The sequence below is a fragment of the Heptranchias perlo genome, chromosome 30, assembly GCF_035084215.1.
Source record: "Heptranchias perlo isolate sHepPer1 chromosome 30, sHepPer1.hap1, whole genome shotgun sequence".
Taxonomy (NCBI): Eukaryota; Metazoa; Chordata; class Chondrichthyes; order Hexanchiformes; family Hexanchidae; genus Heptranchias; species Heptranchias perlo.
In genome coordinates, this window is record NC_090354.1 from 29,697,308 (window position 1) to 29,769,396 (window position 72,089).

The following is a 72,089-nucleotide window of genomic DNA, read 5'->3' on the forward strand; positions in this document are numbered from 1 at the left end:
CTGAAATGTGGATGATGATTGGGACTTGGGCCACTTGCCCCATTTTGTTCCCCCCCCCAATGCCTCTTGTAGACAGCAATGACTCCTGACCTTTAGCAGTCACTGGTTTGTCAGCTTGAGGTGAAAGTGATTGACCTCTGACCTGCATGGCTGGCTGTGGCTGAGCGTTGTAACCGAAGCTCGTGAGTGCTGCCATGGTGATGTTGTTCATGATCACTTGGTGCATCTGTGCGTTCTGTATCATCATCAGCTCCACCAGGTCTGGGGGGAGAAACAGAGCAATGATCAGAACCAGGGGTACCGGCGCCCGCTACCCAGTTAACAGGCAGGGCACCAATGCCCGCACCCGGGAATACAATGGGAAACATCCTGAGCAGGTCTGTCCGCTCCTGAAGAGAAAGGACAGGATAAAACCTGGGGTGAAGACACTTCGTCACAACAATAATTTGCTGCGTGTTTCCAGGATTTTGTTTCATTTGTCTTGTATTCACTTTACTAAATCCCCTTCCCACATTCACATCACTTCATCCAATAACCACATGTGCTCCATTTCACTTCTTGCCCAGTTTACTCCACCTGATAATTCCTGCATATTATTAAAAACTTTTTTTCACTGCTCATCAAGGTCGTTGACCTCGGTCGGCGACAGCATGGGTTAGATACAGAGTAAAGCTCCCTCTACACTGTCCCATCAAACACTCCCGGGGCAGGTACAGCACGGGTTAGATACAGAGTAAAGCTCCCTCTACACTGTCCCATCAAACACTCCCAGGGCAGGTACAGCACGGGTTAGATACAGAGTAAAGCTCCCTCTACACTGTCCCATCAAACACTCCCAGGGCAGGTACAGCACGGGTTAGATACAGAGTAAAGCTCCCTTTACACTGTCCCATCAAACACTTCCGGGGCAGGTACAGCATGGGTTAGATACACAGTAAAGCTCCCTCTCAAACATTCTCAGGGTAGGTACAGTAATGTTCCCTAATCCCAATCTCTAAGTGTCCCCCTCTCTGCATCTGTGTGATAGTTCAGTTCTGTGCCTTTTTGGAATGGGAGTCAATTTAATGCCATTTCATGCTCAGTGATGTGTAGTTTTGTGTTGTACATTGATACCCAACAGGGATGGTTGCAGTTTCCCTGATTGTATTTCACACTATTACAGTTGACGGCAGACTTTCAGTCTGGCCTGGATCGAAAACAGGGTCTTATCTGTGAAAGGACAGGGTGTTAAACCATTGCACCACCTGCAGGTAAAATCTGGAATGATTTTGGACTTTTCAAGAGGGACTTTTAATATCTGTTTTTAAGGAAGACTAAAGGGATGGATTACTTGGTAACAGAACACAATTTGGTTCAACTCGGCTAAAATCAGAGTCCATGATGGTTTTTGCTTACTGTCCATGATGTTTGTTTAAAAGTATGTGTCTAAAGCCATAGTATATCTACAAGGCCAGGACAGTGTTCAAGATATGCTGTACTTTCGAAGGACATTGGCTTCTACATCAGCAGGATGTTCGGCAGCAGCAAAAGTGTATCAAACAACTATTTTACAGTGATTTCTAGGAGACAGAAGATGTTAAAGAAGGAGTAACTCCTTAGTGTCCCAGAAGGAGGATTGATAAACCCTGCATCTAAGTTGTACTCCCGGATAAGGCTGTGAGCACCTTTATCTCTGAAACTGTCGTGTCCTAATGTCAATAAAACCAATTGTTTAGTAAAGTATTTGAGTCTCTGTTGAGTCTTACCTCTCGTAGAGTGGGAAAAAAACCTACACATTTTAAATTCATCCCCCCACCACCAATGACTCCCCATGTAATGCAGTATTGAACCATACGGACCAGCAGGGCCCAGGTTCAACCCACAGTCTGAGCTGATTTAGCTGATCTCAGTCAGGGTAGCAGACGGGACTAATACTGGCATCAGTGCCCTCGAGTTAAGGAGGGGGAAGAAATCACTGTTCCCACTCACAATTGCCATCCAGTAAACCACCTACTGGCAGGTCCATGCGATGGACAGCAGGTGAGGACAGAATCAAGCTTGGTGATGATGGCCTCTTTAGCCGAATAGCCTTCCAACACCCACTGTCTACACTAGCTCATAAAGAATGGCCACTTGGGTGCAGTACCAGAACTTTGCCAGTGCCCCGGGAGCTGTACCCCAGTGTGGCTGGTGCCTATTTGACAACAGACACTGCATTTTATTGGGATAATCTGAGAGAGTGCTCCCAACAGAGAGCCTCACCCACTGGGAGTGCAAATTCACAGTGAGCCCCATTGTGAGGCATTTTGACACTCATCAGGTGAGAGGTGTTACCTTGGTTATTTACCGATCGGGTGAGAGGTGTTAATTTGGTTATTTATTATATTAATCCCTATAGGGGCCCTTACCTTCCTTCACGTGCCCATTCCGGATTGTTGGAATTTGAGGATGCTGCAGCCCGGGGAGTTGCTGGATTATAGTGGTGGGCTGTTGGGGAACCTACGGGAAAGGAGACAGATTACAATCACATTGAGGGTGATGTGAATGAAGCCACGGATTGCGTGAAAGGTACCTTCAGAATCGAGGCCTGTTATGGAGATCCAGCATGGATCTTGGGATTGAGATGAAACTATGTCACACGTCCATCAGAAGTTTCAGGCGGAGCTGGTACAAGAAATGTTTACAAATGGGAAAAGATCATTTAGCCCAAGGCACCTTCTGACCTTCCCTTTTCTCAATCCTTTCTCTCTCATACATACCTAACTCCTGAACCCCATTTTGCTGTCCGCCACAATGACCCATTGCTGGAACCATTTACTCTTTCGGATTGTTGGCTAATTTAATGAATCCTCCAATTCTGGCCTCTTGTGCATCTCCGATTTTCATTGCTCCACCATTGGCGGCCGTGCCTTCAGCTGCCTAGGCCCTAAGCTCTGGAATTTGTTCTTTGAACCTCTCTCCCTCGCTCTGCTTCTTTAAGATGCTCCTTAAAACTTGTGGTCACCTGTCCTAATATCTCCTTATGTGGCTGTGTCAAATTTTGTTTGATAACGCCCCTGTGCCTATGTCAAAGGCACTATATAAATGCAAGTTGTCGTCTCTAAGTTTCATTTGCAGTTGAAGTTGATTGCAGATTTTGTAAAAAAAAAATAACACCCATGTTCGATTGCTGATTTAAAAAAAAATCCAGGTTTTCTTTTGGGTGTTTTTTGTGTCAGAAATCATGAGAGTTTTTAATCTGGAAAATTACTAAAATTCAAGAAATAAGGCAAATACCTAAAAGAGGCACTGGTAAACTCCATGATGGACAATTACTCACAGTTCATGGACGAACTGCTGATATAGTCACACCTTTGATTTCTCGCTGTGGCTCAGTGGGTAGCACTCTTACCTCTGAGTCAGAAGGTCATGGTTTCAAGTCCCACTCTAGAGATTTGACCACATAATCCAGGCTGATAATTTAGTGCAGTACTAGGAGAGTGCTGCACTGTCAGAGGTGCTGTTTTTCAGATAAGATATTAAACTGAGGTCCCATCTGCCCTCTCAAGTGGATGTAAAAGATCCCATGATGCTATTTGAAGAGCAGGGGAGTTCTCCCCAGTGTCCTGGCCAATATCTATTCCCTCAATCATTATCACTAGAATATTTTAATTGATCATTTATCTTATTTGTAGGACCTTGCCGTGGGCAAATTGGCTGCCGTCTTTTCTTACATTCTAACAGTGACCACACTTCAAAAGTACTTAATTGGCTGTGAAGAGCTTTGGGATGTCAGATAGTCACTAACAAATCCAATTAAAGAATTTAGGACAAACTTCTTTACCCAGAGAGTGGTGAGAATGTGGAACTCGTTGCTACATGGAGTAGTTGAGGTGGACAAAATTGATGCATTTAAGGGGAAGCTCGATAAACACACGAAGGAAAAAGGAATAGAAGGGTGTGCTGATAGGGTTAGATGAAGAGGGGTGGGAAGAGGCTCATGTGGAGCATGGACAGTTGGGCCGAATGGCCTGTGTCTGTGCTGTACATTCCATGTAATTACGAACACAATTGCAAAAACCACCTGGTGCTGAAAATCATTCCCTTTGTACAAAAAGTTGGACCCAGACCATGGCATCTGTGACATCACATGTCACCTTCACACAGTGCGCTGCTGACATCAGATTGAGTCTCGTACCTCACTGCATATGATTTTTGGATGGAAAATAACAAGGAATTTGGGTTTTATTGGACGTAATTTTTCTTACCGTTTTCAACGCTTGGCGTTGGGTAGTACAGAACCTTGGCTACCAATTGGCCTTGGGCGATAAACACAAAACAGGTGATAGCCAATCGACAGCTTGTTTTACTCTTCGCCCAATGGGCGATAGCGAATCAGCAGCCTGTTTTACTCTCTGCCCAATGGGTGATAGCGAATCAGCAGCCTGTTTTACTCTCTGCCCAATGGGTGATAGCGAATCAGCAGCCTGTTTTACTCTCCGCCCAATGGGCGATAGCGAATCAGCAGCCTGTTTTACTCTCTGCCCAATGAGCGATAGCGAATCAGCAGCCTGTTTTACTCTCCGCCCAATGGGCGATAGCGAATCAGCAGCCTGTTTTACTCTCTGCCCAATGGGTGATAGCGAATCAGCAGCCTGTTTTACTCTCCGCCCAATGGGCGATAGCGAATCAGCAGCCTGTTTTATTCTTCGCCCAATTGTCGATAGCCAATCGACAGCCTGTTTTACACACCACCTGCTTTTCTTTTCTATTAACTTTAATGAAATGTAAATCGAGCTGTCGATTCACGATTGCTGCTTTGCCTCACACCACCTGAAAGGAATTCCTCCTCCTTTGTGTGAACTGTTTGATGATTCTGCAGCACAGCAACACGCAATCCATCCATTTGATGGAGGTGATGAGTCAGCACAGGGCCATTGATTTGATTGATTTATAATCCCCATTTTTGAAAAGGAAGGAACATTTTTTTTACTCTAAGATTAAGCAATAAAGAGCTCCACTTACAGTAATTATTAAATGTGAGGGAGAGAAAAACTATTTAAATTTCTAAAGTGGGAGAGAGCTGTGGATCAGTGTTCCATTCCGTCATGTTTCAGCAATGACCCAAAAAAACACATGGGGGGTGATTTTAGGGGGCAATCGCGGGTACGTTGGGGGCAGGGGGGGCTCCGAAAATCGCGGAAATCCCATTTGGGTTCGGAAGACGGCTCCAACCCGCCGACTTCCGAGTTTCCCGGAGACCCACCTGTGTGCGCGCACGGGCGATCTGAAAACAGAAGTCCCGCCGGCAATTAAAGTGGCAGGAGTGACAGTTAAAGAGTCAAATGGACCTCATTGAGGTACTGAAGGCACTTTACCTGGGACAGATGAAGTAATTGTAACAATTTTTAACTTACCTGGGCGGCTTGCCCACAGCTTCTGATTCACGCCTGGGCCGGATCAGGGAACAAGAAACTAAATAAATTAAATAAAAAACCATAGACTGAAGTGAAAACACAAAATGAACCTACCTTTTGCACCCTGCTCTGATGTCTGATGTCTCCCTCTCCGATGTCCCCCTCTTCACCCCCCCCCGAGGTCCTCCCAATCTTCCCCTCTCCCCCCCCAACCCCGGTCTTCCAGTCCAGTGCCGATTGACGTCTCGCTCTCTCTCTTCCCACCACCCTCGTGTTGCAGATCCTGATGACAGTCAATCTGTCAATCAGGCTGGCTGGCGGGCGCGAAACCCAGAGAGGACGTTAATCATCAGCAATCACCATGTGATCGCGTCGGAAACGGTAAGTTTTGTTAATGTGGGTTTGCCACGCCCACCCTCACCTCCCATCCCCCACCCCGCTGCCAACCCGCCTCCATTGCAAAATTGAGCCCATATTGTGGAAAATGTTTTTTTTTAACAATGTTATTTTTTTCTTCAATTTGCTAACCGTGTCCACAGTCACTATTTTAGTGTCTTCTGCAAAGTTAAAGTTTACAATTGGCTTCCACGCAGGGCAGAAAAAGGGACGAGAAAAAGAGAGAGGGGTTAGAGAGTAGGGTAGGAAAATAACAACAACAACTGGCATTTATATAGCACCTTTAACATAGTAAAAAGTCCCAAGGCGCTTCACAGGAGTGATTATCAAACAAAATTTGACACCGAGCCACATGAGGTATTAGGACAGGTGAACAAAAGCTTGGTCAAAGAGGTAGGTGTTAAGGAGCGTCTTAAAGGAGAAGAGAGAGGTGAAGAGGCGGAGAGGTTTAGGGAGGGAATTCCAGAGCTTTGGGCCTAGGCAGCGGAAGGTACGACCGCCAATGGTGGGGTGAAGCAATTCGAGGCTGCGCAAGAGGCCATAATTAGAGGAGCGCAGAGATCTCGGAGGGTTGTAGGGCTGGAGGAGGTTTCAGAGATAGGGAGGGGGCGAGGCCATGGAGGGATTTGAAAACAAGGATGAGGATTTTAAAATCGAGGCGTGGCCAGACCGGGAACCAATGTAGGTCAGTATGGACGGAGAGCGGCTGGAGGAGAGGGTCGAAGTAGGGTGGGACAGTAATGGAGAGGAAATTAATAGAATTGCAGAAGTTAAATGGAGAACAGCAATTGCTAAAGAGAGGTTTTAAGATGAAGTTTTAGAACAATCGTAACATTGAAGTGGCTCTGAGCAGAATGGCTCAGCCCTCCATGTGAGGGTAATTGGATCGTGTTTGGACGGGAAATGGGTCCTTGGGTGAAGAAGTAAGAAAGCTGGATGTAGCTATGTTATGGACCCACAGAAAAATTAAATTATTTGTGAATCACAAGAAAGGTTGTTGAGGACCTTACTCTCTGGGAACTGGCCGGAGGAGGTGATGGCAGGGACAACACCAAGGGCAAAGGGCAACATGAGGGGCAAGGGCGGAAACGTGTGGGTAATATCAGGGGGAATATCAGGAGCAGGCACACTCTAACTGCACAGAGGCCAGAACGTGTGGATAACCTTCATCAGTTACTTCCAGAGAAGAGAAGCCACATATAGAGGGAAGGGGCAAAAAGAGAGAGAGGAAAAAAAGGTGTAAGGTGTAACCTACAACCGATAAAAGAAGCAGAGTCCTTACTAAAGATGTGATGTGTGAACTTTTATTCTGTTATAGACAAAGTGAGGTATAAAGAGTAAAGCAGGGAGAGAGGGACATTTGAGGAGAAAATAATTGGACAAAAAGAAAGCGGGAGATAATTCTGTTTCGACGCTCGATCCATGTCTTGTTTTGAACTGGACTAAAGGTGTCAGCACCTCACGATCCCATCTTCAGTTTCACTTTAGCCATTCATAGGTCGGCTCACTGTCACAGAATGGTGGGCTGAGGCCCACTGTTACAGTCCCCAGGCACCGGGCCCACTGTTACAGTCCCCAGGCACCGGGCCCTCTGTTACAGTCCCCAGGCACCGGGCCCACTGTTACACAGTCCCCAGGCACCGGGCCCACTGTTACACAGTCCCCAGGCACCGGGCCCACTGTTACAGTCCCCAGGCACCGGGCCCACTGTTACACAGTCCCCAGGCACCGGGCCCACTGTTACACAGTCCCCAGGCACCGGGCCCACTGTTACACAGTCCCCAGGCACCGGGCCCACTGTTACACAGTCCCCAGGCACCGGGCCCACTGTTACACAGTCCCCAGGCACCGGGCCCACTGTTACACAGTCCCCAGGCACCGGGCCCACTGTTACACAGTCCCCAGGCACCGGGCCCACTGTTACACAGTCCCCAGGCACCGGGCCCACTGTTACACAGTCCCCAGGCACCGGGCCCACTGTTACACAGTCCCCAGGCACCGGGCCCACTGTTACACAGTCCCCAGGCACCGGGCCCACTGTTACACAGTCCCCAGGCACCGGGCCCACTGTTACACAGTCCCCAGGCACCGGGCCCACTGTTACACAGTCCCCAGGCACCGGGCCCACTGTTACACAGTCTCCAGGCCCAATGTTTCCCAGTGACCAGGCCCCAGGCCCACTGTTAGATAGCCCCACTGACTGGCTCCAGGTAATATTAATGGGAGGCCATAACTGGTTTGTGGCCTGTGGAGGACCAGGAATAAAAACAGTGACTCGACTATGGTGGTTCAATGAGCGAATGCATTGCTCAGTGTGGAATCAACCAGAAGGTCCCAGGTTTAATCCCAGCCCCACTCTGAGTTAGCTGATTTCACCCAGAGTGATGGTCAGAGTGCTGTAACATTCCTTGGTGGCCCTTGATTTGGGAAGGGGTGGAAATTGGCCAGGGTTCCGGCTCCAGCACTTTCCCCCAGGAGTCACTGGAAACGGCACTGGGTGGGGATTGGGTGGTGACAGGATTGTGATCGGCTCCTGCCCCCTCCCCCCATGGTTGAATAGGCCGATGACTGGCCTTACGCATGAGGAATAGCCACTTGGGCGAGGTCTGCTGACACCTGTGGGATTGTCCCCCAGTGGGAGTCGGCATTATCAGGAGAGAAGGGGTTGGGAAATTAAAAGGGAAAAGCATTTTAGAATTGTTGAGAACTCTAAAGAATGTGATTTAATCAAAAGAAAGGAAGAACTTACATTTCTATAGCGCCTTTCATGACCTCACAACCTCCCAAAGCACTTTACAGCCAATGAAGTGCAGTCACTGTTGTGATGTAGGAAATGCAGCAGTCAATTTGCGCACAGCAAGATCCCACAAACAGCAATGTGATAATGACCGGAATATCTGTTTTAGTGATGTTGGTTGGGGGATAAATAGATAGTTCCATGGGATCTTTTACGTCCACCTGAGGGGGCAGACAGGGCCTCGGTCCAAAAGACGTCACCTCCAACAGTGCAGCACTACCCTCCGTAGTGCACTGGAGTGTCAGCCTAGATTTGGTGCTCAAGTCTCCGGGCTTGAACCCACAAACTTGTGGCTCAGAGGTCAGTGTGCTACCCACTGAGCCACAGCTGACACCATGTTTATTATTGTAAGGAGTTATTAACTAGCATTAACCAAGCTTAGAGAGCCGTTTTCGAGTGCCCTGAAAGTGTAACCAGCATCTTATGCATGATGTCTTTATCCCTTGCGCTTTGCCTCGCAACAGAAAAACGTTGCATGTTCTCCTCCCACGACAGCCTGGGCCTGTAGGCCTCACTTACCTGCTGTTGAATTATCTGCACTCTCTGAGGGTCCTGCTTCCACACTTCAGGAGAAAAGACATCGTTCTCAGCTGCCCTGCCAAAATACATGTTTCTCACACACAGACTCGACACTCTGAGCTGGGGAACGCTGCTGTAATTAGTCAGCGAGTAAACAGCATGAGAAGCCATACAATCGGTCGCCATGGGAACCAGCCATAAACACTGGTGTGCTTGACGAACATGGCACTCACTGTAAGTAACCATTAACCTGCTTTGTTTGACTGTATTAAGAGGCACATAATGCTTTGCATTGTGAATGCTACTGCAAAAATATAAGTGTCAAGATCAAAGCAACAAATACACCAGAAAACGTAATGAAGCTACAGAGATGATTTGTTAATATCCAGGGTTTCTTCCCAACATTGTGGGTTCAAGTCCCACTCCAGAGACTTGAGCACATAATCCAGGCTGAAACTCCAGTGCAGCACTGAGGAAAAGTTAAACCGAGGCGGACATAAAAGATCCCACGGCACTATTTTGAAGAAGAGTAGGGGAGTTCGCAACAAACATCACTTTAAAAAAAAACAGATTATCTGGTCATTATTGCATTGCTGTTTGTGGGATCTTGCTGTGCACAATTTGGCTGCTGTGTTTCCTACATTACAAGTGACTACACTTCAAAACTACTTTATTGGCTGTAAAGCACTTTCATGACCTCAGGACGTCTCAAAGACGCTATATAAATGCAAGACTTTCATTGAGGTTTCCTTCTTCAGGTGAAGGGGTAGAATTTCTGTGGGGGTTTCCGCCAAAGTTTCAGCAGGGGATCGGAAACCCCCCCCTCCCTGTGAACATTTCAGGCGCACGTCTGTTCACTCTTCACATCTGGTGTACCCAGATTTAACAAATAACCTCTAATCACAGGAAACTGCACAGAGGAGGGGCCCCTGGGAGACTGAGAGCTGCTGACACTGTACAGAGGAGGGGTCCCTGGGAGACTGAGAGCTGCTGTCACTGTACAGAGGAGGGGTCCCTGGGAGACTGAGAGCTGCTGACACTGTACAGAGGAGGGGTCCCTGGGAGACTGAGAGCTGCTGTCACTGTACAGAGGAGGGGTCCCTGGGAGACTGAGAGCTGCTGTCACTGTACAGAGGAGGGGTCCCTGGGAGACTGAGAGCTGCTGACACTGTACAGAGGAGGGGTCCCAGGGAGACTGAGAGCTGCTGACACTGTACAGAGGAGGGGTCCCTGGGAGACTGAGAGCTGCTGACACTATACAGAGGAGGGGTCCCTGGGAGACTGAGAGCTGCTGACACTGTACAGAGGAGGGGTCCCTGGGAGACTGAGAGCTGCTGACACTGTACAGAGGAGGGGTCCCTGGGAGACAGAGCTGCTGACACTGTACAGAGGAGGGGTCCCTGGGAGACTGAGAGCTGCTGACACTGTACAGAGGAGGGGTCCCTGGGAGACAGAGCTGCTGACACTGTACAGAGGAGGGGTCCCTGGGAGACTGACAGCTGCTGACACTATACAGAGGAGGGGTCCCAGGGAGACTGAGAGCTGCTGACACTGTACAGAGGAGGGGTCTCCTGGGGGCAAAGCCCCTGCTTAGCTACGCAACGAGCAAAGCGGCCTCCAAATTTCTACCAGAACATTGCACCTCACCTGCTCCTCGCTCCATCATTTCTTCTGCTGCTAACAAAAGTGAATTAACCCCTTTAAATAGTAGCTGCAGACTTGAATGCCTGTAGCTGCAAGCTATTCACTCAGTTGTTTTTTTACATAGAATGACATAGAATTTACAGCACAGAAACTGGCCATTCAGCCCAACTGGTCTATGCTGGTGTTTATGCTCCACATGAGCCTGCTCCCTCCCTACTTCATCTCACCCTATCAGGATATCCTTCTATTCTTTTCTCCCTTATGTACTTATCGAGCTTCCCCTTAAATGCATTTGTTATTTGCCTCAATTATTCCTTGTGTTAGTAAGTTCCACATTCTCACCACTCTCTGGGTAAAGAAGTTTCTCCTGAATTCCCTATTGGATTTATTAGTGACTCTCTTATATTAATAGCCTCCTAGGTTTGGATTCCCCCACAAATGGAAACATTTTCTCTCTGTCTACCCTATCAAGCCCTTTCATTATATTAAAGACCACTATCAGGTCACCCCTCAGTCTTCTCTTTTCTAGAGAAAAGAGCCCCAGCCTGTTCAGCCTTTCCTGATAAGTATATCATCTCAATTCTGGTATCGTCCTTGTGAATCTTTTTTGCACCTTCTCCAATGCCTCTACATCCTTTCTATAGTATGGAGACATGTTATATGTGCACAATACTCTTGAGTTTTAAACCTCACTAATTATCGAAATTACAGCTCAGAGGGAGGGAGGTCTTTGAGTCTGTGTTGGAACAGCTGAACAAATGGGTCCCCCGAACCTGCAGGTTGGGAGCACAGGGACACAGGTTTGATTTTTGCTGCAACATTTATTCAATAATCTAACAATATTACACAGAACAAAGTGCACAAATAAGTATTTAACCAACATACACACATTCCCAGCTGAAACCATTCACAAAAAAAATAAACAAACAGATGTTGGGAGTCCGATTTCCCTCTTCATCTTCTGCTTTCATAGAATCTGTTAACTCGTGGTCAGGGTACTTCATATTTAATAAATTAATCGACAAACATCATGTAAGATCCTTCAGCCTACAATACTAGAGCTGGGCTCATCTTGTGAGGTTCAGTGTGCAGTCTCACTACCAGCAGCGAGCATGGTCGCAATGACAGGGCACCAATGGTTTAGCCTTGTCATTCCAATCCATGTTTGCCACTAAAGACCCTGCTCCCGGATTCCCGCAAAACTATCCCAGGGTTTTCTTAACTTGCACAAACAGGACAGTCGGAAGGATTTATATAAATTAATAAAAAAAAACAGAAAATGCTGGAAATACTCAACAGGTCAGGCAGCATCTGTGAAGAGAATGAAGGAGTTAACATTCCAGGTCCAGACCCTTTCACACACTGATGATGGGCCTACACCTTAAATGTTAACTTGTTTGCTCCCTCCACAGGTGCTAGCTGACCTGCTGAGGGTTTCCAGCATTTTCTGTTTCTGTTTCTGTTTCAGATTTCCAGCATCTGCAGTATTTTACTTCTTCCATTTCTATAAATGTAAATACTTCATTTAGTCATTGCTGTACTTTCCCTTGCTGTGTGAGACACAGAATAAAGCTCCATCTGCCCTGTCCCAAGTACAAGAAGTGTTAGATACAGAGTAAAGTTCCCTCTACACTGTCCCATCAAACACTCCCGGGGCAGGTACAGCACGGGTTAGATACAGAGTAAAGCTCCCTCTACACTGTCCCATCAAACACTCCCGGGGCAGGTACAGCACGGGTTAGATACAGAGTAAAGCTCCCTCTACACTGTCCCATCAAACACTCCCGGGGCAGGTACAGCACGGGTTAGATACAGAGTAAAGCTCCCTCTACACTGTCCCATCAAACACTCCCGGGGCAGGTACAGCACGGGTTAGATACAGAGTAAAGCTCCATGTACACTGTCCCATCAAACACTCCCAGGGCAGGTACAGCATGGGTTAGATACAGAGTGAAGCTCCCTCTACACTGTCCCATCAAACACTCGCGGGGCAGGTACAGCACGGGTTAGATACAGAGTAAAGCTCCATGTACACTGTCCCATCAAACACTCCCGGGGCAGGTACAGTACAGGTTAGATATAGAGTAAAGCTCCCTCTACACTGTCCCATCAAACACTCCCAGGGCAGGTACAGCATGGGTTAGATACAGAGTGAAGCTCCCTCTACACTGTCCCATCAAACACTCCCAGTGACAGGTACAGCACAGGTTAGATACAGAGTAAAGCTCCCTCTACACTGTCCCATCAAACACTCCCAGTGACAGGTACAGCACGGGTTAGATACAGAGTAAAGCTCCCTCTACACTGTCCCATCAAACACTCCCAGGGGCAGGTACAGCACGGGTTAGATAGAGAGTAAAGCTCCCTCTACACTGGCTGCCAGAGCCCGAATGATGGAACAGTGCCCTCCACTGCACTAATGTGATATTTCCATTTCCTGTAGCTTATTCTGGAGAGACATTGCCAAATTAGTACCCAACCATGTTCGGAATTGGATTAAGGCTCGCCAACCTCACTTCACAAAGGAAACAGTAACAGTATTACAGCAGATTTAGACTCTAATGGCATGTGACGTCTCTGGCTCCCCCCCCGCCCCCACCGGACCCCTGCGCCCGGAGTTAATATCTCCTTGTTGAGTTGATGTGGGACAGTTGAAGAGGTAGTTCAGGGACTGTTGATGTGACACCAGTATGAGTGACCTTTGCTGATTGGTGCAGCAGAAATGGCCAGACCCACACTTGTCCTGGCCTCAAACTGGGATTGTCCCCGACTGTGCCCGTCTGCCATCGTTTCCCCATTTCCCGTGTTGTGGTTCCGGAGTGAGCTTGTGGATTGGGACAATGTGAGGCCTACACCCAGGCTGATCCACTCTCCCTGGGAGTTAGAAGCAGAGTCTGGGTGACCTCTCCCTGACCCCGGAGGAAGCGTAGTGAAGCGTGGAAACTGGAAATTATGGAAAACAAAAAGTTTTCAAGAGGAGATGGTTTCTCTATATGTTGGGTATAGGGTTGCCAACCCTCCAGGATTGCCCTGGAGTCTCCAGGAAATTTAATGGTTAATCTCCAGGACACTGATGCAAACCGGGGAAAAAATCGTAGAGGCATTAAAAAAACTTTTTAAAAAAATTTTCTTTGACACTCTTATATTGGAGATGGGAAAAAATGGCTGTTTTGTGATGGCCAAGGTTCATCCAGTCAGGCGATGGAGAGTCTGTTCGCTTTCCAATTGGTCGTGGGAAGGCGGACACCGCGAGGATGGGTGTGTCGGGCGACCAATGGCTGGAGCGTGGGGGCGGGGTGGTTGGAGACGGGAGGTCATGTGACGAAATCTCCAGGAATACATCCAACCAGGGTTGGCAACCCTCGGGCGATGGGAAAGTCTTAAGTATTTACAAAGCTGGAAACCCAAGGAAAAATTCACTGAACAATATCCTTTGGCAAAGGCGGTGTAAGCAAAAAGTATTTGAGACTCACAGTTCACCGCGGCACTTTGAATCACACTGGGGTCATTTTAACCCAACTCCCCCGGTGGGAACTGGGCAAGTTCCAATCAGATGCCCATTTTACACCCGATTTTGTGCCCCTTTTCCCATGGGGTGAGATTGGGCTAAATTTAGCCCACACAGAGTAAAATCGTCAAGTGAATACAAATAAATTTCTTGCGTTTAATACAGAAATGAGAATAAATAAGGCAGGTTAAAGGTTGTGCCCACAGGAGAGGCTTGGCATTGGGCCGAGGGTACGGTTTGTTACCCTCTCACTAATCAGTTGCTAGGACCACAAAAACAGACCTTCTTATTGATGATGCCAATGTTCCCACCCCCTGACGACAGGCCTATCTGGAGCCCAGCTGGTACAGTTCAGGGCTATTTCATCGAAAGGGGCTAAATGCCCACAGGGCAGGCATCACCCAGCACGAGAGAGGAAGCCAATGGGGCAGCAGTGGTTTGTGACACTGAGACTGGACTTTGAAAGCCTAGGGATTGTTGGAGGGAGGGAGAGAGGGAAGACTGAGGCCGAAGAGGAGTTCCACCGTCCTAAGGTCCTGGGATAGAAAGAGGAAGAGAAAGGAAACCTCACCTTAAGACGTTGTGTTAGAATTCCCTGGGGCTATTGGAACACTTGGGCCCAACGAATACGGGGAGATCGGGCGGGGAGAGGCACATGAAAGTTTTAGGGAATGAAGCTGGGCAGGTGGAACGAGGATCAGTGGGGGAGCATTTTGGTGGTAGTGATCATAATTCAGTTAAATTTAGCATAGTTATGGAAAAGGACAGAGATAGAACAGGAGTAAAAGTTCTCAATTGGGGAAAAGCCAATTTTATGAAGCCGAGATGTGATTTAGCAAAAGTGGACTGGAAACAGCTACTTGAAGGTAAATCAGTGTCAGAGCAGTGGGAGGCATTCAAGGGGGAGATTCAAGGGGTTCAGAGTAAACATGTTCCCACAAAGAAAAAGGGTGGGACTGTCAAATCTAGAGCCCCCTGGATGTCACGGAGCATACAGAGTAAGATAAGGCAAAGAAGGGATGCTTCTGTCAGACACTAAGAGCTCAATACTGCAGAAAGCCTAGAGGAGTATAGAAAGTGCAGGGGTGAAATTAAAAAGGAAATTAGGAAAGCAAAGAGAGGGCATGAAAAAATACTGGCAAGTAAAATTAAGGCAAACCCAAAAATGTTTTATAAATACATAAAGAGCAAGAGGATAACTAAGGAAAGAGTAGGGCCTATTAGAGACCAAAAAGGTAATCTGTGTGTGGAGGTGGAAGATGTGGGTATGGTTCTTAATGAATACTTTGCATCTGTCTTCACAAAAGAGGGGGGCGATGCAGAGATTGTAGTTAAGGAGGAGGAGTGTGAAATATTGGATGGGATAAACATAGTGAGAGAGGAAATATTAAGGGGTTTAGCATCTTTGAAAGTAGATAAATCACCAGGCCTGGATGAAATGTATCCAAAAGAAGCCAGGACGGAAATAGCGGAGGCTCAGATCCTCCCTGGCTACTGGGAACTGGAGAATTGGAGGACTGCGAACGTTGTACCGTTGTTTAAAAAGGGAGAAAACGATAAACCGAGTAATTATAGGCCGTTCAGTCTAACCTCGGTGGTGGGCAAATTATTGGGATCAATTCTGAGGGTCAGCATAAATCGTCATTTAGAAAGGCACAGATTAATAAAGGACAGTCAGCATGGATTTGTTAAGGGAAGGTCGTGTCTGACTAACTTGGATGAATTTTTTGAGGAGGTAATAAGGAGGGTCAATGAGGGTAGTGCGTTTGATGTAGTGTATGTGGATTTTAGCAAGGCTTTTGATAAGGTCCCACATGGCAGACTGGTCAAAAAAGTAAAAGATCCAAGGGAAAGTGGCAAGTTGGATCGAAAATTGGCTCAGTGGCAGGAAGCAAAGGGTAATTGTTGATGGGTGTTTTTGCGATTGAAAGGCTGTTTCCAGTGAAGTTCCGCAAGGCTCAGTACTAGGTCTCTTGCTTTTTGTGGTATATAATTAATGATGTGGACTTGAATGTGGGGGGCTTGATCAAAAAGTTTGCAGATGATATAAAAATTGGTCACGTGGTTGATAGTGAGGAGGAAAGCTGTAGACTGCAGGAAGATATCAATGGACTGGTCAGGTGGGAAGAAAAGAGGCAAATGGAATTCAATCCAGAGAAGAGTGAGGTAATGCATTTGGGAGGGCAAACAAGGCAAGGGAATACACAATAAATGGGAGGATACTGAGAGGTGTAGAGGAACAAAGGGACCTTGGAGTGCATGTCCACAGATCCCTGAAGGTAGCAGGACAGATAGATCAGGTGGTTAAATAGGCATACGGGATACTTTCCCTTATTAGCCGAGACATAGAATATAAGAGCAGGGAGGTTATGCGAGAACTGCATAAAACATTGGTTAGACCACAGCTTGAGCACTGTGTACAGTTCTGGTCACCACATTATAGGAAAGATGTGATCACGCTGGAGAGGGTGCAGAGGAGATCCCACAAACGGCAGTGAGTTGAATGACCAGTTAGTCTGTTTTTGGTGCTGTTGGCTGAGGGAGGAATGCTGGCCAAGGACACCAGGAGAACACAGAGAGTCCTCAAATGATGCCGTGGGGTCTTCAGTAGCCACCTGATCAAGTGGATGGGATCTTGTTTAACGTCTTATCCTAAGGACTGCTCTGAAATTGTGGCGCTCTCTCACCATCGGCCTAGATTATACACTCGGGCCCACAACCCTGGCCCAGAGATGGGCCAAAGTAGCACGGGTAGGAGACAGGGCAATCAGTCTTGATTTCAACACTGTGAGGTAGGTTTTCATCAGGACCCATTTTCAGGCCTCGGCTCGTGCTGCAGAGGCCTGAGGATCGCAAGAGATTGGGCCTTGGGGCCTCACCTACCTAATTGGGACAAGCTGCCAGTGCCTGCCGCGCCTCCACTGGCAGCTCGCTCCCCCGGGTAGGCTCTGGGGATCGCGGCCCACAGGAGTGTTGTGGAGCTGAGAGCCGTGCTCCTGCTCCTCCTCCTCCCGGCTCCATATTTTACCTACCTCTCGGTGGCGGCCTCTTGCTAGGCTATATGGTCGCCTGGAAAACCTGAGCGGAGCAGGCCGGTGCTGGCACTGTTGAGGGCAGCCCAATTTGGCACAGGAGTCCTTCAATGGGCGTTAGGCCCTGAATTGACATAGCCAAGGGTCTTAACGCCTGTTTTAGGCGCCCGCCCGGAAAGCCTACAAATTGGGCCCAACAAGTTTAGCAGTGGGCCGAGAGCCTACGTAGATTGGATGCAGGCTGTCCCACTGATAAATTGGTCGGTGTTGTGCCTATTTTACGCCCGAAAAATGGGCGCAATGCACTCCGATTTCCAACCCTGTGAGTGTGGAGGGAGGGGGGAAGAGATGGTAGGTTAGGAGTGGCATTGGTTCGACAGTTAGTGACCTCTCCTTGGGAGGGCAGGGATCATCAGGCACTGCAGTGATGGCCTCTCCTTTAAAAGCCCTACAGGGGAAGCAGTGAGCCACCTCAAACAGCCCACTGATTGAGAGAGTAGTCAGTCCCTGTTTGACTGATCACTGTCTGGGACCAGGTGACTGGGTGTATCCCACAGACTGTGTTATTTCCACTACAGTCGAGAGCTCACCCAATGGTTCACGTAGGTCAGACAGTTAAAACTGAACCATACAGACCAGGAGGGTTCAACTCCTGATCCGTGGCTTAGTCCACTGCATGGGGCCGTATGACTGGTCTCAACGTCCCCCGGGTTAGTGAGGGGAAAAATCGGCCAGGATTCCTGCTCCTCATCGCCATCCAGTCACCCCTGTTGGAAAGTGTTTAGACATCGAATGAGGACAGCACCTGGGCCTGCGATGAGGTCTCTTCAAAGAAAGAGTTGTGTTTATTTAGCACCTTTCACGACCACAGGATGTCCCAATAAAGTACATCTGGGGGTGCAGACAGAGTGTGGTCAATTCGAGGAAATTAATCAATCTTACCAATTTATTTGGACCGTTCTCAAAGTTCAGTCTACACCTCGGGTGTAAGGTTTAATTTGTTTTTTGTGCTTGTGAAGGTGAGGGATGTTGGTGCTGGGAATAGAGGGCTTCCCATTTCAGGCACCAAGTGCCACCACATCCTCGTAGGACAGGTACAGCACGGCCCCTTGCAAAGTCAAGCTCCCTCTACTTTGGCCTAACGCCATGCGCCAGCCCTGACCTCGAGAGTGCCCCTCACCGCACCAGTGAGCCATTGTTCCCGTTTCCCACACCTGCCTTCCTGGGATTGCCAAACTAGAGGTCCCGTGGGCCGAGATTGCCCAAACCCATTCCACATGGGGCCTTTACGGCCAGCGGACAGAGGAGACCTTCAGCCTGGACTGGATTAGGTCCCAGAGGAGACAGGCCCCAGTGAACTGACCCGCAGCATCATCCAGCTCCCCGGTGTAAAATGTTAATTGTTACCCCTTAATTCATCAAGCTTTTTTTTCTTCCACGTTACTGGGATACGATGGCCATTAAAGCACCCCAGACAGAATCTAATGGGGGGGGGGGGTGGGTGAGACAACTTAGCATTAAAGAAGAAAGTCAGAACAGGTCTTACTAACCAAAAAAAGAGACCGAGCAAGACATCAATGGACCCCTTGCTTTTCACAGTCCGTCACTCACATGGCATCACCATGGTTGTTATTTGTGTTCACTTGACGCGATTGACTTGAACTTTGACCTTTATTGTCCCTGTGGTGAATCAGGGCTGTCCCCCTCGGTCAGGGTTTTGAAATGCATGGAGAGAGCCTCCTCCTCGGGGTTTGTCACCCGCCGCCATTCGCTGCGCGTCACGATGTAACCGACTGTTATTCCAAAGCTGACCAGCACCAGGCCCAGCGCATTGGCCAGAATTCCCTGGGGCACGAACTTCGAGTAGGTGTCTCTGCAAGGGAAAGGGTTAAACCAATCACAAGCTGAGCCTTAGCGTCCGGTAGGGTCACCAACTCTGGTTGGACGTATTCCTGGAGGTCTCATCACATGACCTCCTGCCTCCCACCGCCCCACCCCCAGGCTCCCGCCATTGGTCGCCTGACACATCCATCATTGCAGCTGTCGGATTGTCGTAAAAAACCCAAATGATTCACTAATGTCCTTTATGGAAGGAAACCTGCCGTCCTGACCCGGTCTGGCCTATACGTGACTCCAGTCCCACATCAACGTGGTTAACTCTTAGCTGCCCTCTGTGGATATAAAAGACCCCACGATCTCAGGACATCCCAAGGCGCTTTACAGCCAATAACATACTTTTGAACTGCAGTCACTGTTGTAAAGTAGGAAATGCGGCAGCCAATTTGCACTCAGCAAGGTCCCACAAACACCAAAGAGAGAAATGACCAGATAATCTATTTTTTAGTGATGTTGGTTGAGAGACAAATATTGATCAGGACATCAGGGAGAACGCCTCTGCTGCTCTTCCAAATGGTGCCATGGGATCTTTTATATCCACCTGAAAGGGCAGATGGGGCTTCGGTTTAACATCTCATCCGAAAGACGGCACCTCTGACAGTGCAGCACTCCCTCAGTACTACACTGAAGTGTCACCCTTGATTTTGTGCTCAAGCTTTAGGAGTGGGACTTGAATCCATGACTTTCTGACTCAGAGGCGCGAGTGCTACCAACTGAGGTGCAGCTGACTCCCAGGCCTGATTGCACCCTGATCAGGACCTTGTGCTGGAAAATGTGGGTTGAAACACAAATTTAGGCTTCGGGCCTTCCTGCTGTTGGGATAATGCAGCCAGATGGCCTTAAGGCCTGAAGAACTTTGTTTGGGAGGAGCCACTTAACTTTGTGGCCTCCCATCCCTGGCTGCCAGGCCTCTTCACACCCTCGGATCCCTGGAATGAGGCCTACCAGCTTCTTCAGGCACCCCAGAAACAAACACTCGGGATGAAACCGCAGGAAAATGAGGTGGGGATGCCAGGAACTCCCCTCCCCCAACTGTGGAAATGGATGGCCTGTGCCGATATCAAGTACGGACCCAGCCCAGACCAGCCCCAAGGCGGGGAAGCCCTGGACATCCCATAGCTGTTCCCTGGGTAATACGACAAAAATCATCCCCCTTTAAAACAGAAGGAGATTGCTTGGACCAACATCAGCCACTATCAAGGGCTGCTGATGCCCTGAAGCCATGGCTCAGTTGGTAGCCACTCAGTCTCTGATCCAGAAGGTTGAGGGTTCAAGGCCTGCTCTGGAGACTTGACCACAAAATCTAGGGCTGACACTCCCAGTGCAGTACTTGAGAGAGCGCTGCACTGTCGGACGTCGTGAAAGACACTATAGAAATGCAAATTATTTTTCTGAGTCCCAAAATAGAAGCCTGAAAAAGATAAAATACCTGAACCGTACCAGTAAGATTAAATAACGAAACTTGCAAACTGATCTAATCTGACGTACAAACTGTAAAAAAAAAACAAAAGAACTGATCCAACTCAGTCCCAGAAAATAGACACCAGGAACAGACAATCCCAAAAATAAACAAAGGTTTATTCGTGAAGTGATGCTGGCTCATCACAGGGAGGGGGAGTGGGAGACATGGCCACCTCTGGCTGACCCGTTTATGCATGATAAGGTCACATAGGCTCTCCAGAACCAATCAGACTGGACTCAGTTCCTATTTTGCGCTAAATCAAGAATTTTATTTAAAGGGCCTGGTTCCTCCTGGAGAGCGGGCCTACAGGCAACAGGGACCCTCCGCTACCTCGCGAAAGTGGCTGTCCTTCACATGGGACCCTGGGCGGTGTTGGTTGGAGATGCTACTCTGTGGTGGTATCATGGCCGACTCCGATCCTGTCCTCACCCGCCACCCACCTGCAAACCCTCTCTAGCAGGGGTCACTAGACAGCCAGCAGGCAATTCTGAGCAGTGTGTTTCCCCCTTGCCTAAGCCCCAAGGCAATGAGGCCAACTTGTAGGCCTGTTACCCAGGCTGAGATCAGCCAACGTGGCACAGACTTGGAATTGAACCTACCACCTTCCGTTCCTTGTGCCTCATTTGGACACTGTGCCCTTAACGTGAGCACCTAGCATTGCTGGGACACCTGAGGAATACCCCATAATCCGCACTGGTCCTTACCTGATGGAGAAGAGCAGTTTCTCCGTGATCCCCATCAAGGCGGTCCCGATAGCCAGAATAAATAGTCCTAGCCCGAAGTACTCGTGGAGCGGTCGGTAGCAGGCTCGGAGAGCATAGGTCGACCCAGGAAACAGGAAGAACATCAGTCCCATAACCCACTGCAAAAGGAGGGCCAATAAAAGATGCTTTAACCTTTGACCCAATACTAACACAGCACATGACAAGCAAGGTACAAATAACACCTCAAAGGTGTCACCGCCAGTCAATGAGGAAGTAATGAGGTTATGGGGCACATATGGGATCACAACCCTCTTTGTACCTCAGTCCCCTCATCTCATCCTCCAATCCCTCCGTACTTCAGCCCCCTCCCTTTAGGTGCCATTTTGAAGTCCCCCAACAGATTCTCTATCCCTCCAACTATCCGCTTGTTCCCCTTTAAGTGCATGTATTATATTTACATGAATAGCCATATTCTCTTGCCTTATTTGTATTCCCCCATTTTCTGAAACACCCTCCCTAAACTCCCCTCTTTGTCTTTAAAAGCCTTCTCAAAACCTGTCTCTTAAACCGAGCCTTTGGTCCCCTCTCCTGACTCTCCCACAATGACCCATCTGTTCCTTTCTCCCTCACCACATAAATTCAAATTATCTGATTGGCCTTACTACTGTGGATGAGCAAACAGCAACCAGTGTGGTTGCTATGGTGAAATGAGAATGAACTGGCTTTTCTCAGTTACTAATATTACTTTGTTTATTCTGAGTACGACTGTTTTGTAAGTTCTATTCTCTGTTTGCTCAACAGCATGTGTGACCCGCCCTGAAACCAGACATTAGGCCCTGAGGACGGGTCTTTAGACCTGAAATATCGACTGACTGAGTTCAGTGTCTCCACAGAGGCTGCCGGGCCTGCTGAGCATTTGTGTTTTTGTTTGCAGATTTCCAGGGTCGGAGGTATTTTGCTTGTTGTTCATTAGGAGGTTCCAGTCAGCAGCCAAGGAACATAGGAACAGGAGAAGGCCATGCAGCCCCTCAAGCCTGTTTTGCCGTTCAATCAGATCGTGGCTAATCTATATCTTAACTCCATTTATCTGCCTCGGTTCCGTTTCCCTTAACACCCTCGCCCATCAAAAATCTATCGATCTCAGCTTTGATATTTTCAATTGATCCCCAGCCTCAACAGCCTTTTGGGGGAAAGAGATCCAGATTTCAAGGTGAGTCTACCCCACTGAGCAGCCTGTGAGGGGGAGAGGATGAGGGAGTGAAGGGCAGGGTGTGAGGGGGAGGTTGGGAATGAGGGGGAGGGGGTGAGGGAGTGACACAGTGAAGGGTAGGGAGTGAGGGGGAGGGGGTGAGGGAGTGACACAATGAAAGGCAGGGCGTGAGGGTGAGGGGGAGGGAGTGACACAGTGAAGGGCAGGGTGTGAGGGGAAGGAGATTTGGACAATGAGGGGGCGAGCGGGAGGCGGCAGGAGTGAGGGGGAGGGAGTGTGGGGGAGGCGGAGGGGGAGGGGTGACACAGTGAAGGTCAGGGAATGAGGGGGAGGGGTTGTGGACAATGAGGGAGTGAGGGGCAGGGGGAGGGAGTGAGGGGGAGGGAGTGACACAGTGAAGGGCAGGGAATGAGGGGGAGGGGTTGTGGACAATGAGGGAGTGAGGGGGAGGGGTGACACAGCGAAGAGCACTAACCTGTGTACAGAAGAGAATGACTGTAATGAGGCCACACCAGCTGTGCAGACTGTACATATTGGGGATATTTTGCGCTGCGTGATAACCAAACACAGCGAGCAAACCTAGGAGTGGAAAAAATACTCAATTAGGGTCCATACACTCCAACCAAGCCCACCAATCAGAGCCACCGACCCGTGTCACCAATCAGAGCCACCGACCCCTGTCACCAATCAGAGCCACCGACCCCTGTCGCCAATCAGAGCCACCGACCCCTGTCGCCAATCAGAGCCACCGACCCGTGTCACCAATCAGAGCCACCGACCCGTGTCACCAATCAAGCACTGAGCCCCATCTCCCACTGCCTACTTTTACCATCATAGACCGACTGATCGTCACATTCCAGCCGATTCCAGTCAAAATAAATTTTTGACTCTGACCCTGATCATCGCAACATAAAGAATTTTGATTCAGGCCCATCCACCATTCAGGTGGGAGGGGCCTCAGTCCAAATCGGAAGCAAAACAGCTTCATTTACCACCCAGCGACAGGGACACTCATTCACACGCAAATTCTCTCTCGCTGTCTCTCTCTCCCTCGTGCTCTCTCTCACCCATGCTCTCTTTCTGTCCCTCGTGCTCGCTCCCTCACGCTCGCTCCCTCACGCTCTTTCTCTCTCCCTTGTGCACTCTCCCTCGCGCGCTCTCTCCCTCGCGCGCTCTCTCTCCCTCCCTCGCGCGCTCTCTCTCTCTCCCTCATGCTCATTTTTCCTTTGTGCGCTCTCTCGCTCCCTCATGCTCACTCTCTCTCTCTCTCTCTCTCTCGTACTCTCTCCCTCCCTCGTGCTTTCTCCCTCGTGCTCTCTCTCTCCCTCGTGCTCTCTCTCTCCCTCGTGCTCTCTCTCTCCCTCGTGCTCTCTCTCTCCCTCATGCTTTCTCTCCCTTGCATTGTCTCTTACACACACATGTGCACTCACACATATGCACTCACACACGCACATGAGCACTTACACATACACATGTACTCACGCGCACACGTGCACTCACACACACGTGTGCGGTCACTCTCTCGCTCACACACACGTGCACTCGCACTCACCCACTCACACGCAGGTTAACACGCCCATTCTCACTTTGCACAGACTACTGCTGTCCTTTGCCACACTGGACTTACCAACAATGGCTGCCACCAGTGCGGTCAGGTGTATGGCTGCGTGCAGTATCTTCACTGTGGTTTTACTCTCGTTTTTGAACACTCTGTACACTAGGATTGCTGCAAGAGAGAGACATTAGATTATCAGAGACCCTCAGGAGAGGGCAAGATTGGGTGGGCAGCGATTGTTCCACATCTCTGATGATATTTTCATTGTTTTACTTGAGGTGGATCTGGGTGAAACATGGAATTTGGTGAATAACCATGATGTTAGCAAAGGAAACTGGGCCTGACTTCAGTCTCCCTGAGTGCTTATTTTGTACTTTTCTTGTTACTTAGATGGGTTTGAGAATATACTGTAACACACAGGCCGACCTAGAAAATCAGCAAGAGCTGAACGCCAGCCCTGACTATAGCCTCTGACGTATCAGCCCAAAGAGCAGGGTGGAGCACGGCCGTGGTCATAACAGGAGCTGCAGCGAACTCCAATGGGTCTCCTTTTTGTAATGAAGGGTTGGAGGGATTTACCCTCATTTCTTGTGTGGAAACTGCTGGCTCTGTAGCTATAGATTGTGACTAAATCTAATTTGTTCAATTGTTTTAAAATTGCTTCCATAGTTGTCACAGAGACTCCACTACCCCTCCCCTCCCCTCCCCTCCCCTCCCCATCCCACCCCTCCCCATCCCACCCCTCCCCTCCCCATCCCACCCCTTCCCATCCCATCCCACCCCTCCCAATCCCACCCCAACCCACCCCTCCCAATCCCACCCCAACCCATTCCTCCCAATCCCAATCCTACCCCACCCCTCCCAATCCCAATCCCAATCCCACCCCATTCCATCTCTCCCAATCTCACCCCACCCCTCCCCTCCCAATCCCACCCCACCTCTCCCAATCCCACCCCACCCCTCCCCTCCCAATCCCACCCCACCCCACCTCTCTCAATCCCACCCCACCCCTCCCCTCCCAATTCAAACTAATTCCACCCCACCTCTCCCAATCCCAATCTCAATCTGACCCCTTCCAATCCCAATCCCACCCCACACCTCCCCTTCCAATCCCACCCCACCCCACCTCTCCCAATCCCACCCCACCCCTCCCCTCCCAATCCCACCCCATTCCACCTCTCTCAATCCCACCCCACCCCTCCCCTCCCAATTCAAACTAATTCCACCCCACCTCTCCCAATCCCAATCTGACCCCTTCCAATCCCACCCCACCACACCCTGCCCAATCCCACCTCACCGCTCCCCTTTTCATGCGGCCATCCTTCGGGGAACAGGTGGCAACCGCTGATCTTCTAAAACTATCCCGAGAATGTACGCCCGCAGCAGAGCTCGATCCGCTGGATCAGCAGAGCCGGGAGTAACACTCGGGCAGAGCGGGGGAGCAATGCCAAGGGGCACTAGTCAGCACCTTCGGCAGAGGAGGGGAGAGAAAGGTCACAAGAAAATACAGATCTCTTAATCGAAGAGTTTGGGTCATTGCTGCAGTTGGACAGGGGGTGTGTGTGTGTGTGAAAGTTAGGTGGTACTGGGAGCAGAAGATGTCATTCTGGTCTCTGCAGTACCCTGAAGAGATGGAGCAGCTCTGAAAATCTATGAGCCTTCTGGCACATCCCCATTGTAAGTCGGGCAGGAGTGTGTTGGAAGGCCTATGAATTGGGCTGGGACCCGTCGCAAAGGTTCTGGTGGAGGGGAGGAGGGGCAGAACCTCAGCCCACCCAAGCGTAGACCCCCACATCTGAGGGGACACAGCTGGGGAAGTGGGGGGGGGGGAAGGGACTTGGCCCTGTCCTGAAACCAGCCAGGTGGCCAGTACGCCAGGTGAAAGGGGGCATATGGGCTGGTGGAAATGATGCCCACCTGGAGGTCCTGGCCTGGACACCTGAAGAACGTGCCAAGCTGCATAACGGGGACCAGCTTCCTCGTGAAGGGCACCAATCGGGCTGGCAATGTGTCAGTGCTTCCTAGGGACCATCTAGCAGCTGGGCTCAACACAAGACCATGTTTCTCTTTCCATCCCCCACTGCAGGATGTGCCTGTAGTTTATGGGCATAAGAACAGGAGTTGGCCATTCAGCCCCGGAGGCTGTCCTGCCATTCTATTAGATCATGACCGATCTGTATCTCAACTCCATTCACCCGCCTCTGCTCCATATCCCTCCGTACCCTTACCCAACAAAAACCTATCGCTCTCAGTCTCGAAAATTTAAATTGACCCCCTGCCTCTGCTCCATATCCCTCCATACCCTTACCCAACAAAAACCTATCGCTCTCAGTCTCGAAAATTTAAATTGACCCCCAGTACCCACAACCTTTTGGAGGAGAGAGTTCCAGATTCCCACTTCTCTTTGTGTGAAGAAGTGCTTCCTGATTTCACTCCTTAATGGCCTAGCTCCAATTTTAAGATTGTGCCCCCTTGTTCTGGATTCTCTCACCAGAGGAAATTGTTTCTCCATATCTACCCTATTGAATCCTTTTATCATTTTAAATACCTCGATTAGATCACCCCTCAGTCTTCTAAACTCAAGGGAATACAAGCCAAGTTTATGCAACCTGTCCTCATAATTTAATCCTTTAAACTCTGTACATTGTGGCAAAGCTGCGCTGCACCCCCTCTGTGGCCAATATGTCCTCCCTGAGATGCAGTGCCCAAAACTGAACATGGTACCCTAAATGGAGTTTGACCAAGGCTCTGTGCCACTGAAGCATAACTTCCTGAATTTCATATTCCAACCACTTTGAGATAAAAGCTCTTTGGACCTGTCCACTAGCTTTTAGTGATGGCATCCACCACCAACGTAGAAGAGGGAACTCCCTCCAAGTCCCGGCTCCTCCGGCAGGGGGCAGGAGGCAGTGTCAGAGGCTCCTGGTGGACAGATTGCTGCACTTTCACCAGGATCAAGGGCCTGTGGTGAACTCGTTGATCACACTGTGTTAGTTTGTGTTTTTGGAGCAGTGTTGTGAGGCAGGCAGGTGTGTGTTGATGAAAGGGAGGGGAGCTTGGATTTGCTGAGTGTCGCGTTTCGAGAGTTGCAGTTTCAGAGTAAGGCACCATCTTCCTCGCCATCGATTTGGATGTTACGGGGGAGAGACTGCAGTCAGCTCACAAAGGGTCAACAGGAAATTCTACTGGGCTCCAAAGAATGGATTAACAACTCAAACAGAGTCCCTCCTGATTAATAACCATCAAGTGAGTGGAATGGTCAGGGGTGATTTGATTTGAATTTGTCCTAAGGGTGTAACTGAGAAAGCACAATTATACTCATTGTACATCGATATATCTTCCTCTTTCCGTAGTCCAAGGGTTTAAAATTGAATTCATCAAGCCCAAGGCCACAAGCTGATGTGATTTCCCATTCCTAACGTCTGTGTCTGATTCACAGTCCGCACATTGATCCACCTAAGAGCACATTTGCCATTCATATTTCTTCTGTAAATCTCATTTAAAGCAACAGCCTCGAGAGGCAGTGTCAGCTCTGGGCTGGATTAATGAATCCTTCACATAAACAAACAGGCCCTGGTTGGGCCTATTCCTGAGGCCTCAGGGTGGGGATAAGTTGTGTGTCTCTTCCAATTGCAGTAATGTCAGTGAACATGGCTGTTATCTCACCAGATGGTTGGTCAGCGAGTGAGCAGTCCCTCGTCGTAACACGTACTGACCAAGGTTACTTAAGGACGTTCTTTTCCCAGTTTCATTGACCGTGTGTAACAGATGCTGCGCTTCTTCATGCAACTCTCAACTCTCCTGTTTTACAACAACAACTTGCATTTATATAGCGCCTTTAACGTAGTAAAATGTCCCAAGGCACTTCACAGGAGTGATTATCAGACACAATTTGACACCGAGCCACATGAGGAGATATTAGGACAGGTGACCAAAAGCTTGGTCAAAGAGGTAGGTTTTAAGGAGCATCTTAAAGGAGGAATGAGAGGTAGAGAGGTTTAGGGAGGGAATTCCAGAGCTTAGGGCCATGGTGGGATCAGGATCAGGATCAGGATGTCCCAACATTGGAGAGCTGGAAAAACCAGGTGTGGTGTGCAAGACCCAAGTCAGCAAATCAGCTAATTTGGGGATTGTACAGAAACATAATATTCAGTGGGATTGTGGGTTTAGAACATAAGAAATAGGAGCAGGAGTAGGCCATACGCCCCCTCGATCTTACTGAATGGCGGAGCAGGCTCGAGGGGCCGTATGGCCTACTCCTGCTCCTATTTCTTATGTTCTAAACCCACAATCCTACTGAATGCCGACCCAGTTCTACCCTTTCAGCACATTGCACGTCAAGGGGTTTGCTTTGCGTTCTACCTTAAGATCCTCTCCCCATCCCATTTTTGATTTGTACAGTACTGGGAGGGTGAAGTCAGGGTGAGAGTTGTCTCCACTCCACTGCGACAGTATCGCACGACACACAGCCCCGTTGGTTTACAGTATGGGTGGTATCCTGCAAATACTGCCAAACCTGTGGGGATTCCTGCAAATACTGCCACACTCCTGGGGCCTCTCCTGAAAATAATGCCAGCCCCTGCCTCTGCAAGTACTATCACACCCTCATGGACTTCTCAATCGCTGGAGCTGCATCGAAGAGCCATTCTTACTCCATTGTTACTCCATTCTTAATCCAAAGGAAAATCTGCCTGTTTAAATCTAAATTCTCTTTGCATCTTCCATCTCCTAAGCTTGAGCCCGTGTGCTCTGGTTCTAAAGTTTTGAACCTGGTATCCAGATTGAATTGACGTACTCCCCTCACAATGTTTGAGACCCAAATAATGAGGCAGATTTTCCTCTTTTTTGCTTGGATGTTAAATACAGAAGAACCCAGCTGTGGATGGACAGAAGTCTGAGGACCTTACAGACCACCTGGGATCTCCCACCCCACCACAGAACGTGGACCCCAGTTTGAAAAGTTATGTGTTAGGGAAATTGCATTAATGTCGACCATAATCAGTGGAATTGGGAACAGCAGTAAAAGGGTTTAAAAAAACAGAGCGAGATAACTTTTAATAAAACTCCATTTCCAAAAAAGTCCATTTATTTTCTCGTGTTCAGGTCCTGGTAAATGGTGGAACCGACAGATGTTTCACTGGGATGTTCGACAGTAACAGGTGAGGGTCCCAGACACAACCTGCTCCATTCACAATGATAAAAGAGGCATAACGCAGCTCCATTATTGATCATGTCCTCGTTCTTAATGAAACACCAGTGGTTTGATACGTCCGTGACAAACACCAATCATTGAACCCACTGCCAACCCACCCGTCTTCTGCACTCCTAACCCATGCAAATCTTGCACACCCCAATCCCACAATCCTAACACACCTTTATCCCATGCTCAGAACCTATTTGCTTCCCATATTCCCAACGCACTGCGGTTAGCGGTCCCAGCCTGCCCACATTCTGCATTCTCAATTTACCGACACACTGTGCTCCCATCTGGCTCCCAGCCTACCCGTATCCCCCACACACTCACTGGACCAAAAACAAAGATCTTCATGCTCCCAAACTGGCTGGATTCTAGAAGCCATGATGTTGTTGGTCTCTGCTAGAGAGCCCTTAAAATAGATTGATTTGATGAGCTGTTTTAATTACAAAGCCACTTAGAACAGCTCTCAAGGGAGCAACCTGACTGAGATCCAGAGGGGAGTACTTGACTGAGATCCAGAGGGGAGTACTTGACTGAGATCCAGAGGGGAGTACTTGACTGAGATCCAGAGGGGAGTACTTGACTGAGATCCAGAGGGGAGTACTTGACTGAGATCCAGAGGGGAGTACTTGACTGAGATCCAGAGGGGAGTACTTGACTGAGATCCCAAAGGGATTACCTGGCTGAGATCTGAAGGGAGGAACCTGACTGAATGCATTTATCCTTGAACTTTTTTTAAATAGATATTTGGAGAGGGGAAATGCCAGGATTTGTAAATGCATTTCTCGCTGTTTCATTCATTGATAGATTAACTATCTTGAACTTGTGGTGCAGGCAGACATAAATCACTGTGTTGTATATATGCAGGTGTCGTCCGTGTGGGAGATGAGGGGTAGTTTTCAACAGGCGCACAGACCCCCTTTTAACAAAGTCTAATTCTTCAAAACTGAAGCAAAGCATGGAGAATGTGACTGCTACTCACCATCTCCATAGAGGAAAATCATTCCAATCACCATACAGAGAGGATGGACGTTAAGCTCCAGGGAACTTCCATCCCACGCAAAGCCCCCTTCATAGTGACCCAACCACACACCAGTCATGATCACAGCAGTCAGGCCAAGGATCTGGGTTGCAGCCATAAACCAGGGCAGTAGGCCCAGGCTGTGTCCTTCCAAGGGAGTTCCTTCCATTGCAGAGTGCAGGGGAGTGCTTCTCGGGTCCACGGGCCTGCAGAAGAAATAGTTACAGGTCAAAAAATCAATTCATTGTCAAATGACTCCATGTTAGCAATAAGATTTCAGTGACGTGCACTAGTACCACAGGCCTGAGTCTTCAGGGGTAATTACCCCCGGGGCAGCACATGACCCCACAAGAGTAAATGTTTGCCTACACTAAGTGGTGAGCATACTATATCTGTAGCAACGTGTCAGCCGTGGCTCTGAGTCAGAAGGTTGTGGGTTCAAGTCCCTCTCCAGAGCCTTGAGCACAAAATCTTGACTGATACTCCAGTGCAGTACTGAGGGAGTGCTGCACTGTTGGAGGTGCCATCTTCTGGATGAGACATTAAACCCTATCTGCCCTCTCAGGTGGATGTTAAAGATCCAATGGCACTATTTCAAAGAAGAGCAGGGGAGTTCTCCCTGGTGTCCGGGCCAATATTTATCATTCAACATAACTAAAACAGGTCATTATCTCATTGCTGTTTGTGGGATCTTGCTGTGTGCAAATTGGCTGCCTCATTTCCTACATTACAGCAGTGACTACACTTAAAAGTACTTCATTGGCTGTAAAGCGCTTTGGGACGTCCTGAAGTTGTGAAAGGCGCTATATAAATGCAAAGCTTTCTTTCACAACGTCTGGGTGGTAAAGACAGACATTTACCCAGCATGCACTGCCCTGCCCACCCAGTAATGGCCGAATCTCCATTGCCCGTACGGTCAGTCCACTGATGACGGATCCAGGTTTATGGTGACTGGCACCTCCCAGGTGTAAGAGGAACTGCAGCAGGTGCAGTGATTCCCTGTCACTCGGTTTTAATGACTTGGAGCCACCGCACTCCACAGGATAGGAACAAGAGACTCCACTTGGTGAAGGTATTGGTGCCACCGGTGAAGGTATTGGTGCCACCGGTGAGGGGCTATCACCAGGAGAGCCGTCAAAGAAAGAGGCGTGGAGAAGCTGACTGGAGGCTTGGCCACACTCGATTCCTTTCAGACAGAAATCAAAAGAGAAATGGATCCCATCGAGTGAAATTCCTGGAGTTAGAAGATGGTGTAAATTGGGCGATAGCAAATCAGCCGCCCATTTTAAACCCCTTCTTCATGAAAGGGAAGATTGGGCGGAGTGTAAAACAGGCTGCTGATTCGCTATCGCCCATTGGGCGGAGTGTAAAACAGGCTGCTGATTCGCTATCGCCCATTGGGCGGGGTGTAAAACAGGCTGCTGATTCGCTATCGCCCATTGGGTGGAGTGTAAAACAGGCTGCTGATTCGCTATCGCCCATTGGGCGGAGTGTAAAACAGGCTGCTGATTCGCTATCGCCCTTTGGGCAGGGAGTAAAACAGGCTGCTGATTCGCTATCGCCCATTGGGCGGAGTGTAAAACAGGCTGCTGATTCGATATCGCCCATTGGGCAAGGTGTAAAACAGGCTGCTGATTCGCTATCGCCCGTTGGGCGGGGAGTAAAACAGGCTGCTGATTCGCTATCGCCCATTGGGCAAGGTGTAAAACAGGCTGCTGATTCGCTATCGCCCGTTGGGCGGGGAGTAAAACAGGCTGCTGATTCGCTATCGCCCATTGGGCGGAGTGTAAAACAGGCTGCTGATTCGCTATCGCCCGTTGGGCGGTGTGTAAAACAGGCTGCTGATTCGCTATCGCCCTTTGGGCGGAGTGTAAAACAGGCTGCTGATTCGCTATCGCCCGTTGGGCGGAGTGTAAAACAGGCTGCTGATTCGCTATCGCCCGTTGGGCGGAGTGTAGAACAGGCTGCTGATTCGCTATCGCCCATTGGGCGGGGAGTAAAACAGGCTGCTGATTCGCTATCGCCCATTGGGCGGAGTGTAAAACAGGCTGCTGATTCGCTATCGCCCTTTGGGCGGGGAGTAAAACAGGCTGCTGATTCGCTATCGCCCATTGGGCGGAGTGTAAAACAGGCTGCTGATTCGCTATCGCCCATTGGGCGGAGTGTAAAACAGGCTGCTGATTCGCTATCGCCCATTGGGCGGAGTGTAAAACAGGCTGCTGATTCGCTATCGCCCTTTGGGCGGGGAGTAAAACAGGCTGCTGATTCGCTATCGCCCATTGGGCGGAGTGTAAAACAGGCTGCTGATTCGCTATCGCCCATTGGGCGGAGTGTAAAACAGGCTGCTGATTCACTATCGCCCATTGGGCAGGGAGTAAAACAGGCTGCTGATTCGCTATCGCCCATTGGGCGGAGTGTAAAACAGGCTGCTGATTCGCTATCGCCCTTTGGGCGGGGAGTAAAACAGGCTGCTGATTCGCTATCGCCCATTGGGCGGTGTGTAAAACAGGCTGCTGATTCGCTATCGCCCATTGGGCGGTGTGTAAAACAGGCTGCTGATTCGCTATCGCCCGTTGGGCAAGGTGTAAAACAGGCTGCTGATTCGCTATCACCCATTGGGCGGAGTGTAAAACAGGCTGCTGATTCGCTATCGCCCATTGGGCGGTGTGTAAAACAGGCTGCTGATTCGCTATCGCCCGTTGGTCGGTGTGTAAAACAGGCTGCTGATTCGCTATCGCCCATTGGGCGGGGTGTTAACAGTCTGCCAGTGGAAACAGTTTCTCCTTATTTACTCGATCAAAATGCTGCATCGTTGAACCTCCTCGTCACACTCTCTGCTCTATGGAGAGCGACTCCAGCTTCTCCAGTCTCTCCACACAACTGAAGTCCCTCATCCCTGATACCAGTCTAGAAAATCTCCCCTGCACTCACTAAAATGTAGTGCCCAGAATTGAACACAAAACTCCAGCTGAGGCTGAACCAGTGTTTTATGAAGATTTATGCAGGTTTAGCGTACCTTCCTTGCTTTTGTTCACTATGGGCTAGAAATTGAGCCGTCCAGGGGCTTCGCGGTCTCTCAAAGTGCCAAGATGGCGTCTTGACAGCGCACGCACGTTTCTAGCATGACGTGCGCGGACGCCATCTTGCTATAGGAGTTAGCGCATGTGCAAATACCGAACACCGGAAGCATGTAAAGGAGAAAATGGATATAATCGGTTTGCAACGCTGATTTGAAGTGAGAGACACCATTTTGGGACTTAATGTTCCTCTTAACACACAGTCTTAACCCCGACCATCTGAACGTGTCTTAGAGTGCCTGGAGGACCCCTCACCAGTGTTATTTAAAGGGACCATGCAGGATTTACAGGGTTGTTGCTGGATTATTGCTGCTGGCTGCTCATGCATTTTTGAAGGTCTCCTAGACTTCAATACTAGGACGCCGGGACATAGCCTAACATTTAGAGCCAGGACGTGCAGGAGTGAAGTTAGGAAATGCTTCTACACACAAAGGGTGGGAGACATTTGGAACGATCTTCTGCAAATGACAGTTGATGCGAGCTCACTTGTGAATTCTAAATCTGAGATTGATAGATTTCTGTGAACCAAGGGTATTATGGGATATGGGGCTAAGGCAGGTATATGGAGTTAGGTCACAGGTCCACCATGATCTCAGTGATTGGCAGAACAGGCTCGAGGGGCTGAATGCCACTGCCACTTGCTGCCTCCTGATATGCGCCACCTTCTTCTACAAGAAAGCGGGACGTGTGTCTATGTGATGTGCCTGTCGTGGTTGAATAGCTGCCAGTGTTTTTTTTTATTTGTTCATGGGATGTGGGTATCGCTGGCAAGGCCAGCATTTATTGCCCATCCCTAATTGCCCTCGAGAAGGTGGTGGTGAGCCGCCTTCTTGAACCGCTGCAGTCCGTGTGGTGAAGGTTCTCCCACAGTGCTGTTAGGAAGGGAGTTCCAGGATTTTGACCCAACGACGATGAAGGAACGGCGATATATTTCCAAGTCGGGATGGTGTGTGACTTGGAGGGGAACGTGCAGGTGGTGTTGTTCCCATGTGCCTGCTGCTCTTGTCCTTCTAGGTGGTAGAGGTCGCGGGTTTGGGAGGTGCTGTCGAAGAAGCCTTGGCGAGTTGCTGCAGTGCATCCTGTGGATGGTACACACTGCAGCCACTGTGCGCCGGTGGTGAAGGGAGTGAATGTTTAGGGTGGTGGATGGGGTGCCAATCAAGTGGGCTGCTTTGTCCCGGATGATGTCGAGCTTCTTGAGTGTTGTTGGAGCTGCACTCATCCAAGCAAGTGGAGAGTATTCCATCACACTCCTGACTTGTGCCTTGTAGATGGTGGAAAGGCTCTGGGGAGTCAGGAGGTGAGTCACTCGCCGCAGAATACCCAGCCTCTGACCTGCTGTTGTAGCCACAATATTTATGTGGCTGGTCCAGTTAAGTTTCTGGTCAATGGTGACCCCCAGGATGTTGATGGTGGGGGATTCGGCGATGGTAATGCCGTTGAATGTCAAAGGGAGGTGGTTAGACTCTCTCTTGTTGGAGATGGTCATTGCCTGGCACTTATCTGGTGCGAATGTTACTTGACACTTATGAGCCCAAGCCTGGATGTTGTCCAGGTCTTGCTGCATGTGGGCCCGGACTGCTTCATTATCTGAGGGGTTGTGAATGGAACCCTGTGTGTGGCCTGTGAGTTGTGGCTGGGCAGCTTGCAACAGTGGTAATGTGTAAGGGTGAGAGGAAGCGTCTGATTGGCAGAGTTGAGTACTGATGGAAAGAGTTTGTTGGTATGTGGGTGATGGGGGTGCAGTGCATGGTGCAGTTGGTAGGAGACGCCACTTGACAGTTGACTCACCTTGACCACTCGTGTCACAGCATTGAACCTCTTCCTGCACTTTAGTATATGCTCCCAGAACTGAGAGGATATACTGATCAGGAAAGGCCGAAAGAGGCTGGGGCTCTTTTCATGTTCATGGTGCATTGCTCCTGGCATTGACTTCGTCCCCCACTGCCTCCCACTGCCTTTTGAGCATATGTCTGGAGGGCCTCTTGCCCCCCTGCGGATATAGGATGACCCTCCTTCTGTCCACGTCTTGCACCAAGGTCTATAGTGCATCAGCAGAGAACCTTGGTGCACGCACTCTCACAGGCCTGGTACAAACTCAGATCAGCAGATTGGTGAGGTCTGGTGTGCAGATTGGAGGATGTGGGATTTAGTAGTGCGCAACCTTTATTCAATGTTTTAACATAATTCATCAGTGTGTAAACATAGGGATAGGATCTGCATCTGTGTTTTATGTTTGCGATGTCTGATCTCCGTTCAGACTGCTATTTTCAGCAAATAACAGATGACAGCCACCTTTAAGAGATTTTAAGAGACATCGGGGGAAAAATTTGATCGGGGCCGTTTTTGTCCGCGGGTAGCGCGATGTGCTGTCACCCCGCGCCCAATGGCCCCGGAGCAGGCAGGACGCAAGTTTGGACCCAACGGAGCACTCACCTGCAATCAGCCTTCCTGTCCAGGCCTTGCACGGGGAATCAATGCAATTCGCACTTTCCACCACCAGAGGGAGCGCAATCTCTTAAAGGGAGGATGTTTCTTCGAAATCTCTTAAAGGTACCTGTTATTTGCTGAAAATAACAGTCAACTGGCTGCACGTAGTCTGAACAGAGATCAGACATCGCACACGTAAAACACAGATGCAGGTCCCATCCTTATGTTTACACACTGATGAGTTATGTTAAAACATTGAATAAAGGTTGTGCACTACTAAATCCCACATCTTTCCAAATGTCTCCCACCCTTTGTGTGTAGAAGCATTTCCTAACTTCACTCCTGCACGACCTGGCTCTAAATGTTAGGCTATGTCCCTGCGTCCTAGTATTGAAGTCTAAGAGACCTCCAAAAACAGTTACAAATGTCTCGTCAGCCAGAGACAATAATCCAGCCACTATCCTGTTAATCCTGCATGGTCCCTTTAAATAGCGCTGATGGGGGGGTCCTCCAGGCACTCTAAGACACGTTCAGATGGTCGGGGTTAAGGTTGAGTTGAGCGTTAGACACCATTTTGGGACTTATCACTTTAAATCAGCGTTGCACACTGATTGAAGCCATTTTCTCCCTACTTTACATGATTCCAGCGTTCGTTATCTGCGCCTGTGCTAACTCCTATACCAAGATGGTGCCTGGAGCACGTCATGCAGGAAACGTGCGTGCGCATCCAAGTCGCCATCTTGGATGTTGGCGAGGCCGTGTAGCGCCGAAACAACGGGCGCTACACGACCCAATTTAGCGCCCGTCCTCCCTTTAAGAGATTGGGGCTCCCCCTGCTGGTGGAAAGTGCGCATTTCCTTGAACCCTCGTGTCAGGCCTGTTTGCTGTCAGGTAAGTCCTGAGGCCGGACGAATATCTCGTCCTGCCTGCGCAGGAAGCACCAGGCGCGGGTTAGTCGTGGATCGCAATACCCGTGCCCAGTTATTGGCCTTGTCCAATTTAACCCCTTATGCCTCTATTTATAAAGTTCAGGATCCTGTATGGATTTTTTTAACAGCTTTACCAACTTGTCCTGCCACCTTCAAAGATTTGTGTTTGTGAATCCTCAGGTCTCTCTGTTCCTGCACCCCCTTTAAAACTGTACCATTTAGTTTATATTAATAGAACAAGTCCAGGGAACTATAGCCAAATTAGCTTAACGTCGGTGGTAGGAAAGATAATGGAATCTTTACTCAAAGATGTAACAGAAAAACATCTAGAAACCAAAAATTTAATAAAGAATAGTCAGCACGGATTTCAAAAGGGAAAGTCATGCTTGGCCAACATTATTGAATTATTTGATGAAGTAGATAAGGGTAATTCAGTAGAAATAATATCTTTAGGTTTTCAAAAGGCCGTTGATATGGTGCCGCATAGTAGACTCATGACTAAGGTCAGAGAGCATGTGGAGTCAGGGGACAAGTAGCAGAATGGATAGCGAACTGGGTACAAAACAGAAAACAGAGAGTAGGGGTTAAGGGTAGTTACTCAGACTGGCGGAAGGTGGGAAGTGGACTGCTGTTCACCATTTACACAAACGATTTGGACTCGGGAATCAGAAGTATAATTTCAAAATGTGCAGATGACATCAAATTGGAGGGTATAGTTAATATGGTTAGGATCTGGAATGCACTGCCCGAGGGGGTGGTGGAGGCAGATTCAATCATGGCCTTCAAAAGGGAACTGGATAAGTACTTGAAAGGAAAAAAAATTTGCAGGGCTACGGGGAAATTGGGGGGGTGGTGGGACTAGCAGGAATGCTCTTCCATAAAGCCGGCACGGACTCGATGGGCCGAATGGCCTCTTTCCGGGCTGTAACCTTTCTACGATTCTACGACTGTGACAAAATACAAGAAGATGTTGATAAACTTACAGAACGGGCATGTAAACAGCAAATGAATTTCAATATAGATAAGTGCGAGGTGGTGCATTTTGATAGGAGAAATAAAGAGGCCACATACTGCTTGGAAAATAAGAGACTAAATGGGTTTGTGGAGCAAAGGGATCCAGGAGTATGTGCTGAATGGCCTGTTTCTGTAGTATATGCTCCCAGAACTGAGAGGATATACTGATCAGGAAAGGCTGAAAGAGGCTGGGGCTCTTTTCTTTAGGAAAGAGAAGGCTGAAGGTGACCTGATAGAGGTCTTTCAGAAAATGAAATTGTTTGATTCGGTGGACGGAGAGAAAATATTTCCACTTGTGGGGGAGTCCAAAACTAGAGGTCACAAATATAAGATAATCACTAATAAATCCAATAAGGAATTCAGGAGAAACTTCTTTACCCAGAGAGTGGTGAGAATGTGGAACTCGCTATCACAAGGAGTAGTTGAGTTGAATAGCATAGATGCATTTAAGGAGAAGCTAGATAAACACATGAGGGAGAAAGGAATAGAAGGATATGCTGATAGGGTGAGATGAAGAGGGTGTAAGACTACAAATATGGAAAATACTGTAAAAATGCAGGACATGAAACAGGCTGTGAGATATAAAAGAGTTAAGCCCAGGTGCCAGTCAAAGAGACTCCAGCCCATGATCAGTTTCGGAGACTCATTTACACTAAACAATGAGGCCCTGCGAAGACACATTAACATCGAGACAATGTATAATCAAACTGAGCCTCTGAGCCAGTCTCTGACAAGAACAGAAGGCCTTTCACAGCTAAACAATGCTGTGAGCCAAGGGCCCATCACAGTGAGGAATACCGTATTGTCCTGATGCTGTGCAGGTAGCGGGGAGGAGATGAGGAGTTGTATCTCGACCTCACAGCTCTGCACAACTAAGGAGTTTTGAATCACCGAGATGCCCAGATGAAGAGGTGTGAATGTCAAGCCATCCAACAGATTGATCGCTGAAACCACGGGGATGAGGCCCAGGTGGGGGTTTGCATGACTGGAACACTATAAAAAGGTACAACAGCAGCACGTGGAGGCTGCAGTCAGGTGAAGACGGATGGAGACCAGTCCCCTCCAGATCCAGGCCCACGATCAACATCGGTAACGACCAGCCACATGGGTGATTATAAGTTCCAGGGCAAACCACTGAGGGGTTCGCACTGCGGAGGCTGCAGTCAAGGGAAGAAGGACGGAAACCGGTTATTTCCAGGTCCAGGCCTATGATCAGCATCGGTAACGACTAGACGCACGAGTGATTGGAAGTTTCAGTCAAATCATAGAAGGGTTTGGACTGGGGTTTTGTTGGTCGAATAAACTAACAAGTTTGGGTTGAGCCAAAGCCTGTTTGTTGTGTGCAATTTTGTTCTTGTAATTCCGAGGTCCAAGAACCGGTGTAAGGCGGAAGGGAACGGAACACCTTACAAGGAGGAGGTTCGTGTGGAGCATAAACACCGACAAAGACAGGTTGGGCCAAATGGCCTGTTTGTGTGCTGTAGACTCTGTAACTCTGTGCCCTAAATTCTATGTAATTCTATGTAATATACTGTCTCTCGCTAAGTACCCGTCCCACCAAGACTGAGTTTCTGCTCATTAATTCCTTTTATCTTTCTTCTCTTCTCGACCCCACCCGTTAAAGAACCCTGGGATGTAAAGTTGTCATTGTTACAAAGGCACCAACCATCAGTGTGTCTCTCTGAGAACAACGACAGCTCGCGTTTACATGTAGCGCCTCCCATGTAGAAAAATGTCCCAAGGCATTTCTGGGCTTCTGTCCGCTGACAACAATCAGTGAGGGCCTGGCCAGTCCCTTGAGGTTTCCACAAAGAGCTGAACAAATCTCTTCTGCGTGTTGGATGACCATTTGCCTCTGACATAGGCTCGAGATCAAGGCAGCAGCTAAGATACAGGGGACCTGAGATTCCTGGGGCCAGAGAGGGGGCAAAACAAGATATCGCAGGTTGGATTGGAACCTGGTTCTGCTGGGATTCTGCCTCATTTTAGTGCCTCTTTAAATTCCAGTGGGGTGGGGGTATGGACTGATGTTCCAATCTCCCCCAACAACAGGGGGTCGTGTCTGTGGGAGCTCCTAGGCTTCTCTGAGAACTCCCCCAGTATACCCTCTGTAGACATCATTGGAACTCATGCCAGCTTAGAGCTGGTGTGAGTCCCGTTGACGTCTTTAGAGAGGCCCCAAAACTTTACTAGACTGAGGTAATCGATCCCAGGGGTGGATTAATTACCTCAGTCTGCAGGGACAGAGGCTCCAATGGGAGTGAAGGCTTTTGGACTTAGAATCATAGAATCATAAAAAGGTTACAGCACAGAAGGAGGCCATTCGGCCCATCAAGTCCACGCCAGCTCTATGCAAGAGCAATCCAGCTAGTCCCACACCCCCGCCCCATCCCCGTAGACCTGCAATTTTTTTCCTTTCAAGTACTTATCCAGTTCCCTTTTGAAGGCCATGATTGAATCTGCCTCCACCACCCCCTCGGGCAGTGCATTCCAGATCCTAACCACTCGCTGTGTAAAAAAGTTTTTCCTCATGTCACCTTTGGGTCTTTTGCCAATCACCTTAAATCTATGTCCTCTGGTTCTTGACCCTTCTGCCAATGGGAACAGTTTCTCTCTATCCACTCTGTCTAGACCCTTCATGATTTTGAATACCTCTATCAAATCTCCTCGCAACCGTCTCTGCTCTAAGGAGAACAACTCCAGCTTCTCCAGTCTATCCATGTAACTAAAGTCCCTCATCCCTGGAATCATTCTATTAAATCTCTTCTGCACCCTCTCTAAGGCGTTCACATCTTTCCTAAAGTGCGGTGCCCAGAACTGGACACAATACTCTAGTTGTGGCCGAACCAGTGTTTTAAAAAGGTTCATCATGACTTCCTTACTTTTGTACTCTATGCCTCTATTTATAAAGCCCAGGATCCTGTATGCTTTTTTAACCGGTTTCTCAACCTGCCCTGCCACCTTCAATGGTTTGTGCACATATCTTCCTTTACTGTGAATGTGGCAGCATTTTCTTCCTTGGTAAAGACAGATGCAAAGTACTCATTTAGTACCTCAGCCATGCCCTCTGCCTCCATCAGTAGATCTCCTTTATGGTCCCTAATCGGCCCCATCCTCCTCTTACTACCCGTTTATTGTTTACACGCCTGTAGAAGACTGTTGGATTCCCTTTTATGTTGGTCGCCAGTCTATTCTCATACTCTCTCTTTGCCCCTCTTATTTCCTTTTTCACTTCCCCTCTGAACTTTCTATATTCTGCCTGGTTCTCACTTGTGTTATCAACCTGACATCTGTCATACGCCCCCTTTTTCTGCTTCATCTTACTCACTATCTCTTTCATCATCCAGGGAGCTCTGGCTTTAGTTGCCCTGCCTTTCTGCCTTGTAGGAATATACCTAGACTGTACCCAAACCATCTCCTCTTTAAAGGCCGCCTACTGTTCAATTACAGTTTTGCCTGCCAATCTTTGATTCCAATTTACCCGGGCCAGATCTTTTCTCATCCCATTGAAATTGGCCCTCCTCCAATTGAGTATTTTTACTTTAGAGTGGTCTGTGTCCTTTTCCATAGCTATTCTAAACCTTATGATATTATGATCGCTGCTCCCTAAATGCTCCCCCACTGACACTTGCTCCACTTAGCCCGCCTCATTCCCTTGAACCAAGCCCAGCAATGCCTCCTTCCTCGGGGCAGAAACACACTAGTCAAGAAAGTTAACCTGAACACATTTCAAAAATTTCTCCCCCTCTTTGCCCCTTATATTCTTCTTATTATCCCAGTCTAAATTAGGAAAGGTGAAGTCCCCGTTATCCCTACTCTATGGCTTTTGCACCTCTCTGTAATTTCCTTGCAAATTTGCTCCACTATATCCTTCCCACCAGTTGGTGGCCTACAGAATACACCCAGTAGTGTATTGGCACCTCTTTTATTTCTTAACTCTAATCCATCCTGGTGACTTTTGCTTTGGTTTGTCCCAAAAGGGTCTGGGGGCTACCTCAGCTGGAGTGACTTTCAGTGCCTCCACCTTCCAGGGCCCAAACACTCACCCTGGTCATGCAACTGACCCTGTCCCCAAGACGTGGGATGGGATCTACAGTTTTGGGCTCGGATGGAGGGCGTTCTGCTCCTCCGCAATTACACAAGCGGAATGGACCTCCCACGAATTTCAGGGTGTCTTTAGTGGAGCTGATCCGTTTTTAGTTGTGACACAACTCACTTAGTTGGACAGAAATAAAATATTCTTGTTATCATTGGCTATCAAGAGCAACGACTTGTATCTCTATAGCGTTGTTCCTGCAGAAACAAGCCCCTAATCGCTTTCACTGTGGCATTACCTAAAAATGGACGTCAAGCCAAAGAAGGTGAAATTAAGAGGGACAAAAAGCTGGGTTTCAAGGAGGATCTTAATGGAGGAGAGGAAGGTGGAGAGGCGGAGGATGCTAGGTCAATCGAAATTTTCAAGGTTGAGGTCGATAGATTTTTGTTAGGTAAGGGTATCAAGGGATTATGGAGCAAATGGAGTTGAGATACAGATCAGACATGATCTAGTAGAATGATGGATCAGGCTTGAGGGGCTGAATGGCCTCCTCCTGTTTCTGTGTTGATACCTGGACATGATTTTATATGTAGCGAGATCCTACAAGGAGCAGTGAGGCAGGTTAACAGATAAGTTGCTTTTGGTTTAGGGAAGAATATTGACCAGAATTCCTCCCCATTCTTCTCCACAAAATGTCACAGGATCTTTAATATTCACCTGAACCACCAAATGGTGCCTTGGTTTAATGCCTCACCTGAAGGACCTCACCTCCGACATTAGGGAACTCCTGCACCGAAATGTCGGCTGATTGAGGCTTGCTCCCTCAACTTTCTGACTCGGGGAGGAGTGATAGCGAGTGATCCAGTCCGAGACTACTCATGTATTTACCATTCTGCTGGGAATACGGAGCAGGGAATATCTTCACCAACGTGTTTATCATGTTGCTTCATACTGTGAGCAGCGTAATGCCTTCGTCTGCACCCCCAGAGTGACCCCTGACTCCTTTCCCACATCTGTGGAGTGCTCCCTCCCCCAAAAGAACCAAAGGTGACATGAGGAAAAACTTTTTTACACAGCGAGTGGTTAGGATCTGGAATGCACTGCCTGAGGCGGGTGGTTGAGGCAGATTCAATCATGGCCTTTATAAAGGAACTGGATACGTACTTGAAAGGAAAAAATTTGCAGGGCTACGGGGATAGGGCGGGCGAGTGGGACTAGTTGGATTGCTCTTGCATAGAGCCGGCGTGGACTTGATGGGCCGAATGGCCTCCTTCTGTGCTGTAACTTTTCTATGATTCTATGTCCCCTCAGCGATCCCTGCCCCCACATATTTCTGTAGCGACCTCTCCCCCGATATTCCCAGAGAGGCTCCTCCCCCAGAGTGACCCTCCCCTGTATTCCCGGACCGATCCCTGTATTCCCAGAGTTGTGTTAAGTCTATTGCACTGATGAGGTTGGAAACAAGTTCTGGGAAATGGTAGTTGACAAACAGTGCTGCGGTGATTCGATATTGATGGCACCACCCAAAGGAGGCAAGACCACTCTCTCGTGTAAATTGGATGCTTTTTTAATAGTATTGGCAATGGAAATGAGGAGAGATGAGAAGGAGGTTTTTTTACACAGCGAGTGATCAGGACCTCTCGAGGGAACAAAGACACTCTTAAATGGAAGCTTTTTAATATAATTGGCAAGGAAATGAGGGAGAGCTTGAGAAGAGGTTTTTTTTACACAGCGAGTTGTGATGATCTGGAATGCACTGCCTGAAAGGGAGCGTGAAGCAGATTCAATAATAACTTTCAAAGGGAATTGGATCAATACTTGCACAGGATAAATTTGCCAGGCTATGGGGAAAAGCAGGGAAATAGGACTAACTGGATAGCTCTTTCAAAGAGCTGACACAGGCACGATGGGCCCGAACGGCCCCTTCTTTGCTGACGATTCTAAGATGTTGCACACATTTTAGATTTTCAGAACGTACTTTTGCTTTGCGCTTTTTAACTCCAGGAGAGTGATGCGAACACAGCACCGGACACGTTTACACTCCGAGTCAGCGGACAGTTTGACGAGCCGGCTCTATAGCGGTTTATTACACGTGGAGAGCGCTCAGCACTTTTACAAAAAACAAACCGGAGAACCTCTCAGACAGCAAGGTCGTTCTCATGGGCGGGCAGATTATTACGAGCCAGCTCCTAATAATCTGGGTTTATTTACACTGTGGAGAGCAGGCTGAAGGGACGAGGCCTATGAGCTGGCTGTCAGCTCCACTCCTGCAATGCCTTAAATTCATGAAATAAAGTAAACAGAGGTGTTGATCGAACATGACAGAATAAAGTGCAAAGATCAGAGACTGCTGGTTGGTGCCTCAGAGTTCAGTTGTCTTCCAAAAGTTAATCTGAAAGTATCATTCTTACTCGCCATCAGACTTCAACACCTCGAGACACTTTTACATTAGATTTTTTTCAGAAAACACATACCCTATTTCTAAGTGTAAGCTGCTGAAAAGTCCCACAGAACATTCTGCCTCACACTCGCACAAATCAGTGTCTGCCTTGGGAAGGCACAGGTACTGACTGCAATGCTTTGACTTTGCGAAATACAACACTAAATCACTCACCCAATGGTCTGAAGATCAGGTTCCACAATGACTTGCTCCTGCTCTCCGCCAGACACACCTAGACGTCACCGAAGGGGAAAAAAAAAATAATCTATTGGGCTGTCACTGTTACGAGAAATAGAAGCCGAGGGAATTGTTGGCCCTGTGAGTTCAGTAACTTGGGATCAAAGACTCTGGAGATTCGCAGCAAGAGGTTGTATCTGAGGAATGTGCACGCACTCTTGTGAAACAGGAAGACACCGAGCTGCCAAATATCCTTTAGAAAGCCAGCACTATCTGACTTGCCCATATGCGTTGTACTGAACAAGGAAGCATATCAGCTGGCCAGGCACAGCCTCTCGGCCTAGCTGGTTGCCATGGTGATGCAAAAGGTTGACTAGTAATGTTGTTTGCTGTTTCTGCACCTGCTGATTCCTATAAGGATCTCTGAGTCACACCTCCTCAGAGCTGAATCTTTAACCTTTATTGAGCCAAGTCCTTCTCCTTATAGAGATGTGTACGAAACTAGTTCTGTGGCAGGATACGATACACAATCGCGCTCCCTCTGTGTTGTCTTGTTTGTAATGATCCAGGATTGAATGAATGAAGCAGGAGAAAGAAGAGTTTGGGTGCTACGCTGTGCAATATTAGTGTTCGGATACGACATGCTTAGTGGGAGTTCTTGCAGCCTCTGTTTTAGCTGACGTGCAGACCAGTTTAAAGTGAAACTCCGCTATGTACCATTGCGTTAGGGGTGTCAATTCCAGGCCTGCGCTTTAAAGGATTTTGCATTTCGCTGCCGGCTGACAATCTCCATATTGCAGACTGACAGACTCCTGTCTGGATCTAACCAGTTGCCTAATTGCAACATGGATGCAGCAGCGCTCTGTCCACAAGCCGCATTCTCCTCACGGGGCTGAGAGTGCGCCGACACGGGCAGCTAACGTCTGGGAAACCACTCGCATGAAGGACGGCCTCCCTTTAAGACACATGGGCCTGGATTTTCACTCCCAGCCGTGGAGGGGAGGGTGGGGTGGGGGGCAGCATTTCCGACGGGAAACACGGAAGTGTGGGTTTCCCGGACGTCCTTATAATTTTGATGTCAGGACGTCTTTTACGTTTTTTCAGCAGGTTTCCCACCCGACGACCAGCCAGATTGACAGGCTGGGTGCCCGTCGGATGGGAGAGCAGCCAGGGAGCGGATCGGAGGTAAGTCTGACTGCGGGGGCTTGGGATCAGACATTGAGGAGGGAGTCGGTCCTTGGGGGGATGGAGTCAGATATCGGGGGGGGGTGTCTGAGACAGCGGGGGGGCGGGAGGGGGAGGCCGATCGCGGCAGGTAGACTTGTTGGGCCTGGAGGAAACACTCCTGCTCCTCCTGGCCCACAGGCAGCACAATAAAGGCACTCACCTGCTGATCTGGGCCTTCTCGCCTCCTCTTACGTGGCGAGAATCAAAAGGCCCAGGAATCCCGGCCCCCAGGAGTTAAAAATACAAAAGCTATTAAAATGGAGGCACGCAGCCTCCTTAAAAGATTTTACTGAACGACCTGCCCCCCCAACCCATGCGTCTTGGGGTTAAAATTACATCTCACACGACCGCCCCAGCCCCGTTCAGTATAAAAGGGTGTCTCCCATTTAGTTCATCATCCCCGAGCACTAGAAGAACTCACTGTAGTGCTACCAGTATCACGTGTACTAGACATTGGGATGTCCAATCTTATCCCGCTAGGCCGAGCAGGTATATACTATCAAGCCTGAGGCCCACATGTAGGCTTGGAAATTCCTGAGACCCCATTCCATCTGTGTGAGTGTGATGGAGTTGAGCCCCTGCCTGCCCTTTGCTCAAGGCTGTGACCCCACACCGAATCCCAGAGACCGGGTCTTTTGTGTAGCCAAGGATGGGCCCCAAGGTGCCTCAGCGGTGGTCGTGCAGGTTTGAGCTGCTCCCTGCTTCTAAGGCCCTGGAGGAGTTCCCCAAGACCCAAAAGGGATGAAGAAAAGAAAAATGTAAAAGTCTTCAGCTCCCACTGGAGCCACTCCAGTTAGGAGAAGGAGAGGGGTCCCCTCTGAGATTGGTGACCTTACTCTAGTGAAGGCTTGGCGCCTGGAGTAGGCCTCTAAGGGACACATGCCAGGACAAATCTGATGTGAGTTCCACTGAGACCTTTCAAGCTAGGGAAGCCCAGGAACTCCCCCCAATTCACCACCTTGATCTGCCCACAACCCCTACTCCCAGACTGGAATAAGAAAGAAAGAAAGATTTGCGCTTATATAGCTTTACAGCCAATTGAGTACTTTTTTTTGAAGTGTGGCCACTGCTGCAATGTAGGAAATGCAGCAGCCAATTTGTGCACAGTAAGATCCCATAAACAGCAATGAGATAATGACAAGACAATCTGTTATCTTAGTAATGTTGGTTGAGGGATAAATGTTGGCCAGGACACTGGGGAGAACTCCCCTGTGCTTCTTTGAATGGTGCCATGGGATCTTATATGTCCACCTGGGAGGGCAGACGAGGCCTCATTTTAACATCTCATCTGAAAGACAGCACCTTCGAAAGTGCAGCACTCCCTCAGTACTGCACTGAAGTGTCAGCCTAGATTTCATGCTCAAGGCCCTGTAGTGGGACTTGACCCTCAATCTTCTACATAAGAACATAGGAATATAGGCACAGGAGGAGGCCATTCAGCCCCTCGAGCCTGTTCTGACATTCAATTAGATCATGGCTGATCTGTATCTTAACTCCTCGCTTGGTTTGATGGCCAGAGTGCTACCCACTGAGCCACAGTTGATTCAATGGACAGCTCTTCGAACACATCTTCCAAGCCTTTAAAAGGAAACCATGCACATTGGCGATGCTCCTGGGGGTGGGAACGGCTTTTGATGAGGTTTACCATCTCCTAGCCCAACATCCCCCGTGAGCTGACTTTAGGGATTGCCTAAAGTCAGGGTTGTCCGATAGAAATCACTGACTCACCACAGGTGTGGCTACAACAAGGCCTCTTCAGCCACTGGCACTAATTTTAATAGAAAACACCTAAAATACCCTCACACAATACAGGTACACACACTTAACAAACAGTTACCTCCATTCAGTAACCAAGGAAGGAAAGCACTCACAACGATCAAAAAACACTGCCACACTCTGCTTTTCACCAACAAACGCACAATAAGGTTAAAGTTCACAAGCACTGCGAATATGAGAATTGAGGTCACATGACCAATGATAGTGTCTATCACTCTTTCTTTTACTAATCAGAAATGCAAATCACCACATCTGGATTCCCAATTAACCACATTTTGCTAGATGCTAATGTATTGGACCCCACTGGCTTAAAGAGAAGACGGGGCTTCACTGAATGAGGTCTGTTCTCCCACTGATCAATGATTGCAATGAGTTAATGTCTTGTAACAGGAGTGTGGCTGTAATGACATCGATGATGGTTCTGCCTCTGAGGGTACAACATCTCTCCACCCTCCTGCTGGTCCTGTCCGTCCCGCTCCTGGTCCGTATGAATATTGGAACAGGAGTAGGCCACTTAGCCTCTCGAGTCTGTTCCGCCATTCAATGAGATCATGGCTGGTCTGGGATGTATTCCATATACCCACCTTAGCCCCATATCCATTAATACCTTTGGTTAACAAAAATCTATCAGTCTCAGGTTTAAAATTAACAATTCAGCTAGCATCAACTGTCATTTCAGAAGAACGTTCCAAACTTCTACCACCCTTTGCGTGCAGAAGTGTTTCCTAACTTCACTCCTGAACGTCCTGGCTCTAATTTTTAGGCTATGTCCCCAAGTCCTAGACTCTCCAACCAGCGGAAATAGTTTCTCTATCTACCCTATCAATTCTCCTTAATATCTTGAAAATTGCAATCAAATCACCCCTTAATCTTCTAAATTCTAGAGAATACAACCCTAGTTTGTGTAATCTCTCCTCGTAATTTAACCCTTGGAGTCCAGGTATCATTCCAGTAAATCTATGCTGCACTCCCTCCAAGGCCAATATATCCCTCCTAAGGTGCGGTGCCCAGAACTGTTCACAGTACTCCAGGTGCAGTCTAACCAGGGTTTTGTATAGCTGCAGCATAACTTCTACCCCCTTATATTCTAGTCCTCTAGATATAAGGGCCAGCATTCCATTAGCCTTTATGATTATTTTCTGTACCTGTCCATGGCATTTTAATGATCTATGTACATGGAGCCCTAAGTCTCCACTGTTTCCTGCTTTTCATCATTTAGAAACCCTCTGATCTATCCTTTTTAGGTCCAAAGTGGACGACCTCACACTTGCCTACATTGAAATCCATTTGCCACAGTTTTGCCCATTCACTTAATCTATTAAAAAGCATTTGGACAGTTACATGGGTAAGATGGGTATAGAGGGATATGGGCCAAGTGCAGGAAATTGGGACTAGCTTAGTGGTATAAACTGGGCGACATGGACATGTTGGGCCGAAGGGCCTGTTTCCATGTTGTAAACTTCTATGATTCTATGATTCTATTAATATCTCTCTGTAATTTTATGCTTCTGTCTACACTGCTTACAATGCTGCCCATCTTTGTGTCATCGGCAAACTTTGATATGTGGCTCTTTATCCTGTCATCTAAGTTGTTAATAAATACAGTGAATAGTTGAGGCCCCATCACAGATCCCTGTGGGACACCACTAGTCACATCCTGCCAATTTGAGTACCTGCCCATTATCCCCACTCTCTGTCTCCTGCCGCTCAGCCAATTTCCTAACCAGGTCAATAATTTGCCCTCAATTCCATGAGCTTCAAGTTTAACAAACAGTCTCTTATGAGGGACTTCATCGAATGCTTTCTGGAAGTCCATATAAACAACATCCATAGACATTCCCTGTTCACTACTTTAGTCACCTCTTCAAAAAATTCAATCAGGTTTGTCAGGCATGACATACCCTTTACAAATCCATGCTGGCTGTCTCTGATCAGCTGAAAATTTTCAAGGTGTTCAGTCACTCTATCCTTAATTATAGTAATTTCAACAGACAACAGATGTTAGGCTAACTGGTCAAAAATTCCCTGGTTTCCCTCTCTCACCATTCTTAAATAGCGGTGCAGTATGCAGTGACTCCTGCTGGTCCAGTCTGTCCTGCTCCTGGTAAGGAAGATATATCGGAAGCACTGATGTGGTAGGTGACATCGTCAGAACAGATGCGACGGAGAGAGAGAAACTGGGAGAAGGGAATAGAGTCCTTACAGGAAGCGGGGTGGGAGGAAATAGTTGACAGGGCCCTCGACTGTGTCCATCCCTGTAGGGATAAAATTTGGATTAAGGGATATAAAGGGGCGGGCCCCAATTTGCCGGTATAAAACGGTCTGATAGGTACCATTCAGTCTTGTTAGGCTGGAAACAAAACACAAAGCATCATGGGATACGTAACCATGTTAGCCCTTTTCAAACTAACATAGATAGGTTTAGCTGACCAAGGACATTCCAAGCTTTACTTAAGGAATGTTTAGAAGGGGTCTGTTCCTGAGAAGAGATAAGAGTACAAAGGAGTATTGATGAAACATCTGCTGATGGTCTGGGAAAGGAGTCAGTTGGCTGCATAATTCAATAGAGCTTTGTAGTCCAGCAGGCCATGTTCCTGCTGAAGATCCCTCCCTATAGTGATAACAAGGGTAAGAGACAGCTCAAGAATGTGAAGTTAGAGTGAAGCCTCTGCAGCCCATAAGCTTCTCACAGGGGGTACTCGAGTTCAAAGGGCAGGCCTAGTAGTTGATTGATTAACCCTATAAACCAATGATGTATCAATATTACCATGTATACACCCCCATTAGTAATTAGTGGGTGTTGTCTGATTAACGGTATAAACTAAGTTGTATTGCCACTTTTCCTTTGAGAGCGAGGTCTCCAGCTGGGGTGGCTGAGATTGTTCTCCCGTGTGCACTCGTAATAAACTATTGATCTGGGTAACACCTGAGTCTGTTAGTTCTGTTTTACCTTCCAGATTTTCCTCGCTTACAGTTTGGTGTCAGAAGTGGGACATCGCCGGACTATAGTCGATCCTCCACAACGACCCGCACGAAAGGGTGAGTAGTAATATTCACCCTTAACGTGGGAGTCCGTGAGGCGGGTTGGGGTAGCAGTGGTATAAAGAACAGCGAGTGAAGGAGCAACAGGCTTCAGGTGTGGACCAATAGGGTGCGTTTTGGGTGTTGAAGGCGCTCGTTGAGAGCGCGAGACGTGTTGAGGGCGCTCGTTGAGAGCGCGAGACGTGTTGAGGGCGCTAGTTGAGAGCGCAGGGTGCTGGTTGAGAGCGCAGGGCGCTAGTTGAGAGCGCAGGGCGCTGGTTGAGAGCGCAGGGCGCTAGTTGAGTGCACAATACCGGGTGACGATCCGGAGGGGTAAAGGGTTATCCAACGTGTGAGTGTTTGTCTGGTACCGACGGAGGAGTAGTGACCCTACGTCAATTCAAAGTATAAGTGTTTGTCTGATTAAAGAATAAGTGTTTGATAGAGTATAAGTGTTTGTTTGTTTAAAGTTTAAGCATGTGATTGTTTTAAGTATAAGTCTTGTGTCGTTGTTCCGATAAAGTATCTGATAAAGTATAAGATTGGATCCTTGGGAGTCACAGAGTGATCGACACGGACAAGGGAGGTGGCTTTATCTCAAACACCTAGCCTGAACCTGAATTAAGAGGATGTAGTCCCACGTGACGGCCAGGATCAAGTAGGTATAGGGAGCCACAATCACCACAGGATGGTGAACTCATGACGAGTGAGTGTGTACAAAATAAAGTATAAGATAAGAAGCAGGTAAAACACGATGCCTAAAAGTAAGCAAAAAAAAGGAAACCCTCACCGAGACCGGTGATGATTATGGTCCGGAAGGAAGTTTAGAAAGATACGTATATGAGGAATACAAAAAGGAAATCCCGGGGATGAGGAAGGCGGGATGGGATCCAAAAGACGACTCTGGTCGACAGTTTAGATGGTGGCAGGCGCAGGATGAAAAAACACAAAAGAGGACGGCGATAATGATCAGATTGGCTTTCAATTGTCGTCTGAAAGATAAGATTAGGGAAAAGGCTGTATGGCAAGCACCACTAACTGAGGAAGGTCAAAAACCCATGGTCCCCTTATACCCCGATCTGCCCATTCCCAGTCCAGCTACTATCCTAAACGGATTAAATAACAAACATCGAATTTTTACCATATTAGATATCGCTAATGGTTCCTGGTCAATATCATTAGCCCCAGAATCACAGGATAAATTTGCTTTTACCGTACAGGGCAAGCAGTATACCTGGACCCGGGTCCCACAGGGATTCCATAACAGCCCAAACATTTTCCACCGGATAATGGCAGGGGTCTTGGCCCCACTGGACCTAAATGCCAGTGGGAGTGTAGCCCTGCAGTATGTAGACGACATTCTGATAGCCTACGGAACAAATCGGGAACATGCACGGGCCCTGGACCAAGTACTAGATATCATCCAAGCAGCAGGGCTGAAATTAAACCCTCGGAAAGCACAGGTTGGACAATTGGAAGTCCATTACTTGGGCTATGTACTGACACAGGGTACTAAACGCCTATCAGAAGATAGGCAATTGACAATTTTAAATTTACCCCGCCCACAATACGTTAAGGAAGTTCGACAAGTTCTGGGACTATTCAACTACTGCCGCTATTTCATTTTGAACTATACACGAATAGTAGCTCCAATACAAGATCTGACCAAAGGGGGGAGATCTTCCCTGACACAATTAAGGGAAGGCGAATGGACCCCACAGTGTGAGGAAGCTTTTATACTGGTTCTAACTCGCATTGAGAATGTAATGTATGATAACGTGCAACATGAGCTTGTACTGGTAGTACTAGATTTAACCGATACGGCCCTACCCACATGGTGTTCTAAGAAAACTCAACAATTATATCAACACCTCCTAACTCAAGTGTTAAAACAAGTCTCGACATGGAATGGAGGTGGACATCGTAAAAGGGATAGACAAATGTGGAGACGTAAAAGGTCTGTGATAAACGATATAGCAACTGCCTTTAATACGGGTGCCTCAGTTGTTAACACCATTGATTTGGCAACATTAGATCAAAAGGTCAGAGATTTAGGGTCTCACATTAAAGATATATTACAAAAAACAAATGAAAATACAGATAAGGAATTGTCTGAGGATCAAACGCTGACCATACATTTGCACAGGATAGCTACAGTGCTAGAAACACATGCCCAAACCATTAATAAATTAATGAAAGAGGAATATAACGTATCTCAGCAGGCGGCTGCTAATGATATCTGCAGTACATATGGTAACTGGATTGTGGAACAGACACGAGAGAACCTAGCCCAGATACAGGCAGGGGAAGTGCCCTTATGGATAACGAATCAACAACTGAGGGTGAGCCTGACCCGTGGGCATGATGGAGGTGGTACCTCCAAGCGGCTGTTAGCAAACAAGAACATCACCCCTTGCCAATTCAGGGCAATGGTGCGGGTGTACCCCACTCAAGTAGAGTGTAAACCTGACGGAGGAGGGCTCCTAGGGTTGGTACTAATAATACTGGTGATGGCACCCGAAACCCAGGGACGAGAGGTGTACCAAGTACCGAATATTGGGGTAGTGAAGGACGGAATGCACATATCCCATCACAATATGTTACCATATGCTGGAAAGATTAAAGGGAATTTGGCTGGAACAAAATTAGAGGAATGTGTTACTAGACACGCTATCACTGTATGTCCACACAGTATTGGACACAGCCCAGAAGCACAGTGTGGGTTTAACAATACCGGTACCAATCAGGATATTAACTGTACCATGGAGGCCCTAGGGGCAGATCTAAAACCCACTCAAGTGGCATATGCCGGAGAGGGCGAATACTGTGTTACAACTAATTTGAAAACGTTTAAATATGCCAATCTAACTTGTGATATTTTAAGTCTAGAGTTCTGCTTCATTCCTGAAGTCCCGGTTCGGATTGGACCCGAGGAACTGGTAGAGATACACCGGCATAACCTCACCACCTTACAAGTTTCTGAGGATATCAAAAAGGACTTAAAAGAATATCAGGGCACATTTGGGTATCTGATACCCCTGTTGCCTGAATACTTGAAAGCATTGCTAATGGAGATACACCTCTCCCAGAAGGTTTATTATAACCTACAACAGAACAATAAAAACATTAAACATGACATTGACCAAATTAAAGTCACCACTTGGTGGGATGACCTCTGGAATTGGGAACTGAATATACAGATCCATCCTTGGATTAGATTAATTTCACATGTATTAGTCGTAGTGCAGTTTGTTATAATGTGCTTCTTGATTTTCATGGCATGTAATAAATGTCGTAAGCAGAGGATGAAGGGTTTGGCAAAGGCAGTAAAACAGAGCCTGGGTGAGAATGTCCCCAGTGTCTCTGTGATTTCAACTAAGAACACATCTGAATGGTAGCGGGAGTAGCACCCGCTGGGGTAAGGTGCATGTAAAAGGGGAGACAGTCATAGTTTGATAGGATTATCAGATGCTCTGCCTCTCTTCCACCCAGACTGATGGCCACCACGAAGGGAACCTGGTTACGATGAGGTACAGCATCTTGCATATGTAAATATCCAGGGGATGCCTAGGTGCTTGCAAGAGGGCAACACTGAGCGGGGCATACCTATGGGCAACCATGGGTGACAGATAAAGGTTGGCTATCTTGGGCTCAGCCAAGAGCCGAAAGGGGGGATATTGTAGGGATAAAATTTGGATTAAGGGATATAAAGGGGCGGGCCCCAATTTGCCGGTATAAAACGGTCTGATAGGTACCATTCAGTCTTGTTAGGCTGGAAACAAAACACAAAGCATCATGGGATACGTAACCATGTTAGCCCTTTTCAAACTAACATAGATAGGTTTAGCTGACCAAGGACATTCCAAGCTTTACTTAAGGAATGTTTAGAAGGGATCTGTTCCTGAGAAGAGATAAGAGTACAAAGGCGTATTGATGAAACACCTGCTGATGGTCTGGGAAAGGAGTCAGTTGGCTGCATAATTCAATAGAGCTTTGTAGTCAAGCAGGCCATGTTCCTGCTGAAGATCCCTCCCTATAGTGATAACAAGGGTAAGAGATAGCTCAAGAATGCAAAGTTAGAGTGAAGCCTCTGCAGCCCATAAGCTTCTCACAGGGGGTACTTGAGTTCAAAGGGCAGGCCTAGTAGTTGATTGATTAACCCTATAAACCAATGATGTATCAATATTACCATGTATACACCCCCATTAGTAATTAGTGGGTGTTGTCTGATAAACTGTATAAACTAAATTGTATTGCCATTTTTCCTTTGAGAACGAGGTCTCCAGCTGGGGTGGCTGAGATTGTTCTCCTGTGTGCACTCGTAATAAACCATTGATCTGGGTAACACCTGAGTCTGTTAGTTCTGTTTTACCTTCCAGATTTTCCTCGCTTACAGTCCCATTTCCCGCACTTCTGCCCTCACCCCGTGCCTTCCCTCCCAGAACCATGATAGGATCCCCCTTTGTCCTCACCTTCCACCCCACCAGCTTCCACATTCAACGTATTGTCCTCCACCATTTCTGTCACCTCCAATGCGATCCCACCACCAAACACATCTTCCCTTCCCCTCCCCTTTCAGCATTCCGAAGGGGCCGTTCCCTCCGTGACACCCTGGTCCACTCTTCCATCACCCCCAACACCCGCTCTCCTCCCCACGGCACCTTCCTGTGCGAGCGCAGGAGATGCAACTCTTGCCCCTTCTCTTCTTCTCTTCCCACCGTCCAGGGCCCCAAACTCTCCTTTCAGGTGAAACAGTGATTTACTTGTACTTCTTTCAATTTAGTGTACTGTCTCCGCTGCTCACAATGCGGTCTCCTCTACACTGGAGAGACCAAACACAGATTGGGTGATCGCTTTGCTGAACATCTCCGCTCTGTCCGCATGCATGACCCTGATCTGCCGGCCGCTTGCCATTTTATTTCCCCGTCCCACTCCCACTCTGACCTCCCTGTCCTCGGCCTCTTACACTGTTCCAATGATGCTCAACGTAAGCTCGAGGAGCAGCACCTCATCTTTCGTTTAGACACTTTACAACCTTCCGGACTCAACACTGATTTCAGTAACTTCAGATCATAACCACTGCTCCCATTTTTTGGGTCAGCGAGTGCTGGTAATGGTTCTGCTGTTGCCATTTACAGCTACTCCTGACCAATCTTTTGTTTCTTAACCTGTCCCATTACCACTTCCTTGCCTTGCACCATCATCCCTTTTGTCATTTAATCACTCGTGCCCTCTCCCCTATCACAGACCTTCCCTTTTGTTCTTTCCTCCCCACCCCACTTTCCGTGACTCTGTACTTGCTTAAAAACTTTAAATTTTTAGCATCTTCCAGTTCTGACGAAAGGTCTTCGACCTGAAACGTTAACTCTGTTTCTTTCTCCACAGATGCTGCCTGACTTGCTGAGCTTCTCCAGCATTTTCTGTTTTTATTTCAGATTTCCAGCATCCGCAGTTTTTTGCTTTTGGCCATAAGTATATAATCGTCACTAATGAATCCAATAAGGAATTCAGGAGAAACTTCTTTACTCAAAGAGGTGAAATTGTGGAACAGAGAGTCACAGGCGGCAGGCTGATGTGACGGGTCCTTCTCACTTGTAAACGAGCAAAGGTGAGTCTTGGCTACGATGGTGAGAAGGAATGATCACAGTGAATGGCGAGCAGGGACATATCCCATTTTAATACCAAGGAAAGAATGAATTTTAATGAGCATTTATAATTTTTGCAGCCCAAAACAATGAAGCAGAAGGTAATTGTGCAACAAACAATCGATAGGAAATGGAAGAGCCAATAATTGAACTTTTGTTTTAACTTGTATTGTTGCAGTGGAATACGTACCTTTTCACCGGGAATAATGCCTTTGCAGTTCAAGACTTGATGTGCTGATCTGCTCCAGTGATGCTGCATATAAAACACCCACCTTTCACACGCCCTGTTCTGGATACTATGGTCTGCCAGAAATGTGAAATAACCAAAATCTGCTCACTTAGTTATTACGCTGCTTTGAAGTTGTGAGGGAGCTTCTGTAACAGTGATTAGCCATGGGGTTCCTCTCCCAACTAACGCACTTTACAATGCAAAAATAAATGTCTTGCTTATACCTTCTCATTCTCAAACAGTTGTAAACAATTTTACAACACCAAGTTATAGTCCAGCAATTTTATTTTAAATTCACAAGCTTTCGGAGGCTTCCTCCTTCGTCAGGTAAATGTTCAGGAGCTCCTTGAAGCCTACATTCTCAAACAGCACAATGGTTCCTCAGTGTTCCAATCAGCATTTCAGTCTAGCATTTATTGACAAGCTACAAGATTATAACAAAGTAGATAATGAGTACACAGTTACAACTCTAGCCTGCCAGAGTGTGCAGAGGAAGAGCACTCGAGCGATAACCCAAAGGACAGTGGTTCAAAACTGTTCTCTGTTACCCTAACTCAGTAACCTCCTCCAGCCGTACAACCCTCCGAGAACTCTGGGTTTCTCCGATTCTGGCCTCTTGTGCAACCCCGATTTCCTTCGCCCCACCATTGGTGGCCGTGCCTTCAGCTGTCTAGGCCTTCAGCTGTCTAGGCCCTGAGCTCTGGAATTCCCTCCTCAAACCTCTCTTGTCTCCTTTAGGGTTTTCCTTAAGACCTAACTCTTTGATCAAGCTTTTGGTCACTTTTCCTTTATGATGAGTGTCGAGTTTTGTCTGATAAGACCTGCCAACGCCTTGGGATGGTTTACTACGTTAAAGGCGCTATATAAATGCAAGTTGTTGTTGTCATTGTTGTTGCTACCTGGATGCTAAAGCTTTCTTTTTAAGATAATTGGCAACAGAACCAGGGTGAGATGAGCAGTATTTTTTTTACACAGCGAGTTGTGATGATCTGGAATGCAGTCTGAAAGGGCGGTGGAAGCAGATTCAATAACAACTTTCAAAGGGGAATTGGATAAATACTTGAAGGGGAAAAATTTGCAGGGTTATGGAGAAAAATTTCACTAGAACTAGGGGGCATAATCTTAGAATAAGGGGCTGCTCTTTCAAAACTGAGATGAGGAGAAACTTCTTCACTCAGAGGGTAGTAGGTCTGTGGAATTTGCTGCCCCAGGAAGCTGTGGAAGCTACATCATTGAATAAATTTAAAACAGAAATAGACAGTTTCCTAGAAGTAAAGGGAATTAGGGGTTACGGGGAGCGGGCAGGAAATTGGAGATGAATTTAGATTTGAGGTTAGGATCAGATCAGCCATGATCTTATTGAATGGCGGAGCAGGCTCGAGGGGCCGATTGGCCCACTCCTGCTCCTATTTCTTATGTTCTTATGAGTGGGATTAATTGGATAGTTCTTTCAAAGAGCCGTCACAGGCACGATGGGTTGAATGGCCTCCTCCTGTGCCGTAAGATTCTATAATTAAGGGCTGATTTTCCATGCGGCAGAAACCGGGCGGGGGGGATGGGGCAATTAAAATGGCGGCTGCGTCTTACCCCGCGGGTTGGGATTCTAACCTTCTAATCACGAACCTGAGTGCCAGGGCGGGGCTCTTGCCGACAGAAATTCCGCTTAGGCCGGGTTTAGGGTGGGAGACTGACGTGCCGTGAGTTAAAACCGCCCGTGCCTGATGCTCGCCATATCATGGGGTCTTCCTGCTCACCCCGCCCAATCCGAATTAAACCCCAGATTAAAATTGAGCCTTTAATTTCAGGTTTCATGTGACATCGACAAGCCTCCGGACCACCTGAACGCTTACGGTAATTTTAAGAGAACACGGAGGCTACAGTCAACCTTCAGCTAGAACCACCAAAGGATTTTGGACTTTTCAATGTGGACTTTTAATACTTGTTTTTAAAGAAGACTAAAAGAATGGACTTGAAACCCTCGATTAGTTGGTAAAAGAACGCAGAACTGTCAACTTGAGCAAAATCAGAATGCTGTGAAATTAGACCATTAACAGGTCCTGCAAAGGAGCATGGATTTGTTTACTACAATACTGGCAGGATGCAGTTTTGTAGGTAGGCCATGCCAGCAAGACTGGCCTTGGTAAGCTATAGGGCCTGGGGAACTGATAAGAAATTCTTTAGCGTTAGAATTGACAACAACCTAAATATGGTATGATGTTCAACAGCAGATTTTGATGGAAAACGTAGAAAACAGCCCATTCTACAAGAGTTTTCAGGAGAACCACATGCAACATCAGGACAAGACGGCCTACGAGAAGAACCTTCCCATTCTCCCAAGCACCAGGGACTTGATTAATTCTTTGTCCTGAGTTGAACACGCTAGTAAGAGGTTATATGAGAAGCTGCTACTGTCTTTCTGGTAAAAACTGTCATGTCTGTAAATCAGATTAAATTCTTTAAAGTTAGAAATTAACTGCAGCGTCTCGCTTGATCCTTGACCTTTTATATTGTGAACAAAAGAGGAAAGAGATCCCATCCATGCCCATGAAGGTCCCCATCTCCTGAGGATCGAGGCCTCTTCCTCACATGCGTGCCCATTGCTGTTCCCTCCCTCGGATTATGGGCTTTCTCCTACTGTACCAACTCCCTGTCAGATGTCACAATGCAGCTGGCAGTGATCCAAGCGCTGTGGGAGTGAGAAAAGGTACTTGGAAGAAGTTAGCGAGGTGCAATTGGGGGTGATGGAAGGTTTGGCTACAGCTCCTGAGCCGAGCTGGTTAGATGGTGACGCTCTTCCAAACAGCGAGGGGACGTGTCACCTTACTTATACGATGCCCCAGCATCCTCTTACCTTGGCGGTCCTGGGCCGCAAATGTGGGGGAACGGGGGAGATGTGGTCAACTGCTGTGGTCACCTCCTGCCACTGTGCTTTGACACTCCCTTTGGAGGGATCCCTCCATTCACTACACAATACTCCCTCCCTCCCTCAAGTGTCATATTTGGGCCAATAACACCTCCAGACACAAGCCTGAGAATTTAGACTCTCAGGGAACTGACAGACAGGCTTGCAGGAACGCTTCAACACTTTTAAATATTTTCTGCCTTCCCCTTTAAGCTGCTGCAGCGCTTTAAATGCTGCAGCAGTTTAGGACTTTGCTGCTCCGTATTGCAAGTTCCCAGTGGCTGGTGGTATTATCATTGCGATTCCACAATAGACAAACAAGGCCGACCTTGGAAATTGTAATGAGGTCGGAGCTGAGATGCGGCAGAACCGGCAGCAGAAAACACTGGAAGGAAGTGACCATGGCAGTTAATGATATCTCCCTCGTGCCCTGAGACCCTGAATAAATTCAATGACCTCGCCAGGACAGCCAAGGTAAAAGGCTGCTGAGGTACAGTATAAGCAAGGTTCCATCCAGGCCATAGAGTCTAGGCTAGACTATGGTGTGAAGAATGTCCACTTTGGTTCTGGAGTTTGCCCAGTGCTTGGGAAACCCTACACATCATCCTCATTTTCATCCTCATTGTCATCCTCATCCTTATCCTCATCGCTATCCTCATCATCATCCTCATCGCTATCCTCATTTTCATCCTCATCGTCATCCTCATCCTTATCCTCATCGCTATCCTCACTTTCATCCTCATCGTCATCCTCATCCTTATCCTCATCCTTATCCTCATCCTTATCCTCATCGCTATCCTCATCATCATCCTCATCGCTATCCTCATCCTTATCCTCATCGCTATCCTCATCATCATCGTCATTTCCATCGCCATCGCCATCGCCAACGACAATGACAGGATAGGTGACCAAAAGCTTGGTCAAAGAGATAGGTTTTAAGGAATGAGTTAAAAGGAGGAGAGAGAGGCGATGAGGTTTAAGGTTGGAATTCCAGAACTGCAGTGTCTTCAGGAGAGGAGGGGGAGGGAAATGATAAATAGTTTATTCACTCAGAAGGATCTGGTGTTTGATCATTCAAAACAAACGGTGGGACAGCGCAAGGGGAAGTGCTGGAGGGAGGGGCTGGCTGCTTATTTGTATCTCTCCGTGTTACTGCCCTCTATATCTTGGGGAGGGGAGCATCATTCCCTCGCCCAGCTACCAGTGTCAACATCAGATACAGAATTCGGAAAGACCTCCTCATCCATCTGACTTCTTGTGGGGTCCTGGCAATATTCCAAGAATTGATGGAGCAGGGATCGATGGCAAATCTTCTGCTGCTCAAACTGCTCCTTTGGCTTTTTGAAAACCAAACCGTCCTGGGGGTAGAGCTGAGAAAAGCTGGCTGATTTAGTCAGTTTAACTGGCAGTGTAATCCAGGCCTGGGCACCTTCATTCTGATGAAAGGATCAGAAGACCTGCGGAATTTGATTCAGGAAAATGCAGTTTGGGAAGGTTTTGGGGCCTGCACTTACAGAGATTCACCATCTGGGGGCACTCAGCTTCCCTCTGAGATTGATGAAGACATTTACAACACAGCTCCAAGTCCATCACACACAGTGTGGTGACTGGTGTATAGCAAAATGTGTCACTCATTTTACACACAGTAAGATCTCAAAAAAATGCAGTGAGATGCATGAAGGTTTAATTTGTTTTTGGTGCTGGTTGATGATGGACTTTTGTCCATAATTCCCTACATTTCGAATAGTGCAAAAGGGTTTTAATTTTAACCTGAACAGTCAGACAGGGCCGAGGTTTAACGCCATGACCCCAGAGCCTGAGTTAGAAAACTGCCCTGAGAGTGTTTGATGGGCAGTGTAGAGAGAGCTTTACTCTGTATCTAACCCGTGCTGTACCTGCCCTGGGGGTGTTTGATGGGACAGTGTAGAGGGAGCTTTACTCTGTATCTAACCCGTGCTGTACCTGCCCTGGGAGTGTTTGATGGGACAGTGTAGAGGGAGCTTTACTCTGTATCTAACCCGTGCTGTACCTGCCCTGGGGGTGTTTGATGGGACAGTGTAGAGGGAGCTTTACTCTGTATCTAACCCGTGCTGTACCTACCCTGGGACTGTTTGATGGGACAGTGTAGAGGGAGCTTTACTCTGTATCTAACCCGTGATGTACCTGCCCTGGGAGTGTTTGATGGGACAGTATAGAGGGAGCTTTACTCTGTATCTAACCCGTGCTGTACCTGCCCTGGGAGTGTTTGATGGGACAGTGTAGAGGGAGCTTTACTCTGTATCTAACCCGTGCTGTACCTACCCTGGGACTGTTTGATGGGACAGTGTAGAGGGAGCTTTACTCTGTATCTAACCCGTGATGTACCTGCCCTGGGAGTGTTTGATGGGACAGTATAGAGGGAGCTTTACTCTGTATCTAACCCGTGCTGTACCTGCCCTGGGAGTGTTTGATGGGACAGTGTAGAGGGAGCTTTACTCTGTATCTAACCCGTGCTGTACCTGCCCCGGGAGTGTTTGATGGGACAGTGTAGAGGGAGCTTTACTCTGTATCTAACTCGTACTGTACCTGCCCCGGGAGTGTTTGATGGGACAGTGTAGAGGGAGCTTTACTCTGTATCTAACCCGTGCTATACCTGCCCTGGGAGTGTTTGCTTCAGCATTAAACGTCCCTAGCTGGCAGTGACACTCAGCGAGGCCACATGACAGCTGGTGTGGAGAATGAGAAAAGTGACACTGACACAGTAAGTGATACTGTCCTGAGGTTTCAGTGAGAGACGTCGTTGGAGAAGTTTAGGAGGAGTTTTATTTTATCAGCATTTAACTGTGTCAATTTGTGTCATTTAGTAGAACTGCCAACTCTGAGTCAGAAGGTTGTGGGTTAATAATGAAGAATTGAGCTCACAATCTGTGATATTCCTGCGTAGTATGGAGAGTGTGCTGCATTCTCAGAGTTATTAGTGAATGAATATCGGGAGTGCTGAGAATCGGGTGTACCTTTACCCAATCCAAACTGCCCTGCCATCAACTGAGGCTCCATATCGAGAGTGCCAACTCACACAGTTTACCCTGTCTGCCTGTATGTCAAAGTCTTGGGTTTAGTGACAGTCTGTCACACCTCAAAGTGTCACACTTGAAAAGTGTCACCCATAAAGTGCACATCACACTTACACATGTTTATCTCAAATGTCAAATTCATAAAACATCAAAAAATCACAACTTGAATAAGTGAGGAACCAAGCAATGAACAAGTAGCATCTTGTTAAAGAAAAGAATCATCAATGGCAAATAAATTCTAACTAGCTCAGGATTTGCCGTTTGCAGCAAATGTTCCCTTAAATGGACAGGGCAGAAAAAATACAGCTCTACCTTAATAGCAGAATACTACATTGTGCACTATGTGCTATGATGCTCCTGTCCCCATAAAACAGCACATGCTCTGACAGACAGTGAGCAATGCCTAGGTAGAGTCTGTCTTACAGTGAGCAATGCCATGGGAGAGTCCCTTTAACAGTGAGCAATGCCATGGGAGAGTCCCTTTGACAGTGAGCAATGCCACGGGAGAGTTCCTCGTATGGTGAGCAATGCCACGGGAGAGCCCCTCTTATGGTGAGCAAGGCCACGGGAGAGCTCCTCTTATGGTGAGCAAGGCCACGGGAGGGTCCGTCATACAGTAAGCAATGCAATGGGAGAGTTCCTCTTACAGTGAACAATGCCACGGCTGAGTCCCTCTTACAGTAAGCAATGCCACAGGAGAGTCCATCTCACAGTGAGCAATGCAATGGGAGAGTACCAGTTACAGTGAGCAATGCCATGTGAGATTCCCTCTTACATGGAGCAATGTCACAGGAGAGTTCCTCTTACAGTGAGCAATGCCTTGTGGCAGTATCTGTTGCAGTGAGCAATGCCATGGGAGAGTCCATCTCACAGTAAGCAATGCCATGGGAGAGTACCTGTTATAGTGAGCAATGCCACAGGAGAGTTCCTCTTACAGTGAGCAATGCCTTGTGGCAGTATCTGTTGCAGTGAGCAATGCCATGGGAGAGTCCATCTCACAGTAAGCAATGCCATGGGAGAGTACCTGTTACAGCGAGAAATGCCACGGGAGCGTCCCTCTTTCAGTGAGCAATGCCACAGGAGAGTCCTTCTTACAGTGAGCAATGCCACAGGAGAGTTCCTCTTACAGCGAGCAATGCCTCAGGACAGTATCTGTTGCAGTGAGCAATGCCATGGGAGAGTTCATCTTACAGCGAGCAATGCCAGGGGAGTGTCCCGCTTACAGTGAGCAATGCCACAGGAGAGTTCCTCTTACAGCGAGCAATGCCACAGGAGAATCCCTCTTACAGTGAGCAATGCCACAGGAGAGTCCCTCTTACAGTGAGCAATGCCATGGGAGCGTCCCTCTTACAATGAGCAATGCCACGGGAGCGTCCCTCTTTCACTCCATGCCTTGGCCAATTGCAGCATTGCAGGCTGAAACTTTTGCCTTGTTCCTCTCTCTCCGCCAATGCTGCCCGACCTGCTGAGCATTCTCTGTTTTTATCTCTAGTGCAAGATAATCTTTTCCATTGATGGAAAGCGGTCCTTTAGTAAATCAGGGTGTGAGTAGAGTTTGATTATATTTACATTGCGAGAGCCCAAGGTCTGATGTATTTATTAGAAGCGAATTGTGGACTGAACACTAGCACTGCTACCAACATCATCAAAACTAGCTGCCGCTGCCAGCTCCAATAATACACGCCTGTCGATGTCACAGCTGTTGTCTCTGCTGCTGGAAGAGGCTGAGGCTTGGCATCGATTCAGCCAGCACCACTGGGTAACATCTGGGGGTCTCTGGCTGTTGGAACCAGGTGACATTCATTCAACCAACCAGCACTGGGGATAAAAACAGAAAATTCTGGAAACACTCAGCAGGTTGGCAATGTCGGTGGAGAGAACGGAGGAGTTATTTCAGGTACGGACTCTCCACTAGAACTGGAAGATGTTACAGATGAACAGTGTTTAAAAAGGAATAAACATAGGGAAGGGGAATGGGGAAAAACACAGACACACACAGGCAAACACACAAAGCCATGAAGATATAAACCGATACACACAGATACACAGATACACAAACAGACACACAAACACAGGCACACACACAGACACACAGATACACACAAACACGCACACAGACGCGCACATAGACGCGCACACAGATACACACACAGATAGACACACATAGATACACACACAAACACACACACATAGACGCGCACACAGACGCGCTCACAGGCATACACACAGGGACACAGAGATACATGCAGACACACACACAACACAAATATACACACATGGACAGACACACATACACACGGAAAATAAATAAATTGACCTGTAAAAGTGCTTACATGAAGAAGTAATATTAGCCTGAGACACTAGGAGGCAGCATGAAAGAAACACAAGCCATTTGCATAGCGAATGTGTGAATAGCTAAAGGGATGGAGGACAGGAGACAGGTGTCTGGGAGGAGAGAAAAGCGGGCAGACCCAGGGGTGCAGAGCTCCCTCCCACCCCACAGCAGTGTTCTGAGGAGAGGGGATCCCCACCCCAAGCCTCAACTGCTCCTTCTCTCCGTCCCTGGAAATGCTGCCACACTCATCTCACACGGCCAGAGTCCCGTGTCTGTACTTCATTTCTTTTGTCTCTTTCATTCTACCTCCTTTTGTCTCCTGCTAATATCATTTCACCATCTCCTGTTCTCCACTTAAGCGTTTTTCTTTTCTTGTCTGCGGTCGTGTTTGTGTTTTTTCTCCTTTCCCCTCATTCTGTTCATTTTTAAATGCTGTTTATCTGTAATATCTTCCACCTGAAGAACCCCCTCTATTCTAAGTGGGAGTTCAGAGCTCACCTTACTCAAGATTGCACAGTCTAACCATGACAGCCTTTAACTGGCAATTCATTTCCATATTTTGTTGTTAACTCTTTGTTGGCCCTATTATGATTAAGGTGAGGCACAGTCACACTAGAAAGGAATTCACTGTTCCTACTCTGCTGTTCATTTGCATCTATTTTGGACTTGAGCACATAACCCAGGCTGACACTGTGGTGCAGTACTGAGGGAGTGCTGCACTGTCGGCGGTGCTATCTTTCAGGTGAGATGTTAAAACGAGGCCCCGTCTGCCCTCTCAGGTGGATGTAAAAGATCTCATGGCCACTATTTGAAGAAGAGTAGGTGAGTTCTCCCTGGTGTCCTGGCCAATATTTATCCCTCAACCAATACAAACTAAAACAGATTATCTGGTCATTATCACATTGCTGTTTGTGGGATCTTGCTGTGCACAAATTGGCTGCTGCGTTTCCTACATTACAACAGTGTCTACAATTCGAAATAATACATCACAGGCTGTAAAGCACTTTGGGATGTCCAGAGGTCGTGAAAGGCGCTATATAAATGCAAGTCTTTCTTTCTTCCTCTTTTTTCCTCTCTTTCTTTCGTTCCCTCTCTTTTTCTTTTTCAGTACATGCTTTAGCCAGAGGAAAATATTACCCCAGCTTCTGGACAAATAAGACGAGCTGGTATTCTAAACGATTCACGCTGACATTAGCCATGTCTGATCTATGTCCATGTCCCACAGTTAGAACACAAACTGCCAATACGGGGGAATCTCTCCATTTGCTGAAGTCTTAATTGAATGCTTAATCTTGACAAAACTTTGCTTAATAATCTTTTAAACTTCTCCCTCTTTTGGCAGATCAACAATTTTGCACATTTAAGTACTTCAATATAGTGGAAACATTACTTTAGGCAATCTAACCAATATCAGAAATAAAATCATAAATGTTTTAAAAGATGGAATTAAATTATACAATCATGCCCCAGAGCTTCTTAATGTCCAGTTAACTTTCCTTCTGTCAGGTTCACACCCATACATTTTTCATAGCTGGGAACTGTAGCAGGATTGCATGCTGTTCCCACTTACCTAAGGCCAGCACAGAGCATCGGTGAGCTTTTGGCTGATTGCCCAGCTAGGACCATGATGTTGTTAGGGCATTGGAACATAGAGACATTAAGAACAGGAGCAGGCCATTCAGCCCCTCGAACCTGTTAAATTGGAACAGGAGGAGGCCATTCAGCCCCTCGAACCTGTTAAATTGGAACAGGAGGAGGCCATTCAGCCCCTCGAACCTGTTAAATTGGAACAGGAGGAGGCCATTCAGCCCCTCGAACCTGTTAAATTGGAACAGGAGGAGGCCATTCAGCCCCTCGAGCCTGTTACAAAGGAACAGAAGGAGACCATTCAGCCCCTCGAGCCTGTTACAAAGGAACAGGAGGGGCCTATTCAGATTTCCAGATTTCCACTCCTGATTGGACTGGCTCTAATTTTAAGATTGTGCCCTCTTATTCTGGACTCCCCCACCAAAGGAAATAGTTTCTCTCTATCTACCCTATCAAATCCTTTAATCATCTTAAACACCTCAATTAGATCACCCCTTAATCTTCTATATTTAAGGGAATACAAGCCTAGTCTATGCAACCTATCCTCATAATTTAACCCTTTTAGCTCCGGTATAATTCTGGTGACTCTGTGCTGCACCCCCTCCAATATATCCTTCCAGAGGTGCGGTGCCCAAAACTGAACACAAGACCCCCGATAGGGTCTGACCAAGGTTCTGTACAAATGGCTTATAGCGATCTCAATATTAGCCATCCGTAACAAGCCTATCCTTCCATGTCCCATCAACCAGCAAGGCCTCATGGTTAATCATGAACAAAGCCTTGAACTGCTGCCTCTCTGCCTGACCCAGTTGCCATGGAGGGTTGACACTGTTTTAATATCCCTTTTCCAGGTGTGTCATCCTGTATCTAACTTGACCTGGCCAACATTCATCCCTCAGCCACCATCACTAAAAACAGATTATCTGGTCATTTATCTCATTGTTTGTTTGTGGGATCTTGCTGTGCGTAAATGGGCTGCCATGTTTGCCTACATTGCAACAGTGACTACACTTCAAAAAGTATTTCATTGGCTGTAAAGCGCTTTGGGACGTCCTGAGGTTGTGAAAGGCACTAGATTGAATTATTTTTCTCTTGTTTCTGACCTCAAAGAGACCCAACTTAATTTGTCCCCTCTCCATGACAGAAAATCACAAGATGGTCAGTAGATTCTTTCCTGAAAGATTACAGCCACGTATGCTTATCTGACTTTTAGGTTACTCATTATAAATCTGAAAGGCATGCAATGCACAATCACCAAATAGTATCAGAGGTCGCTTTCTCCCAGATAAGCAGATGCTCACTCAGCCGTAGACCCTGCATTGTCATGCCGACAGCTAATGTTTAAGATTCAAGCTGTGTAAGGGTTGTCCTTACCCATAGATTTCTCTCTGCATAGAATCATACAGCACAGAAGGAAGCCATTCGGCCCGTCGTGTCTGTGCCGGCTCTTTGAAAGAGCTGCCTAATTAGTCCCACTCCCCTGCTCTTTCCCCACAGCCCTGCAATTTTTCCCCCTTTAAGTGACAGATAGGCACTGTCCAGAGGTGGGCTGCTGTGCAGACAGTCAGGGATCTGATTCATGCAAAGGTACAAGGGGTGATTCGACACAAGGCATTTAAAGTGATTGAGGGGCTTAGAACAAGGGGGGCACAGATACAAGATAAAATGTTAGCAATGTAAGAAAATAAGAGAGCAAGAGAGGCATTTTAACACAGCGGGTTATGACGCTGTAGATTGTAATAATGGAGCTAGTGACTGAAGCAGATACCACAGCCTAGAAACTCAATGGCACATGCCCATTTTTCAGGTGCAAAATGGGCTCCTAAGCGTCCAATATAGCGGGCGGGGTCCCGGCGCTCATTATGGGCCAGAAGTGCGCCCCCCCGCCATATTGGATTGGGCTGCTCTGTAGGCAATATGGGTGAATGCCAGAACTATTTAAAATGAGGAATAAAATATTCAAATTAGGGTCCTACCCATTTCGGATATTGGTCTGGTCCATCCGAAACCTTCACCAGTCCTCTGTGCTGCCATTGTTCCAGCCAGGCTGTCAGGTCACACGCTGGCTACTGGACGACAAGGGCTAGCCCCTTCAGACTTGTTTCATGACTCCTGTCCGGGCATAGCTGCAACAATTGGCCTACAATGAGAGCCATACTACCACCAGAAACATCATTGGGCAGACAGTTGGCGGGTCTCCAGACTGGTGGATATCTGCTGCATTCTCTAACTTTACCGTCACGAGCCCTTACCATCACCTGGGCAGCAAGAAGCACAGCAGGAGGAGGAGGAGGGAGAGCAGGAGAGGCATCGACCACCAGCGCCCCTTGCTGCCAGAGCTCTCCGAGAGCTGCTCATCGAACAGCGCTTCATGTGAACCATCCCCCCAATCCCCAATACACCAACAGTCCCACAATCCCTATCAGCACCGCCCTTACTCCCATCATCCGATTCCCTTCCTACAGGCCAGCCTCATGGGTCTTTCCCTCACTTCACTACAAACATAAACACCAACACCAAATCCAGAACAAAAAACGAATTTATCAAACACCTCAATATATAATTAATAATTATGAATCACTCTTGTGCAAACCTTTAGTGCCTGTCTCGTGTGTCCCTATCCCTTTCCTAGTGCTCCTATGACGTGTTTCCCCCGTGGCTACAGGTTGGGAGGTGGGAAGCTGCTGAGCTTCCACTGAGGACACTTCAGACGACTGTGCCGGGCAACCTCGAGCAGCTCTGGGCTTTGAGGGCCCGGCTACAGCTTCTCGGCCTGGGCCGGGGCAGTCTGCACCAGCTGGCTGTGGGTGGCGGGGATGCTGTCATCCTGAGAGAGGATAACAGGTGCCTCTCCCTTTGAACCAAGGCCACTCTCCTGGGACTGAGCTTCAGCTCTCCTGTCGCTCTGTGGGAGAACAGAGTGCAGGAGTGGTGTGACGCTCTGGAAGACCCTATCAACACTGGCCCCCAAAGCCAAGATGCCAGCCGTCTGAGCGAGCTGTCAGCTGGGTGAGATTGCTGTAACAAGAATGTCCAACTCCAGTCAGAACAGTACAGATGAAATCTTACATTTTCACTGTTAAAGGAATATTAAACTCACAGTGATATGATGGTGATATCATAAATGCAAACAGATTGGTATGAAAATGTACCTTTTCAGTACTGAGTATCTCCTTGGTACCACTGCTCACTGGCGCAATCCTTATTTTGGCATCTCACCGCTCTTTTGATTCCTACAGTTGTGAACGGGCTATTCTTTGCACATGAAGTGCCCTACACTGGGCAGAACAAGCAGGTAAAATAAGGCAAGTGGGCAGTGACACTGAGGCCCTGAAACCCTGAAACCCCAGCAGTACCCCCTCTCCCAATATAACTGGCATCTCTGGGTCAAATTGCCAATGGGGCACTGTCAGTTTGGTCCTGCTTATGATTCTCTTGCAGTCTGACGTGCTCCAAATCTCATCTTCTTCAAAATCATGCCATGTGATCTTTTACATCCACCTGAGAGAGCAGACAAGGCCTTGGTTTAACATCTCATCCAAAAGACAGCGCCTCTGACAGTGTAGCACTCCCCTGGGTGTATCAGCCTAGATTATGTGTAACAAATCCATGGAGTGGGACTTGAACCAACAACCCTTATAGACACAGAGGCTAGGGTACTACCCACTGAGCCACAGTGTTACCTATATGAATGGATACCTCAGTGACGTGGGTTTAAATTCTCCAGAATATTTGGTGTCTCGTCCTGCTGTCTATGACTCTGTATCCAACAAGTGATTAACAAAGACAGTCGACACAATACGAGCCAGCAGGACGGTCTACAGCACATGGGGTCACCAGTCACTTGGCAGTGCAGCTTTTGGCTTTATGATCCAGGATTGGTAGGGGGAGAGGGAGTTATTTCATTATCTGTAGCTATAGATATTGCTGAGCTGGCAGTCATCAACAGAAGGGTAAATCACCAGACTCAGCAGGAAATACCATCTAGAAACTGATAGAGTTGCTTTATTAACTTTAGATCTCTGACCTAATGTGCTGCCTGAGCAATTTGGGTGCAGTGATATCTCTTAGGGTATATATTTCACAGTAAAATATTAATCAAGGGTGCACAGACAGCAAGTTGTACAGTTTGCTCAGTGGTTTGTGTAATTACATATGTATCCCGTGGGGGGAGTTGTTTTCTGGAGGTAATACAGCCATTCGTTTGGTGAACAGTTGGCCGGAGATGGAGGGTCAACAGGTCAGAACACAGCAGCTGAATAAGGACCAGGGCGGGAGTGTGGTGTGTGGGGGCGGAACATAGGAGGAGGAGCAGGCCATTCAGCCCCTTGAATCTGTTCTGCCATTCAATCAGATCATGGCTGATCTGTACTTGAGCTCCGTTTACCCGTTTTAACTCCATGTCCCTTGATATTCTTACCCAACAAAAATCTCTAATTTTAAGATTATGCCTCCTTGTTCTGGATTCCCCCACCAGAGGAAATAGTTTCTCGATATCTACCCTATCAAACCCCTTTATCATTTTAAACACCTCAATCAGATCACCCCTCAACCTTCTAAACACAAGAGAATACAAACCAAGTTTATGTGGCCAATATTTATCCCTCAACCAACATCACTGAAATAGATTATCTGATCATTTATCTCATTGCTGTTTGTGGGATCTTGCTGTGCCCAAATTGGCTGCTGCATTTTCTACATTACAACAGTGACTACACTTCAAAAGTACTTCATTGTCTGTAAATCTCTTTGGGAGGTCCTGAGGTCATGAAAAGCATTGTGTGAATGCAGGTCTTTCTCTCTTTTTCATGCCTCTTCAGTGAAGCGAGGACCTACCTGGTTCACTAATGTCCTTTAGGGAAGGAAACCTGCTGTCCTTACCCAGTCTGGCTTATATATGACTCAAGTCCCACACCAATACGGTTGGCTCTTAACTGCCCTCTGAAGTGGCCTAGCAAAGCCACTCAGTTGTATCAAACTCGCTACAAAATAGAATAAGACCAGGAGGACCACTCGATTCAGACCGAGTCATCGAATTCAGAACTCCCTCCCTACCTAACAGCACTGTGGGAGAACCTTCACCACATGGACCACAGCAGTTCAAGAGGAAGACCCACCGCCACCTTCTCAAGGGCAACTAGGGATGGGCAATAAATGCCGGTCTTGTTAGTGACGAACACATCCCGAGAATGAATCTTTTAAAAATTAAAACACAGCAAGATCCCACTGTTCAATGACTGCTCCTTAAGTTGCTTTTTTTTAAGTAATGCAAAGCATTATTATTGCTGCCACTGCAGTTTACATCTCTCGGCTCAATAAAGGATATCAAAATCCAGATTATTGCTGCTGTAAGGTGAATGACAAAACATTTTGATTAATAAACAGTTGTAAAAAATAATTATTAACTTATCAGGTGATCCTGGATTCGCTGCAAACACAGTCTCATTAATCGAGAATATATGGCACTCTCTGTTCGAATAACAAGAACCTTGTCACCATTACGCCTGATAGTGAGATATTAACCGAGAGTGAGTTCCAGTGAGCACAGCTTCCTTCGTTTGCTGACTCACACCAGCTGCAATCACACATTCTATCCTCGGTCCCCTCCTATTTCTCATCTACAAGCTGCCCCTCAGCGACATCATCCAAAAACACAATGCGAGGTTATCATAAAATCATAGAATCATAGAAAGGTTACAGCACGGAAGGAGGCCATTCGGCCCATCGAGTCCGCGCCGGCTCTGTGTAAGAGCAATCCAGTTAATCCCACTCCCCTGCCCTATCCCCCCGTAGCCCTGCAATTTTTTTCCCTTCAAGTACTTATCCAGTTCCCTTTTGAAGGCCATGATTGAATCTGCCTCCACCACCCACTCGGGCAGTGCATTCCAGATCCTA

The 72,089-nt window shown here is 47.8% G+C and overlaps 2 protein-coding genes across 2 annotated transcripts in view; both read right to left on the bottom strand.

Annotated features, from left to right (window-relative positions):
* LOC137300188 (proline-rich protein 29-like) overlaps positions 1-9,261 on the bottom strand; it is an 18,553-nt gene extending 9,292 nt beyond the window's left edge. The window contains exons 1-3 of the mRNA XM_067969267.1: positions 9,088-9,261; positions 2,388-2,478; positions 143-261 (exon numbers count right to left, since the gene is read on the bottom strand). Of these exons, the coding sequence (XP_067825368.1) occupies positions 143-261; positions 2,388-2,478; positions 9,088-9,258 (381 nt within the window). The 5' untranslated portion in view covers positions 9,259-9,261. The remainder of the gene's footprint in view (positions 1-142; positions 262-2,387; positions 2,479-9,087) is intronic.
* Positions 9,262-11,532: 2,271 nt separating this feature from the next.
* Positions 11,533-44,705, bottom strand: cyb561 (cytochrome b561). The gene is made up of 6 exons (XM_067969116.1): positions 44,417-44,705; positions 30,278-30,522; positions 24,171-24,269; positions 23,019-23,122; positions 21,334-21,491; positions 11,533-19,144 (listed from the first exon to the last, which is right to left on the bottom strand). The coding sequence occupies exons 2-6, from the start codon at positions 30,483-30,485 to the stop codon at positions 18,943-18,945; spliced, it is 771 nt and encodes a 256-aa protein (XP_067825217.1). The 5' UTR covers positions 30,486-30,522; positions 44,417-44,705; the 3' UTR covers positions 11,533-18,942.
* Positions 44,706-72,089: the final 27,384 nt, after the last annotated feature.

Excerpts from the sequence above, each read along its gene's own strand:
- cyb561 (XM_067969116.1), bottom strand. The coding sequence starts at position 30,485 with ATGGAAGGAACTCCCTTGGAAGGACACAGCCTGGGCCTACTGCCCTGG. Across the intron at positions 23,123-24,170 it reads ACTGGTGGCAGCCATTGTTG|GTTTGCTCGCTGTGTTTGGT; the intron begins GTAAGTCCAGTG and ends TTCCACTCCTAG. Across the intron at positions 19,145-21,333 it reads AAACTGCTCTTCTCCATCAG|AGACACCTACTCGAAGTTCG; the intron begins GTAAGGACCAGT and ends TTTCCCTTGCAG.